This window comes from Macadamia integrifolia, chromosome 10 (assembly GCF_013358625.1).
Source record: "Macadamia integrifolia cultivar HAES 741 chromosome 10, SCU_Mint_v3, whole genome shotgun sequence".
Taxonomy (NCBI): Eukaryota; Viridiplantae; Streptophyta; class Magnoliopsida; order Proteales; family Proteaceae; genus Macadamia; species Macadamia integrifolia.
In genome coordinates, this window is record NC_056566.1 from 10750900 (window position 1) to 10812099 (window position 61200).

General features: G+C 38.6%; 4 protein-coding genes across 7 annotated transcripts in view; 3 read left to right on the forward strand and 1 right to left on the reverse strand.

Moving 5' to 3' along the window:
- Positions 1-15840, forward strand: part of LOC122091317 — a 79701-nt gene extending 63861 nt beyond the window's left edge. For 2 of the 3 annotated variants that reach the window (XM_042661185.1, XM_042661186.1), the window contains 3 exons: positions 385-465; positions 13512-13637; positions 15447-15840. In XM_042661185.1, the coding sequence (XP_042517119.1) occupies positions 385-465; positions 13512-13637; positions 15447-15524 (285 nt within the window). In that variant the 3' untranslated portion in view covers positions 15525-15840. The remainder of the gene's footprint in view (positions 1-384; positions 466-13511; positions 13638-15446) is intronic. The other variant, XM_042661187.1, reaches the window with a different exon arrangement.
- A 511-nt stretch (positions 15841-16351) lies between these two features.
- Positions 16352-19042, reverse strand: LOC122091318. The gene is made up of 2 exons (XM_042661188.1): positions 18296-19042; positions 16352-16764 (listed from the first exon to the last, which is right to left on the reverse strand). Exons 1-2 carry the CDS (start codon positions 18771-18773, stop codon positions 16520-16522), a joined length of 723 nt encoding a protein of 240 aa, XP_042517122.1. The 5' UTR covers positions 18774-19042; the 3' UTR covers positions 16352-16519.
- A 9514-nt stretch (positions 19043-28556) lies between these two features.
- On the forward strand, positions 28557-48097 carry LOC122090830 (ketohexokinase-like). 2 transcript variants are annotated; one of them, XM_042660548.1, is made up of 12 exons: positions 28557-28904; positions 29054-29143; positions 29365-29442; positions 29720-29794; positions 31409-31461; positions 32648-32798; positions 35889-35999; positions 36283-36409; positions 36571-36674; positions 47393-47531; positions 47711-47763; positions 47846-48097. In XM_042660548.1, exons 1-12 carry the CDS (start codon positions 28632-28634, stop codon positions 47927-47929), a joined length of 1338 nt encoding a protein of 445 aa, XP_042516482.1. In that variant the 5' UTR covers positions 28557-28631; the 3' UTR covers positions 47930-48097. The 2 variants fall into 2 exon arrangements, with proteins under 2 accessions (XP_042516482.1, XP_042516485.1); XM_042660551.1 differs by having other exon boundaries at positions 36574-36674.
- Positions 48098-54011: 5914 nt separating this feature from the next.
- Positions 54012-58814, forward strand: LOC122090545. The gene is made up of 2 exons (XM_042660183.1): positions 54012-58496; positions 58585-58814. Exons 1-2 carry the CDS (start codon positions 57599-57601, stop codon positions 58596-58598), a joined length of 912 nt encoding a protein of 303 aa, XP_042516117.1. The 5' UTR covers positions 54012-57598; the 3' UTR covers positions 58599-58814.
- Positions 58815-61200: the final 2386 nt, after the last annotated feature.

The following is a 61200-nucleotide window of genomic DNA, read 5'->3' on the forward strand; positions in this document are numbered from 1 at the left end:
CAACAACACAGAAATTGCCGCTTCCACTGCGTTCTCCTACTGCCCAAGCACTGGTTCCAACCTTGTATGGCAGTAATTTAGCCAAGAAAGCAAGAAAACTGTGTTTTCCAAGGGGCTGTGGCAAAACCAGGAGAATGCCATGAAATGAATTTCGAACCATTTCATCTGAAGTATGTTATTTAAAGTATGTGCCATGAACTGATTTGACCAAAATTTTAGCAAAACTGTTCAAAAGGCCGAAATTAAGGCCCACATATGTTTACTTGGAGACTCCGCTAGCAGGATTTCCCGATAAAGAATGTCTAGTAGGATTAACTATTTGCTACAGAGTTGAAATTTTAAAAGATAACTGCATCTACTTATAAGTTGAAACTGTTATCTCAGGAAAATATGGAGCTTATGGGAGATGGATACCAAGCTGACGTAATTGGGGAGTACACACCTGATGCTATTGTCAGTGAGTTTGTATGTTCTTTAACTTTAAAATCCTTATGTTTAATATCTGTAGCTTTTGACTACTTCTTGATACTTATTTAGTTGATTTTTTTACTTCACAAGCAAAGGACCGGAAATGAAACGTAATATGTTGAATACTTGTGATACTTCTCATGTAGGGTGCTGCAGTTGTACCTCTATGGATTTCTTCAATTTGTATGCCTTGATTAAATAAATAAATAAGTGTGTGTATATATATATATATATATTTTTTTTGTGGGGGGGGGGGGTGTGGTGGTGGGGTGGAATGTTTATCTGAATGGGAGTTTGCCTCACAAGCCTAAAATTGCAGAGCAGATTTGTTACTTTAACTGTCAAATGATAGATCAAAGATTACAACCCAAACAATCAGAGCGGAGGACAGATCCTCCTTCCCAATACTGAGAAAAATCCAGCAAGGAGAGAAAATACACAACTCGAAGAAATCCAACACAATGCACTCTTCAAGGTGTAACATTATCTCATACTAACACAAGGGGCCCAAAAAAATATATCTCACAACCCAAAGCAGCTGAAATCCATCACAGACAACATTTCAAGAGCAAAAAACAGAGGAAAAAAAAAAAAAGCTGGCGATACCTTGAAAATCAGGGGAAAATGGAGTTGTGGCTCGGCAGACCCTCTCTTCAAGAACCAAGGGCATGGGGGAATGGTAGGGAGGCCTAGGCGAGAGGGAGAGCCATTCCAAGAAATGGCTGGCAGTAAAGGGGGGAAAACTCCTCTTTGTTGATTTGAGAGCCATTCCAAGAAATGGCTGGCAGTAAAGGGGGGAAAACTCCTCTTTGTTGATTTGAGAGCCATTCCAAGAAATGGCTGGCATTAATGGGGGAAAAGCTCCTCTTTGTTGATTTGGACTTCAATCCTCTATTTCTTCACACGAGACCTCATTTTGATGTTTCAATGATCTTCATCCAAGCTCATCGCATGATTTATTCTGACTTTTCACGTAATAATCTCTTTCTTGGAACCCCTTTGTAACCGAAGGTGCCAAAGAGAGGAAATGGGAACGGAGAACTTGTAGCACGACTCTCAAACCAAAACTGTGGGCTCTGATGCCAAGTTCATATCTAAAGGTTGCAAGAGAACATGGAGCAAGGGAGAAGATGTGAGTAGAAGGTTGAAGAAGAAGAATCTTGCATCAGAGTATTGGACTTCTCTCATCTATATTGATTCACTTAGCCAATAATAAAAGGGAAATTTCATACCTACCCCTCCATGCTAATATAAGAAGCTAAGAGAGGTAGAAAGGTAAAAAAGCATAAAGACAATACAACATAATATACTCCAGTTCCTAAAGTTGTGTTATTACATGAAAACAAAAAAGTTTGGGTTGCCAGTGGCCCAGGGCAAATGCCCGGGTTAAAGTCTTGAGGGAGACCACTTTGTGCAAAAATGTCAGTGGTTAGAAGACTCCAAATTCACCCCTCCCAAGACCCCGCATAGGTAGGACCAGCACTAGATCCTTTTTTTTTTATCTAGGGTAGCTGCAGCATTGAATGACAAGTGAGGACAAGTTTACTGAGGTAGTCTAGTCGTGGTGAAAAAGATCGATGACTGCATGGAAGAGGAAAGATGTGTTGCTGATTAAAGGTTCTACAACGGCATAGTTTAGGTGGATGGCGAATCTAATGAATTATGATTAAGCAGAGGAATTTGCGTGTGTCAAGATCTTTGAAAAGATGGGACCATCATCGTCAAGGAGACTCAAGGCATTGGAGGGGTGTCAAGCAGCCCTAGGTGTGCAATATATGAATATGTAATATAGTAATCATAATTTTTATAATTATGCTTATATGCAACATAGATATCATATCATATTATGATTCTCATCCTTTAGAGACTACAAGTGTAATAGGAGCATCCGTCCACAAAAGGATCACCCTAAGAAGGGGCTTCCCAACCAAAAGCATTAGAGAGCTTCTTCTTTATCACATAAAGTCCTTCATGCACAATAGAGGGAGAGATTCCGTCCTAATGCAATATGATATAATTATGCTAGTAATGACCTAATTTGAAAATTCAACGTATAATAAACTAAGTATAGGATATAATATAAGCATATTCATCAGAAAAACATAGCAATAGACATAAATCATTGTAAACTTGTGAAGTCAACGAGGCGTGTTGTCACCTTGGACCCAAATAAGAGCTTGGATGCCTAGGCACCGCCTTGACAACTATGAATGGGACAAGTCCAAATTTGAGTTAACCATTGGATTAAGCACCAATGGATTCATTTGGCTGCTTTGAATTCATTTTTCTGGCTATGATGCATTTTACTACTCTCTTTTTTAGCTTAATTTAAATTTTTTACTAAGAGAAGGATGAGCAAAGGAGACCGAACTCCAAACTGAAAAGAGTGCCTTCCACCATAGAGAGGACCCCCCTTCCCCCGTTGCAAGAAAAAGAGCAATGGAAATGCAGACGCAAGTGTTCAATTGGTAATCGGATATGGGCCAATACTACACCACTCGCGCTCCATGAAAGTGGGATCAAGGTTACAAAGTCACGTTTTCCATCATTGATCATCATGAATATCTAATTGACCGAGACTGGAAATGACTCCTCAGTGGGGAGGATTCCCGGGTATTAGTGAGTGATGGGCCAAATCTTTCTGTTCAATGTTGGGGAAAAAGTATGCTAACTATTTTGAAGAATATTCGGGCAAAAAAGAGGTGTTACAATCCCAGCTTCTTGTAATCACAACCAGAAAAATTGAAGAGAGAAGAACAAGAAGAGAAGAAGAGAGAGAAGAGATCGATAGCAGTCCCAAAAAGAGAGAACAGCCTGCAATCAGTTCAGAATGGTTGATCGTAGGTCTCTTAGAGAGTATATTTTAAAACTATAGAGGAAGATTACAAATATAGCCTCCAAACATACAACCATAACCCTAAAGGAGCAAAGAATGTCCGATAGGACAAGTATGCCCCAATCGGACCTGTCCATATTCCTTATCAGGATTAGTGCTGTTGTGAAACAGCGATAACTTCAACACTCCCCCTCAAGTTGGAGCATACACATCACCCATGCTCAGCTTGGTACAACCACTGTGAAAACTTGGAGCAAACAAAGACTTAGTAAACATGTCAGCTAACTGATCCGTTGAAGGAACAAACGGAGTCTTAATCAGCTTCTTCAGAACATCACTAACAAAATGGCAGTCCACTTCCCTGTGTTTGGTCCTCTCATAGAAGACCAGATTACTAGCAATGTAAACTGCAGCTTGGTTGTCACAATACATCTTCATTGGCTTGGTCATTGGAAATCCCAACTTCAACAGTAACGACCGCAGCCACATCAACTCAGCAGTGGTATGAGCCATAGCTCTGTACTCTGCTTCTGCACTGGACCGGACAATAGTAGTCTACTTCTTACTACGCCACGTAATAAGATTCCCTCCAACAAAAGTGCAGTATCCAGTAGTAGATCTCCGATCACTAGCAGAGCCAGCCCAACCAGCATCAGAATACCCTACTAGTTCCATATGCCGATTAGGACGATATATCAAACCTTTTCCAGGGGCACCTTTTAGATAGCGAAGAACATGAATGGCAGCATCCCAATGTGCTTTCTGAGGAGACTGCATGAACTGACTAAGAACTCCAACAACATAGGAAATATTGAGACGAGTCAGTGAGGTAAATCAACTTACCAATCAAGCTCCTGTACTGATGCACATCTTGGAGGGGTCCACCATCATCCACACCAAACTTTTGGTGAGGGTCTATAGGAATATCAACGGGTCTGGATGCAAGCATCCTAATATCAGATAGAATATCCACCACATACGTCCTTCGAGATAGATTGATCCCTTTCTTGCAGCGGATTACCTCAATCCCAAGGAAATAATAAAGTTGGCCTAGCTACTTTGTCTGAAAATGGTGCTAGAGATGATCTTTCACTTCAGAAATTCTTGCCTCATCATTACCAGTCAAAATAATATCATCAACATACACTACCAAAACAACCAGCTTATTACCTCTGCGACGAACAAACACAGAATGATCAGAATAATACTAAGAAAAACCACAAGTAACTATGGTAGCACTGAACTTATCAAGCCATTTTCCAAGGAGATTGTTTAAGCCCATAGATAGCCTTGTGTAAGCAACACACACGACCTGTACTCTTCCCCTAAGCAACATACCCAGGAGGTTGCTCCATATATGCCTCTTCCTGTAGATCATCATACAAGAAGGCATTCTTGATGTCCAACTGAAATAAAAGGTCTATCAAAGTTGACAACAAGAGAAATAAGAAGACGAACAGAATTCAGTCTAGCAACCGGTGAGAAGGTCTCAAAGTAATCAACACCATATGTCTGAGTATATCCCTTAGCAACCAGACAGGCCTTCAACCGCTCAACAAAGCCATCAGAACGATACTTAACAATGTACACCCAGCGACACTTCACCAGATCCTTACCAGGAGGTAAATCTACCAGACTCCAGGTACCACGACTCAAGAGAGCATCCATTTCTACATTCATGGCAGCCTTCCATCCAGGGATATGTAGGGCCTCATTATGGGTACGTGGAATAGGGTTAGTAGAAAGAGATAGGGCAAGACCATGGATGGAGAGGGAAGATGAGATAAAGACACAAAGCTATCAATAGGGTACACAACCATAGATTTTTGAGTGCAAGAACGTATACCTTTCCTGTGCGCAATTGGCAAGTCATCAGACAGAGGAGGAAGAGGAGATTCACTAGAGGAAGGTAGCAGTGGAAGGAGTGAAGCATCTGGAGTAATTACCTCACCACGTGGCTATCCAATCTTTTTCCTACGTTGATAAACCTGTAGAGGAGGGGAGTCATTGGCACTAAGAGCATCAGGGAAGGGTATAAGGGAGGGTATGGGTGGAAGAGATGGAAAAGACCACTCTATACTAGACGAGAACACTGGAGGAGGGTAGAATGACGTACCTTCAAAGGTCACATCGGCACTGACAAAGTTCCTATGTGTGGTAGGGTCGTGACACTTATACCCTTTTTGAGTACGAGAATAACCCAAAAAAATACATTTAGTAGATCTAGGAGACAACTTATCAACTTGCATGTGCAAATTATGAACAAAACACACACACCCAAAAACTCGAGGAGGAACGGGAAAACTCGGTAAATTAGGAAACATAACAGAGAAGGGAGATTTGTCAGACAAAACAGTTGATGGCATGTGGTTAATCAAATGACATGCAGTTAAGACTCCATCACACAAAAAATGCTTAGGAACATGCATATGAACATCATGGCTCGGGCCACCTCAAGGAGGTTCCAATTCTTGCGCTCTGCGACTCCATTTTGCTGTGGAGTATAGGCACAACTAGTTTAGTGGATCATCCCATGAGTATCACAAAAATCAGAAATATCAGTTTGAGCATATTCTAAAGCATTATTAGAACGAAAGATTTTAAAGGAATGCCAAACTGAGTCTTTATTTCATTATAGAATTTTTTGAATACATGTAAAAATTCAGATTTGTCCTTTAACATATAAAGCCATGTAAGGCGAGAATGATCATCCAAAAATGTCATAAAATACCGAAACCCAAATCTATTACTGACTTTGCAAGGACCCACGGACTACGAGACAGAGCGAGATGGGAATGACACACGGTGATGTTTCCCCAACTCACAAGCCTCACACTCTAACCTAGGAGCAGATTTAAAGCTAGGAAATAAAAGTTGTAACCTAGAAAGCGACAAATGACCTAAACGATAATGCCATTGGAAGGGAGTAACGTCTCCAACAGCCGTAGCAGCAGCAGAAGAGGTAGGACAGCCGCTGTTGAGGTAATATAATCCATTCTTTTTACGCCTTCCACCAATCGTCTAAAGACAGTAAGAAGGAAAGAATATTACTGAGCAATTTAACGAACTAGTTAATTGACTCACAGAGATAAGACTTAATGGAAATTGAGGAACATGTAAGACAAAGGATAAGTTTATGGATGGGGTAGGTGAAATAGAACTATGACCTAGAACCGGTGTTGAAGCACCATTAGCAAGGATCACAGAATTAGAACTGGAACTAGTGGAAAAGTTCTGAAAAAGTGATGACTTACCGGTCATATGGGAAGAAGCACCTGAATCAATGATCCAGGGGGTAGATGTAGTAAAAATGTCTGAAGTACCTGTGTGGGATAGGGTAGCAGTGGATGTAGACGCACCATTGGATGTATAAAAGGATGCCTCAAGGGTGTGCAAGCGCCGGAGCAACTGATTGATGTCATCGCGTAGACTGGTAGAGGAATCTTCTGAAGGTGTAGGCTTAGTAGCAATTGAAGACACTGTGTCAGTACCATCATCCGACACTGCATGATTGGCCAACTAGGTTGCCCATTCTGGCTTGCCATGCTTTTCCCAGCAAGTCTCAACAGTATGGTTAGGCTTCCCACAGTATGTGCATTGCCGAGCAGCACGATCAGATGGCTATCCATTAGGACCTCGACCAGCAGAGCCACGTCCTCGACCACGGCCACGGTTAGCAACAAAAGTAGAGTTGTCTTTGGAAGACTGATCAGGTTTGGTTGAGGAGGTGATTCGCTGCAATCAGGAATAAGCATCATTCAGAGTAGGAACCTTGTCACCCGCAAGTAAGTGACCCTTCACTCCCTCCAGATCATTATTCAGACCAGCCAAAAACATAGAGACAAAAAATTCATTAAGCTGAGCCTTCAGCTTGTCAATATCAGTGGTCAAGGGTTGGAAAACATTGAGTTCTTCCACCATTCCCCTGAATGTACTGTAATACTCTGAAAGAGATTTGTCAGACTGGCAAAACTGAAGCAGTTTCTCATAAATATCATAAATTCGTGTCATGTTCTTTTCCTGAGAGTATGTCTCTTGCAAATCATCCCATACTCCCTTTGCAGTAGAATGGAACATGACATTAGCAGCCACATCAGATTCCATATTGTTCCATAACTAGATTAAAATAAGGGCATTCTCCTTCAGCAGTCATCATAACCAGTATCTAAAGATAAAGGTGGATCAGAAGTGGTATACTTGAGTTTTCCCTTAGCCATCAGGTACACCTTCACCGATTGAGCCCAAATTGGAGTTACACTTGAGCTTGACGGAAGTAATTTGGACATTAATGTTGTTTGAGGTAGAAGAGGCAGTAGTGGGGGTAATAATAGGGGTAGTTTCTTTGGTCTCAGCCATAAAGATCTTCAGATCTGAAAACCAGCAGCCAGCGCAGTACTCACACACCACAGAACCGAAAAAAAAAAAAAAATATATATATATATATATATAAGGAATGCTGTTTGGGGTCGATTCAGCATGAGAATGAGCACAATTCAACTTCAAAACACTAGCCGCATAGGGAGGCAAAACAGCGGACAGCAGAAACTTCAATATCAAAAGCAAATAAGCCCATAAACAGGGGCAGCAGCAATACACACTGCAGAAACAGGGGCAGCAACCATAAAAAACCAGAGGGAGAAGTCTCGACCTCAACCAGTACACATCCGAAGCAAGTAGTAATAGTGAAATGACCTAGTTGTATTTATATCATGATAACTAGGTCAGAACCAGGTATTAGATGCCGCAAAAAGGTGGCTGCACACCAGAGAAGAGTAGCGCAAGGTGAAACTCGCAGATGTTGATCAATAAAACCACTTGGTTTGATTACACGAGCTCTGATACCATGTTACAATCCCAGATTCTTGTAATCACAACTAGAAAAACTGAAAAGAGAAGAAGAAGGTGAAGAGAGAAGAGATCGATAGCAGTCCCAAAAAGAGAGAATTGCCTGTGATCAGTTCAGAATGGCTGATCGCAGGTCTCTTAGAGAGTATTTATTAAAACTATAGAGGAAGATTACAAATATAGCCCCCAAACATTCAACCATAACCCTAAAGGAGCAAAGAAGGTCCGATAGGACAAGTATGCCCTTATCGGACCTGTCCAAGATTATCGCTGTTGTGAAACAGCGATAACTTCAACAAGAGGTAGTGTTGCGTCACTAGAATAGTTTAAAATGACTCAGATCCTTACATCAAGTTTATATTTTACATATTGCATAATAAGGCGTTTTATGCTTCAAAACTATATTTTGCATGTATCTTTAGCATATTCATGCGTTTCTTGACCATTTCCATCTTTTTGATACAATACATCTCTTAAATTCTCCCTTCCTTTACGATACCCAATACTTTAAACCTTGTCCATACCTCGTGACTTGTCAATTATACTACAATGATTGGCATGGATCCCCCCTGGCCGTTTGCCTGCTCTGGACAGAAACTAGTCCAACAATTTGATTGAGCTCGTGTTTGGATCAGTAGGTGGCCAGCACTTCCAACTTTTCTTGGCCGTACCTTGGGTCTTATATGGGTCATGGTGTTTGTATAATTCAGGTTAGGTTTAATAGACTAATATATAAAATGGCTAAATTTAGGTCACAAGTAAAAGAAGGGTTTAGGGTTGTACAAAGGAGGAGCTGAAATTTTGTCACCGGGTTTTGAAAATAGGGTAGGTTATTAGAGATTAGAAGGGATGATAAGATTTTGAGGAATAATTTTCTTGGATTTCTCCAAACCTCGCGGGGATTCCTGGTATTTGCAATGAGTGGGGAGAGAATTTACTGGACAATGGGGTATAGGTGTTGGATGGAGCTAAGATTTTGGTCAAAGGTATGAGGAGATGTGGAGATTTAAAAAAAAATAAAATAAAATAAAAATATATACCTTTTTGGCCTAGGGTTCTACATGTGAAGCCTTGCTCCAGCTCAAAAGATTTCATTGATTCATTAATTTCCAATAAGATACTCTGCTCAAAGCAACCCTATCAGTGACCCAAAAAAATAAATAAATAAATACGACCCTATTTGTATACTTCTGGTCTATATAAATTTTATTGGAATTTAACTTATGATAATCCAGAATAAATTCTCAAAATGAAGACTTTATAAAACTATTTAATGACCAAAATTCTGAGCCAACAACAACAACAATCAACAAACTCAACCTTACCCCAACTAAATGGGGTCAACTACGTGAATCCAAGCAAAGACAAAATATTAAAAATAATAGTAAAAGGAAAATAACACCACAAAAACACAAACAACAATAACAAACTCAGCCTCATCATTGCTCTCTTATGTTGGATTTGGGGCTGCCTCTAATTCCTGCAAGGCTCACTGCTCATCATTGCTCTCCCATGTTGGATCTCATCAGAAAACGCCTCCAACTTTGGAAAGGCAAGCTCCTTTCCTTTGTTGGGCGCCTTGAGCTTATCAGATCTGTTCTCCAAGCCTCCTACATATACTGGTCCAGTATCTATAGGTTCCCCAAATCCACCTCTTCAAAAGTGGAATCCATCTTTGCTGCCTTCCTCTGGAAATGATGCGAATCCACTAGATTTCTCCGCCCTAGAAGTTGGACAGCAGTGTGTCTTCCCAAAAATGAAGGGGGATTAGGCTTGAGGCATATCAAGGATGTAAACTATGCGGGTATCCTCAAATTGATTTGGAAAGTGGCCTCCAAGAAGAGAAGTATCTGGTGGAGTAGATTTACTCTTAGCCTCTCAAGAATCATACCTTTTGGTCTGTTTGCCCTCCTTCAGATGCTTCATGGGTTTGGCGTAAAATGATCTCTCTTAGAGTCTTGGCCTCTAGAGTCATTTCTTTTTGGGTAGGTGATGGTTCCTCCACTTATCTTTGGCTCGATCCTTGGCACCCTATGGTAAGGGTGTTAATTGGTTCGGTTTTGGTTTTAAGGGTGCGGATCGGTTCGGTTCACATTTATTTGACTAAAATCATAACCGCACCATTTACTAAATGGTTCCACTTTCTAAAACCGTGACCGTTTAGTAAACGGTTTTGGTTTCCACGGTTTCTAAACGGTGTCGGTTTCACGGTTTTAAACGGTTTCAGTTTCGATTTCGGTTTATTCCATACGGTTTGTAAAACGGTTCACAATCGGTTTATTATAACTTGCAACCATTTCTAAACTAAAGATCATAAGCTCATCAAAAAATAATTGGCAACCACAAATAAGAGATTCTATATTAACGATGGTATGTCTTAATTTGATAATCTAGTGCTATTTCTTTGTATGGGAATTCTCAAACATTTAGAACTAATATCATACATCCAAATCCAGCCTTCTACAGCATAAAATATTAAAATGACAGGTGGTTCAGCCAAAACACCCTATCTATGATAACATAATAACATAGTAACATATATGGATTACAAGTTCATGATCTAAATCCTAAACTTGAACTGAATTGCAATAAATCATACCAAAGCAGGATGGGCACTTAATTTAATTGTTAATTGTTGTACGGATTACTGCCCCTTCTTTATTTAATTGTTATACGGATTAATTAGATCGGTTTAAATGGTTTCAATTCGGTTTGAAACCAAAGGGTTCCGCAGTTAAAATCGACCCGACCCGTTTAGCTAATCGGCCTGAAACTTGAAACCATAACCTCACCATTTATTAAACGGTCTTGCGGTTTCGGTGTAAACGGATCGGTTCGATTTCGGTAGACGGTTTCGGTTACAAATTCACATCCTTACCCTATGGGGTTCCTATCTCATGTTCTCAGTGCTCGAAGTATTTATAATGTTGGGCTTCCAAGGCTTGCTAAGGTTGTTGACATTATATCGTTTAGATCTTGGTCGCCCTCTTGGGGTAATCATAGACCCACTAGGATTGGGAACCCTAGCTAGCCAATTCTCTATAAATAAGAGTTTTGGCCACAAAGCCTATTAATCTCTTTCTCCCTATTCTCTTCTGTCTCTCCCAATTGAGAATGTGTCTCCAAGGATCTCCATTGCAATCCTTGGATTTGGAGGGTGGACTATTGCCTAGTGGGATCGTCGCAACCTTTCGTTCGTCACTATTCATATGGATCGATGCGTGGTGCAACTCGATCCATTCCGCTACGAGGAAAGCTATACTGAGGTAATCTCCGATACCCGTTTACTTTCCTTTTTAACAATTCTAAATTTCTCTTTGCAATGTCAAATCTAAAATTAAACCCATTGGGGGAGGCCTAATTATCGAGCATACTTGAGGGCCTAACAGAAGTGCACATCAAGGCCCATAAGTAGTCAACTAAAGTCTGGATTTTTTAATTTTTTTTGGTGAATAATAAATTCATTACAATGCAAAGAAAAGGGGGGAGGGAAATACAAAAGCCCCAAGGAGGGCAAAACAATACAAAGAAAAGAAAGCAGAATAAATCCTAGACTGAGGGGAGGCCCCAAGACACAACAATGAGCCTGTTCCTTGGGGAATCGTCAACCGGGCAATCACGAATCGAATGAGTGGCCAACTTAGAGCTAACATCAAAGAATATGGCATTCGAAATCAAATCAAAGGACTTGGAGTTGGAAGTCCATCTACGAAGATTGCTTTCGGTCCAAAAGTGGTTAATTGTGCGTCGTGATGCAGCTATGAGGTTATATGAAAGAAGGAGAAAGAAGGAAATCGGCCAGGGCAAGGGCAATTAAGGGCCAACTTAAGGGCCACGATTTTGATTGATGGGATATAGCTGCTATTTCAGTAGTTTCTATTTTCAATTAGCTTCTAAATTCTTAGTTTCTAATTTCACTTTTAGCAACTATTAGACTTTCTAGTTGTTAGTTTCTAATTCCAGTTTTAGTAACTAATAGAGTTTCTACTTTGTAATCTCTCCCATCAAAGTTTTATAAATAAAGCTAGGAGGGCTCCATAAGCCTCCCACAATTTTATGAACAAAACTATGCTGCTGCTGCTGCTTCTCTGTGAGAAACTGTTGTGTGTCTGATCACAGTGAAGGGTTGGTGTTTGATCCGACGACTCCTTGTGGTGGGAAGCCCAGGAGGATCTTCTTCTTCAAGGCTTATCAAATACTCGGTTGCTGATCTTCTAATCAGGTACTCAAATTCTGTCCAGAAAATTAGAAGGTTCTGTGAGAGTTTTCAGAATCCGCCCAGGCCAAACCAGCTGTCAGTTTGGGCTGAGTTTTGGATCAAAGGTAGGTCCTACCTAGAAGGAAACTCGACCCAAAGGGGAGCTTGTTCTGTCCAGGGATTTGAGAGATATCAGAAATCTCCCAGTTTCTGTTTTCTAGTGGTTTTCTCAGCTACTACCTGAAATCGATAGAACTGTTTTGGTCTATTCTGATTTCTATGATTACCATGGTTTTGTTCATGTTGAGTGGACTGTTTGAGACTTGTGTCAACACCTGTTAGGCCTTACTCATCAGACTACTGATCTGATCTGAGAATACCTAACCGCTGACATCGATTCATGCTGGTTTATCCAATCTGGTCCTTCTTCTATTCTGATCTGTTGTGCTGTTGTTGGGCTATTCTTGGTTGTTCTTCTGATTAAAAATCCTGCAGTTGAATGCTTGGTAGTTTATCTATCCTAGTCTACATTAAGCCGAAGGCAAGCTTCCCAGCAGTATCACAAATAGAGTTTCTAGTAAAATTCATATCAAACCAAATCCATTCTCTGAAAAGAGGGAGAGGTCTTCTTCTAGCAGGGCAGCAAGAAGAGAGAACTCTTTTCTAGATTGAGGAGGAGAAAGGCAATCGAAGAAGAGATGGTTAAAGTCTTCGATGCCAGTCTAGATTGTTGATTTGACACTTCTTGGCTTCGTCATTGTTTTTACTTTCAGCACAAAACCCCATCATGTTGCATTATCCTTTTCCTTCTTATTTAAAGAGAAGGATTGCTCCTTTATCTGGCACTTGCGCAGTCATGCCCTTTTATGCCATTGAATAAAGGGTTATGATTCATAGAAAAGAAGACAATGTACTGTAGAGCCCTTCCGCTGTACCATGTAGGTTTCAACTTGGAAAAGGCATCCCTGTGCAAGGTTCTTTTGTTGCTTATCACCATGGAAAAGCACATCCCTGGTCCATTGAAGCACTACATTTTGTTGATTTTCTTTACTTTCCTGAATCAGTATGTTGTGGAAGTAATTTGACCAATACTAGGTTGTTTGTGATCATCTGTTTTTATTTCTGATCTTGTTTCTCTTTTCCCCCCATAATATTTCTGTACAGATGAAGGGAGAGATGGAACTTATTGAAAAAATATTAAATACCGAAATTAATATTTTCCGCTCAATTAGAGATGGTAGTGCACTTATGCAGCATATGGAAGATTTCTACTACATCTCATTGTTGGAGGTACAAACCTCTTTCATTTTGTTCATGCCATTTCATTGGGTTTCTTTGATTTTTTTTTTCAATTGCCTAATGATCATTCTTATCATTGTATTGAGAATGATACATTGCACAGTGAGCCCAGGCAGTTCATTATGTAATTAGTGACTCATAAGAGTCATTGTTGATACTTAAACAAAGAAAACACCCCCATGGTGACTACTTAGTTTAACAACTTAAAGAACATCACCATGAATAGTTTAACTGTCATGGCGCAGTTACCAAACAGCACCATCACTAAAACTTAAACAATACTATGTTCTCCCAATTGGCAGTCCTCTCCATCTTCTCATTGCCCATTGTCTTCTTATTCTCTTCTTCCTTTCCTTCTTGACAGTTTATTATTACTGCTTTGTTTTTGTTACATGATATCAGAGCCTTAAAAGATTAGTCACTACTATCCTTATTCTTGTTTTCAGAGTCCCATTAGGGTTTTCTCTCTTGTGGTGTACAACCACGTATGATGTTTTTGTTCTCTCTAAAACCCTAGTTGGTGAAATATGAAAAAGGGAGAGGGTTCCCTAGAAGGCAGCATGGCCCCTACACCTGTGCATGGGCCAATGGGAGCATTAGTAGAAGCATCAACACCGGTGGGATTTCCGCCTTTCATGAGGGGTGGGGTGGTCATTTCACCCTCCAACCACCACATTGTGTCTAGGTGTTGGGGCCCCGCTGCCTTTTTTACTTCTTTTTCCCTATGAAAAATTACAGTTTTTCATGGAGCATATTGGTACTATCCTGCGCATGAAGATATATTGTATACACTGCTGAACCAGATTTCTCTCAAGTTTGATTTCAATAATATATTTTACCCTGCAGACAGAAATTATCTAAGACTAAAATACCCCTGTGGAGTCTGGATACCACCTAATGCTTAATTCCTTAACAGACCCCTCCACAAACACCCCCCCCCCAAAAAAAAAAAGGGAAATCACACACTGGATATTAATTTTTTTGCATGCTGCAAATGTTTTGATAAATTTAAGCTTTCTTGGTAACATGCAACTGAAAATAATAGTGCCCAAGAAGGAAATGAGTAAAAAGAGAGAAAAATATTAATAGAAGAGAATGTGAGAACTGCTTTCGTTAGCAATAAATTTGTGGTTTTCCACTGATTCATCATCGATATTTCTGACTTTTTTTTTTTTTTGGGGGGGGGGGGGTTTGTTGAAATAATACAATGCTATATTACTGCACCTGTAATTGGCTGCAAGATGTTCCATTTCATTTTCTTTTGTGAAGCATGATATTCATCAAACCATGAGTTTTACTGAGGCTTCTGCCAAGAACGTATGTAAGCTCTGTTTGCTGCAGGACAGAAGAACCAAAGTAATCTGAAATTTTTTTTGCTAATAAGAAAAATGGAGTTACGTTCAGGAAACTTTATGTTCATATTTCTTTATCTGTGAATGGTTACTTCAGTGTGAACATAACATTGACAAAAAGGGTGTACCCAGTACAAAAGGCTCCCACCACTTCTAGTCTGGGAGGGTCATAATGTACCCAGCCTTTCCCCTGCTTCACAGAGAGGCTGTTTCCTGATTCAAATCCGCACAATCTTACAGTTGCGCCGAGGTCCGCCCTCTTGAGAACATAACAGTAACATATACTATAAATTGAAATTGCTCTACTTGGAGCTGTTTGATTGATATTTGCAAAATATATTATTACTCCACAGAAACATTATTTTGTGGAAAGTTTGTGCATCCGTTTCCTTTTCTTCTTATTGCTTTGTTACCAAAATTGTGTGACATTTGTAAGTTTTTTCCTCAGCACGTGAGATCAAATTACAAGACTGTTGAGCTCTCAAATTCCACCAGTTCCACCAGCGAAAACTTATCAGTTACTTGAGCAGGTTATGTTGTCACATGATTAGATCTTGATCTTGCGGCATGAATTTTCACAATATTCTCAGCTGATTGAGTTAGTATTTCCAAGAATTTCATCAACAGCATGCAAGACTGTCATACTTGTACAGGAACATCCATTCATTCATAAGAAAATGTATTATTGTGACCCTAGTGTAACTAAACAATGTACAGGTAATGGTGATTAAATTTTTTGTGGAGCTTCCTGCTGCTCTTTTTTACTTTTAATGCAGATGCATATCTGTGAGTATTTAAGAAGGTCCTGATAATAATATATACAGGAGCTTTCGGAACCAAAATAATTTTTTTTTTTTTTTTTTCATGGAAAGAAACAGAATATTTTTCTCCTTGATACCATACATGCCAGTAATTGGAAACAAAAATATTGGCTTGCAATTAAGTGTGGGGAAACATCATGCATACACTTGAAGATCTTCCAAAGCTTCTCTCCCTAAATTTTGCACTCCCAGTTTATGGTAATATGACAAAACAACTATAGAAGAAAGCAAAATGCTTTCAACTGTCTTAAAGGCGAGATATGAAATTTCAAACAATGCTTGTAAGTCAATCTATCTTTTGTAACAATCAACAGTCCTCTAGGCCATGTTTATTTGATGGATATTTTGAAGGTTTTTCTTAAAAATCCAAAAATCAAAGTTGTTTATTAAGATGAGGTGGTAAAGTTAGCATTAAATATTTTGTCTGTTAATGTGGAGCCCACGATATTTTCTTTCCCACCCATTTTTTCCTGCCAAACAGATGGGGCCTAGAACACGGGCTTTTCGAGCAGGCATGCATTGAAAGGTATCATCCTTTAACTTAGAAGAGATTCATTTACTAGAGTTCATCTTTTACATCAGTCTTCTACTTATTCTTGATTTCATGTATCTTTGTGTTTGATCAAATTCTCCATGGCCATTCTCACTGTAATATCCTGAAACTAGAAACAATTATGCACCAGGCTACCAGCTGTGGCCATCACCAATCTAATTTTACATGTGCAAGCTTCTGAGTGAGGCCCTTAGTAGAATTATTCACCCTTTTCTTGCTGCTCATGATTCGTAGGCTCTGCCTCAGGATGTCTACTTCCCTTTCCTTTTTGACTCCTTCCTTCTCCATTGTAGTTACTTTGGCTTTCAAGTCTTGGACTGTTTCTTCCTTACCTTTCAATTCCCTCTTCAATGCTTCTATGGTGTTCTCCTCTCCCCAGTACAGTCTCTCTCCTGCAATGTTAATGGCTGACACTATTAACTCCCCAATTGTAAGCTGAATCGGATCAAATTCATTTTATCATGGTAGTTACACATGTACCAAATGAGTGACATTTCCGAAAATCACAAGACAAATATAACATCAATTATACAGTTCTTCTTTTAATCTAAACCATCTTAGATTTGGGAGAGTGCATAGCAATTTCTAAAGTACTGGTACACATGCATGAACACACATGAGATGCATGGTAACGTCTAGGGTGTTGGGGTATACATTATGCATGTCACATGCCATTATAAAAATGGGTATTTGATTGAAGTAGACTTTAAAATTTGACATGTGGGTAATTTAGATTATATCCTTTTTATCCAACCATTGGAATGGACACATCATTTGTCCACATGGAAAAAAAAATAACTTATGACTTTGAGACAATAATAATTCGCTTTTTACAAAAAAATCATCAAACAGGGTATCATGGTAACTTCAAGAAGTCTAATCAATACCAGCTACATTATTCGGATGAAAATCCTCTGTTTTTCTTATCCCTGTTTTTCCTTGTTTTGCTACCTGTAGAACACGACACGTGGACAACTTTAAGACCAACGGTCAAGATTGGCTGAGGATTATTACATCCGGTGCGTTGGTCTTAAAGTTGTCCACGTGTCGTGTTTTGTAGGTAGCAAAACAAGGAAAAACAGGGATGAGAAAAACAGAGGATTTTTTTCCACATTATTCCAGATACAATGTTTCCTCTGACAGCGGAATATGTCGCAACTCTCCAGTAAGGTCACCCCCTGCAGTGGCATGCTAGGTCTTCTCAAAAGAATAGAAAAATTGAAGAATAAATTGAGAAGACAAAAAGCTAGAAGAAAATTAAGAAAGGAAAAGGGTTCTCTGAGCATGCAACATAGGGAGCGCACCAATAAGGGAGGATGAAAATGGTTGTGTCATGCGGACCTTGTCTCTTATGATATTCTATGAGAAAGAAATCCTCATTAAAACCCGATATGATTTCTAATAAAAACAAGGGTTAGCATGTGGCCTTGTACGAGACCTTCATTCTATGGGTTGTTTTGCTTGCAAAACCAAATCTCACATAAAGCAGCAGTGTGTATCAGGTTCTCGTATGATCTGATCCACACACATGGAATTCATCATTTAATTTTTCCTTGTATGGATTTCATGTGTGTGGATCAGTCTTGCATTAAAACCATACACTCTCGTAGATGTGGCGCAAGCTCCTATTATCTGGGTGCACAGGAGGAATCTAACGGCCTCCTCTGAGCTCCCACATATGGGAGGTCACATCATATATGCCTATTTTATAGTACATTCCTTGGCTGCGATAAGGGATTTCCTGTGATTCTACAGAACCCACTCATGGTCTTATTGCAGAGGCCATCTATGTCAAAATTCCTCCTAACTGGATTTGCATATGCATCCTGTCCATGGCACCATCTTAGAATATTGAAAACCCATATATATATATATATATATATAGAGAGAGAGAGAGAGAAGGGGGGGGGGGGGTTGGGTCACCTTGATGAGCTCTCTGAATGAGAGTGTCAAGCTCGGTCTTGATAGCAATATAGAGCTTCTTCCATTTCTCCACAGCCTCATCCCGAAGGGCTTGTTCCTCCCTCATCTGCTCAACCAAGAAGTTACTTTCCAGCAGTTTCCATTGCCATTCTTTATCACTTTTCCCTGTCACTACACCATCCTCCATCCCCTGAATTATAACATCTTTGGCAGTCAATTCCTTTCTTAGCCTCCTCACTTCCTCTCTCAACTTCTTCCTCTCACCCTTCCACTCTGCTTCCTTCCACGCACTGATCCTCACATGTCGCTGATGGGTTTGATATTCCATCTCTCTCAAATGCCTTATATCATGAATCTCATCCTTCAAAAGCTTTATCTTCTCCCTAAGGCCCATGTGCTCAAGCTCCTTACATGGGCTACTCTCCTTCTTGCTTACAATGCTACCCATAGCACAGCTCTTCTTGTTTCCTTTGCTCATTTATTAATTGATTGAAGTCAAGAAGGTAATGGAATGGATTGAAAGAGCAAAAGAAGAGAATAGTAATTCACTTCTTTTAGATTAGAATTCTAGAGGACAGGAGGGTAGTGAAGGACCATAAATCCTTTGCAGAAGGCAGATGATCCTTCCATGTATGAGCCATTCCCTGCATATATATCATTTAAGTTTTTCCACTGAGGGCAGCTCTCAATCAGTAACTCAAATCATTAATTGAATTGTCAACCAGAGCCCGTGAAGGATAAAGGTGAGTGGCCTGTAGATTTGATACATTGGACATATATTGGTGTGTATATCCAATCACGGGTATCATACGATGGAATTTTCATGGTTGGCTTGGGCCTTGGCTCCACACCTATATGACCCATGTGTTTGATAAAATTACTCACTTGAAATGCAAAGTCTCGTGGGGTGGCATGTGTTTGTCTGTGCATATGGGGAAGACTATGTAACAGTTAAAAAAGCAAGAGAGAAATTGTCAATAACTGGTTAATGGTATATGATTATGGTAAGCGTAGGGGTAGGTATTGGTTGGTATGGTAGAAAATGGTGTCAGGTAGGGTATATAATTTGATGCCAACCTAAGTGCTACTAAATAGGAATTTTTTTTTATTATTAGAATTCTTTCGATTTTATGGTTTAATGGATTACAGAGTAAGAGTTTTCCTGGGTGGCTCACACACCATGCAATCTATGGACAAGAACATTTAATTCTTGCACATGGAAAAACAATGTGTGGCAATTGTAACTATTGTTCCTACCCCTCTCTCCTTGCCCCTCCTTCACTCTACCTCTTTTAATATAATAGTAGTAGTTTGGTTGTTAATAATAAGTGTTGTCCAATGACCCCTTGTGGGTCATGTTTTGGCCTTTGTGGGGGTCCCTATCTGCCTCAGCATGGGTCTTGCATGAAAAAAAAAAGATACAATTGGATATCAAGGGAATGATTAAAATCATGCAAATTTTTTACTTAAATTTGATTATATACCCACCTTGTCCGTGGCCCTAACATTGGTTTGCACTCTCTTGGAAGTCTTGCGTACATTTATAATGATTTGTTTTGTCATCTAAGATTAAGATTCAACAATGAGACAGGGAGCATGGAGTTTAGACATCTATGAAATTTCAGTCCCGTCCAAATTCTCAATCAGTTTTTTTTTTTTTTGATAAAAATACATTTTTTACCAAGTTTTTCTTCACCCAAAGTGAAGAGAGAAACTCTTAACCACATGATCTAATCCTCTGATTGAATTATGGAAAAGTACAATCTTCCTTAATAGAGACCGTTATTAATAATGAGACTCACTGTTTCAGGAGGCCAATCATAACACCAAATTACCATGGAAAACTTTCTTCTAAACTTTTCTTAGTTTTCAAAGCTTAATAGCATATTCTCTTTTTATGTGAGTCTATATATTCACTGTGTGTGAAAGAGAGAGTCTCATAGTAAGCCTTAACCCTAGTCTCATAGGAAGCCTTAACCCTAATAACATGCCATGTTTACATGAATAAGTCTCACCTTGAAGATTTTACACAAAAATGAAGATAATATGTTTCTCTGTTTATTTTCATTCAATAAGTGAAGTTATATATGTACAAGAATGTATATTGGCAATTCTTTGATTGAAGGAAAGCCTTGAGGAGATTGGGAAGATATTGACATAAATATACAAGAGTTGACATAAATATGTACAAAAGATGACCGTTGTAGTCTTGTAGAGTTGGCAATCTGGCATGAGAAGGCCCAGTTGGGTAATATCATGTAATACCATATATAGTTCATGATTGAAGAAGCCAATCCAAAATGTACCGTTGCATATATTACAATAAGATCCATACTAACAGCTTGAGAACCAGTAACACAGTCCCCAAAGGGGAGGAGGTTAATGGGTATGGGGTTAGGTATAATATATTTTTCCTGTTAAAGAAAACAAAAAAGTTTTGAAGCATTAGCCAAAGATGAGTATGAGAATGTTCTTATCCCAGTCACTCAATTGGGTATATGGGTTATTTCACTAATGCAGCTATGACTAAATTGGGTAAAATATTTATTACACATTAATAATTTTACCTCCAATTCTCATTTCAAGTTCTTTGAAGTACCACCTCATGGATCATATTGGAGAGAGAGAGAGAGAGAGAGAGAGAGAGAGAGAGAGAGAGAGAGAGAGTGTTCGTGAGTGATTACATTGGATTCTTGACAAGGACAATGACATGAAGTAATTGTTCTTAGAATCTAACACTGAAGAGGTGATCAGAAGGTCTACCAAGAAAAACCGTGTAGGACCCATGTATATATAGTCTCATAAGGAGCAGTTCAATCTCTTATTTGTACTCTATGATCTTCTCTCTCAATCAGCACTGAGATTTGTTAACAGAGGCTGAGAGTGCAGAAATATTCCATAGGGCCTACTATATTTCTAAGAGCCTTCTAAACCCTATTCTAAATTCTAGTGAGAGACTGACTTGCCGTGCCTGACTTTTCATCATCCCTTTCTAATATATTAGAATAAAATCATTTGGCAATTTCAATTTCCTTTTATGTTTAATCTCTCAATTGAGAAACAAAAAACTAAAAAAGCACACCAGGGCCTTGCCCTGGCAGTTTGGAATGCATGACCAACTCTTCTCAAGTGAATCGGTGTTTGATTTGTACCATTTTTCTTGCTTGTCAAGAAATGTGGCTTGGGACCCCTATTGACTCTTCAGAGGGTCTATACTTAGCCCCTATAGGGGTATGCTATGAATTGGTCAAGGCCCTTAAACTTGAACAAAAATTAAATAAAATTTTATTTCTTTTGATTTTTAATATTTAATCAATTGGTCTAAATATCTAAGTTTGTCAACATCCCCTAAATATTTTTTTTTTTCCTGTGACTAATCAAATAGAGCCTAAATTTTATGAATCGATAGCCTCCAAAATCCCTATCTATATGTTAAATTTCAGCAACAAATTAAGCTCACCAAGTGACAAAGGTGAAGCTTTGAAAATACAAGAGACTATAAGATTCCCATAAAGGATAGGCTAAGAAAAATACAAGAATGCTTTGACTTAATGGATTGATATTTAATTGATTTACAATCTGATATTTAACACATGGTTAATTTATAAAATATACAATTTACCAAGGATAATTTCTACTTTTCTCTCCAAGAAAAAATAAAATTCCAAAGGATAATTGGCTCTTTCCATATGACTAAAAATGATGAACTGTTAGAATATGATTATCAAGACTTTGTCATAATTTTTTAAGTAAAACAATTATAACTACCATCTTTATATCAAGATAAGTTTGTCACTACATGCTGTACAATTGTTGCCATTCTTCTCACCATAATAAAATTTTTTTCTATATGGTATACTTTCTCTTTGTGCGGTATTCTGTCTCTTGCTTGTTTTTTATCCAAATAAAAAATTATTTATGACAAATACTACATCTTTGATAGTTTGATGCCTTACATCATTTAACATTATATGTAACCTCCGCCCTTTTACTGATTTGTTAGAGGTAAATTGGAGATGAATGATTTAATATGATCAAAAGAAAAAATATGTAGAGTACTTTTATATAAATATAAATATATATATATATATATATATATATAAGAAACCCCTTGAATCTGCCAGATTTTATGGTTCAAGGTTAAAAGAAAATTTTAGTTGCATGCAATCACCCCTAATCCTTGGGGGAGACTCAAGTTAGAGACATCGATTAAAATACAAAGCCTTTGAACCAACGGAGTTACACCCAAATGTAGATCACATGATTTCTTGGGATCCACCTAATTAATATTTGGCATTAAAAGGGAACGAAATATAAATGAGAGATCCCACAATGGAACCCATAAAGAATTTGGCAGATGGAAGGTTGACACAATTTTGTGCCTCCATAACATGCACAACCAGATCTATTGGTCATTCTTTATTAAGAAAAAAAACCTATCACTAGCATCAATAGCTTATAAAAGTAAAATAATAAATTTATAATCTATATAAAGAGGGGGAAAAAAAGGTACGGACATGACAATAATATTTCATGGGTAAGAATGTACATAGGGATAATAAAAGGGTATTATGATCATAATCATAGGCTAGTGAGAGAAATAAAATTTCTTACCTTTCAAATTTTCATTTTTAACACAAGATTTAATTAGAACTGAGCCAATAAGAGAAAATAGGCCTAGTGTAATAAATTACATATTTTTTTATTAATAAAAAAGTAAAAAAAAAAAATCTTCTCTAATGATTTGTTTTCTTCAAGTGGTTTAGGTCTTAGTAATAAATAATAATAAAAAAAATTATTGACAAAGGTTTTGTGTACAACCATGCACACAAACATTGGATGGGGAATGTTGTACCTATTTTGTACCAAGCTCTTTGAGGGTCTTTCTTTATCCAAAAAACTCTAAAATGTAATTAGTGGAGATAGGCACAAAGCGACCTTTAACTGCAAAAAAAGTCTACCGTGCACTCTTCACTTCTATCCACAACTATGTACATGGTCATGTATCATGCACGATAATGCATAAAAAATTTTCCTTATTTTATTTTAACAAAAAAAAAAATCATATATTTTATTACAAAATTGTTTGATTATTAAAATTTTAAGGCAAAAACTTAACAACGCGTCCACCCACCCAAAATTTAAATAAAAATTTCAAGATAATCTTTTTTCCCAAGATAAAATGATAAATTTATCCTTATAGTCTAGTCAAAAGCATTCTCCTTCTAATAAAAAAACCAAACATGATTCATGTATGAATGAGGTTTCCTAGAAAGGAAAAAAAATTACAATTGCGATGTCTCCTTCACACAAATGTCATCATCATTTTTTTTTTTCCTTTTTTGTCAAAAAACGTCATCATCATATTAAAAGGAAATTCCAGAGTGATTCTTTTATCATAAAAGAAAAAACTGTTAGTCATTGTCATTTATTAAATAGAGATGACATTGAGGATCAAAGTCGGGGAACATATGGACCTTTTAGCTTCTCAAATCCAACTAAACCGATATAGCGGAGACAAAAGGGTTTCAGACAAATAGTATAGAAATAAATGGGTGAGCCCAACTAGTACCTAACTCCTCACTGCTTTATAAATTTGTACCAGTTCAGCTATAAGCTGCAATGTTGAATTGTTCATAAGTATATAGAAAAAGTTTTCCTACACTGTGGTGAAGTGAAAGCATATACATCGAGGTTATAAATGTTTTGTTCCTTATTATACGAAGTCAATACTGTCTTTCATTGTTCCTAATACCCTTTATATATCATCGGAATCCCTCAGTCAAGGAATTTTTCCTTTACCATGGGCGATGGAGATCTGCCTCTAAAATATTAAGCAGGAAATTTGATGCTCTGTATTGTTTTCTAATTGCCACCCAAGTAGGTAGCTAAAGCATATTAAACTCAAGGGAGAGGGTGTGGGAATTAACAATGTAGCAGAACATTGATTTAAAAAATAAAAAAAAATAAAATAAAAAGGAAAGAAAAGATCACACATAGAACATAGATTAAGCGATGAACAAATCTTCAACTTTTTTATTAAGAATTACAAAAACCTAACCCAATCATCTCCTTATGAGATCAACTCATCAACCCTATCTGTAGGGTTTTGATCATGTTAAGAAAAATAAGAATGTGCAAAGTATAAAACTTATATGAAATATGATGTAGCAACATATCACAAGATGTGTTCGTACTGGGTGACTTCCAAATTCACATCACTATAGTAATTCATCATTTTCTTGAATCAGGAATATGCAGAATTTGAGTAAAGTCGTATCAGAATGAAATTATCTTTAAGGTTTTCTAAATATCCCTAATTGTGCATCCGGCTTGACCAATGTGTTTATATTTTTAAGATAAAACTATTTCAAATCACATAAGGTGCACTCCAATATGTCATTACATAGAGAAGGCCGAAGGCTATACTCATTATTAGACATATATGTATATTGGATACACAAAGAGACTTAGAAGAACATAACACAAAGTTGGGAAGAACAAAATAATATGTTAAAACCCTTCTAAATCTTCAAACTATCTATAGAACATATGGATAACGTACCCTTGCACATATAAGTGTATCTTTACATAAACAGATGTGTTCGTAAGTGTACAAACGTGCTTGTACACGGGCCTATATGTGTACAAGTATTCATGTACGTATATAAATATGCTTGTATACTAGTATATAGGTGCAAACTCACACCCACACCAGTCATCATCATGATAAATATTTAGAAACTTTACTATTAGACAAAAATAAATCCAACAGACCTTTTTTAGTTAATTTGTGTATAATATGGCCGCCCTCATACTATATTATATTATATGTGTACGTCCGAATTGCTCCCAACATGACAAGAAAAAATGGGATTGGCTAGAAAGAAGCTCTAAACGTGTATAATATGTGTATCCATTTTTAATAAGGGAGATGGATAGGTATGCCGCCGGTATTCGGTAAGCTAGCAGGCAACACCAATGGGGGCATATGATGGGATATTATACAAGAAGGATATGGTGGTCATTTCAAAAAGGGGAAGAGAGAGATAGACACACTCTTATGGTACACCAATTAAAAAAAAAAAGTTAGGTATAGCATGATTAATAGTAACAAAAAAAAAAAAAAATGTAGAGATATCAAGAAAAATAAAGTAAAATTGAAAAAAAATTGAGAATGAAAATACCTTTTTTTCTCTATCTAAAATGCAAATATTATAAAAATAAAACCTAAAAATATTCTTTGAAGACAACAGGTCTCACTCTTCTATAAAGTGAAGCATAGCGCATGGTGATGCCCAAAAATATAGAAAACATAAGGAAAGAAGAATCCATGTTTGAAGACAACCAATCCAATTGCAATATAATATGTGAATAATCATGGGATTTTGCATTCGACATTGTGATTAAAACTCCTAGAAATGCATCGAGACCATCCATGAGGCTGTGTTTGGTAGCTAAGAGAAGAAAAGAAAAGAAAAGAAAAGAAAAGAAAAGAAAAGAAATTTGTACTTTTTCTTGTTTTGGGAAGTTCACTTTGTGCTTGGTATATCTTAAACCAAGTGAAAATTCAGTTTTTGAATTTCAAATTTTACACTGGGGATTGTGAAGTTTTCTTTTGTTCAAAAAAAAAAAAAAAAATCTTTCCAAAAGCACAAGAAAACATGAGAAAAAAAAAAAAAAATCTTTTTTTTTTCTTTACTTCCCTTCTAATGATAACCAAACATACATTTTTTTTTTCTTACCATTTCATTTCTTTTCTTCTCTTTTCTTTTCTTTTCTTTTCTTCTCTTGGCTACCAAACATAGCCTGAGTGATTCAGCGCTTATTCAAACGATACATAGGCTGTGGAAACCTCATTTCTGCGAATTCCCTGAATTCAATATCAAATGGTTCCTGCGCAAGGGCTACACTATCATGTAGGGAACCTTGTCCCATATATTAATAACTTTCAATCCACAATTCCAAATTCAATAATTTAAAACGTTTTTGGAAGATCATTCCAAATACTTTTCTATGCTATGAAGTTCAGTGACCATTTTGATCAATAAACATTATTTCTTGAAGTGCGTTGTACATAATCAAATCTAATTCTTGTTTCGAATTGGTGTTCAAATAAACTTATTTTCAGATATTTTTGAGATTTTAAGGTTTTTATTTATTTTCAAACTCATCTATAGGTAATGCCCTAAGGAGAGTCGAACTAATGACTTCTTAAGTTCATTGCTTCATTTAATTATATTTTAACCTAAGTCAATCTTAAGGGGTATTAAGATCATTTTCGTTAGAATTAGACATTCCCCCATTATTCTTAAGCACTTGTTTATCATTGTACAAACTTTCGAGGTGATAAAATGAGGTCTATTAATTACAATGATCATCTAAAAAAAAAAACTTTTAGCTTAATTGATTTTTTTTTTTTTCCTCTTCCCGCTTAGAGCTTAGAGCTTAGAGCCACCCACACAAATCCATTTGTAATCACACTAACCTTCAAATTTTTTGGTTGGTCTAAGTGGAGTGGGTTTTACATTGGCCCAGGTCCACCCAAAGAGTGTGTCAATGGTTCCTTAAAAAAAAGAAAAGGGTAAAAAAGTACTCCTTAGTCCCATGCTATTGTAAAGGCCGCCCAACTGCCCAACTAGAGAGAGTTCTTTTTCTGGGATAGGAAAATAAATTTGTCAACTGTACCACATATAACCAAAGAAAAATTGAGACATAACTGTTAATGAGTAGCATTGTAGCAATTAAGGGTATGAGTTCCAGGCCCAATCAAGCATGACCATTTGAAGCCCGAATTAGTCCAATCTGATTAATAAACATGTTGGATTCAAGCCCAGCCCATTTATGAATGATTGTTCTTTGTGCAAGAATGCAATCCAAGATGCGCCTGACTGGAAACGACCGACTACTAGCCTGACATTAAAGCTCATTTACTCAGCTTGACACGTCAAAGCTTGATTAGAGATAAATAACTAATTAGCACGTTTAACCCGATTTTTAGAAGCCTGATTAAGGATTGGTGCCCAAACATAGTTTATAAATAGAAGGATTTTGGAAGCCTGATTAAGAACTCGTGCACAACCACCATCTATAAATAGGATCATGTGTAGCATATGAACCATGATTACTTAGATGGTTGATCACATTGTGAGATCCTAAAGTAGGGGTGTCAATGGGTCACGTTGGGCTGGGTTTTTTTAAAACCCAAGCCCAACCCTAAGGTCTCTTAACTCAAGTCAAGCCGAGCCCAGCCCTAGGTCTGGTTTGGATATCTCAGCCAAGCCCAAATCTGTCGGGCTTAGCCCAGCCCAGCCCAGTACAATTGGTTACTTGGTTGCTTGATCTTGATACATTGCATAGCCCAAAGATTAAGGCTTCGTTTGGTTGCAATGAGAATTTAAAGGGAAATGAAGGGAAATTTTCATACTTCAAAAAGAAATGTTTATAATCATTACCCGATATGATGGTATAAACTACTTAATTTTTTTAATCATATTTAGTAATGATATATTTTACATGTAATTTTTATTTTACATATTATAGCAAAGGGTTTTGGATGCAAAGTAAAGTGAAATTTTATAACCAAATATGGAATGATTTGAAGTTAATGTTAAAGTCATATGGGTAGTGATTATATATATTTCTTTTTTTAGTATGAAAATTTCACTTCCCTTCCCTTTAATTCCTCTTACAACCAAACATATCCTAAAGTTTTCTTATATATGTAGATTGCAGAGGCTAAAAACTAAGGTTTTCTTACATACTTAGATTCTGAAAAACGAAAGACGTTTTACATACATTTTTCTATTAAGTATCTATTTTTAATAATTAATATATTTATATTATTATGTACTTAATAAACAAAGTTGGTTTGGGTTGGATTAGACTGATTGGGTTGAGACCTTAACTTAGGCCCGGCCCAGCCCAACCTAGCCTCGGGGATGAATGTCTTGACCCTAGTCCACCCTATGGGTAGAAGTCTCAGCGGTTTGGGCTTAGGGTTGGCTAGCCCAGGTTTGGGCTGATCGGGGTTTTTCGACACCCCTATCCTACCTAAAGTGTACAGGCCCGATTAGCATGCGGCTTGTGCCTTCTCGCGCTTCTCTAACCACCACGCACCACCTCACCACATCACGTGTGCTCCAAATTCTCTCTCCCTCTCCATTCTGCACAGGCTGAGGAATATGTGGAACAAGTGGGCTTGATCGGGTTTGACTTGTCTGCAGTGGGCTCATAGGCCTCCACAAGGCCACACTCCACCCCACACATTCCCAATGTCCAAATCAACAAGTTCCTGATAGCTTGAAACGTGCGAGAAAATTTGCAGTGGAAAACTATGGTGACGATGATGATGTTGTCATTGCCCTCCACATTCCCCAACACCACGCATACAACATCTCCCATTCCCTTCCTCCATCTGTCTTCTTCCTCTTCTTCCTGTGCTGCTTCACTCTGCAGTTTCTCCCACTCTTTTATCCATCGTTCAATAGTCGATTGTAGGAGGAGGAAGAGCAAGTGCTGGAACATGTCTTCGTTGCCCCCATCGTTCCGGGCATCAGCTGAAGCTGCTTCATCTTCGGTTCCTCCATTCCCTGAGAAACATATCGTTGTATGTTCCCTTCCTTATTCCCTCCCTTTGCTATAAGCTTCTTCTCTGTTAAAAACACCGCCCCTTTTGCATTCTTTGCATCTTTGAGCTATTTTATCATAAAATCCACTCATTTCATCTGTGGGTTCCCCGCCCCCTTTGGTTGGCAGGTTGGTTGTGGCTGTATTACAGTGGATTTCTTGGCAGCCGTTTCTGCTTATCCTAAACCCGATGACAAAATCCGTAGCACGAGCTTGAAGGTACCACATATGCATCCCAGATGTTCTGATTTACGACTTTGACAAATTTAATTAGTACTTTTTTCGTGACCAGGGACTCAAAATTGCAAATGGGTTCAGAAGTTTTGGTATCTATTTGGAGAAAGTATAAGGTTTCTGATCATAAGTCCTGTGGCTCCTGCACTCGATGATGTTTTCGGTTTGCAGTTAAATAATCTAAAATTGTTTTGTTGCTTTTGCAGGTTCAAGGAGGTGGGAATGCTGGGAATGCTTTGACTTGTGCTGCTCGTTTGGGTCTCAATTCAAGGCTGATTTCTAAGGTCTTACATTTAATCTTTTCTCTTTCAACATACTTATTTTAATTTAGGCAAGTCATGTATTTTTACTATGTTGGAGTACCTTCTTCTGGTTATTTTTGGGTATGTATCATGGGATTGCAACCAAACTATTGTTTTTGGATTTCTATTGAGGGTTGGTTTAATGAGTTATAAACTAGAACTAACATACAATTTAGAGGGCGTGGTACTAGTTTATAATTGACTCAAGCGCCCCAGTCTTTTGAATGATGTCCTTGATGTGTCTGTTTCTCGTGACCAGGTTGCTGATGATTCTCAAGGGAGAGCTATACTGGAGGAACTAGAAGCTGATGGTGTAGATACTTCTTATTTTGTGGTGAGCTTGATGTGCTTACTTCATGTAGTGTGTATATTTTGTGTCAAATTCACATCAATGTCACTGTATCACTTTCTCATTCAATTTAAGGCAACAATCGCTCAACTTCTAATCCTTTCTATGTTTCAAAAACTTCAATATACGATTTGTCTGCTACTGCTGTTATTGCAACAGACCTTTAGAACTAGAATCTCATGGTAATTCTGGAGTTTATGGACTCTAAGGCTGTGTTTTCTATGCATTCTTGGATGCATTGTAGACCTAGAATCTATTCCGAGAAAGCATAATAAACAGCCAAAGTGTCAGTTTGGATCACAAGAGTTGCAATTCCCAGGTTTTAGGATGTATGGTTAATCGACGAGGTTCAAGAATTCTAACCGACCCCATTAAGTTGGCTATCAAGAATTCGTTATCTCATTCCTCCTTTCATGAAAGTAGGTTGGGTGAAGGATTATCTTGGTGGTAGACATTATGCATGTAGGACGATTTGGTTTGACTGATCTATGTGGTACGTCAAGTGGACAGCCGGTATTTTATTATAGTCTGTCATTATAAGCTTGTGGCTGATTTGTACTAGTGCGTCAAGTTGATAGCCAGCACTTATTATAATTAGCCATAAACCGTCAATCTTTTTGCATGGATCCTTGCACTCGTCCTTTTAGGAAGCTTCCTTTTTTGGTTAGCTTTCCTTTTCAGATTATGATTGTAATTCCGTTTTATATATAAAAAAGACTTTCCAACTAATGAGCTCTATCGTTGGCTTAGTTCTCTCCTCCTTTCTTCCTTATCTCTGTGGTTTTACTTTCTTCTGCTTCTGGTTATTGGATTTGATTCTCTCAAGTTACATATTTGTTTGTCTTTGTTATGCAATCTTATTAGACTTCTACTACTGCAAGGACTGAAGGGTATCCTAGTCCTTGTGGTATTGTACTTGGTTAATCTGATATAACATGTTGAGGGAGACTGCTGTAGGTATTGACTACTCTTCTAACTTGCGGCAGTCTTCTTCTTCTTCTTCTTCTACTTGTTATTTCTGGTTTCCTGTTTCTGGTATTATTTCAACCTGGAAGCCTATGGGGGAGTGCATGTTCATTTTGGCTCACCTTTCCAGGATCTAATTCGTCAGTAATAAGATCGAGGCATTGAAGTTTCAAACTTTGTAATTGGAATGCTTTATTTTCTATGGTTCTTTCTGCATGCCTAGTCGCTTTTGAAATAGAATACTTTTAACTGGTGCGAATGTGTTGGCTAGAATAAACATGAGAATTCACAACCTCATTCTTTTATGCTTCAACTGTCACATAAATGTACTCATTCCTTCAAGAAATTTGAAGTAATCCTAAATTCATTGTTATTATTGGATCTTTGGGACCTTGGCATGGAATAGAACAGATTATGACTGGGAAATTCACATATTTCATTTACTGCTGACCTAATATCTGTTTTCTAAACAAGTTTTATCTGCCCTTGATGTGCATTGTGTTTTTCATTGCTGTCATTCTGTCAAGAGTTTTATCTGTATGATGTATGCATCTAGTGCAATGAAACCCCCATTTGATCTTTAATAATCTTCTGGATCATTCTTTTGTTGACAACTTCTGTCTCTTATTCCAGGTTTCGAAGGAGGGAAACTCGCCATTTACCTATGTCATTGTTGACAGCCAAAGGTGAGATATTTTTTTGTGTATGGTCAAATATTTTTATTTTAAATGGCAAAAGAAATTTGGAAGTACCAAATATGATGATGCGGATGTGACCCTTATTTGTTCTAAAATCTGTTTGCTTTTGGTTTATATGTTGTTTTGAATTCCTTGCAGAATTTGATCTTAAATACTCTACCTTTATAGGATAATATCTTCTATGCAAATTTTTTGTATGGTATTAATATGCATGTGTTGGCAGTTGAGGTTTAGGATAGTTAGTTTTCTTATAATGTGAATTTAAAATGTCCTAGAGAGTTTCAGTTCTGTGACTTCTGTCATAACCATGGTTTAAAGTATCTCTGATACGATATGATATCCCTCCGATACGTATCTTAAATTTAGCCAACTGATACAATGACCAATACCGATACTTTAATTCTTGGTTTTCAGCATATCTTAGCATATCTCCGATACGATATGATACCCTCCGATACGTATCTTATATCGATATGGCAACCAATATCGATACTTTAATCCTTGGTCATGACCATTAAATACAATATTCAAGCTGCCAAGTAACTCGATGAATAATACTTTGCTAAAATATTTAAACAAAGTACTTTCTAGTACATATCAGGAGCCACTTAATGTACACACCTTGATTCATAAGCAGGGAAATTTTGATTTTGTACTGTCATAGTTTGATCTGTAATGTAGGATTTTAGGTCACCTTCTCACAGCTTTGACTTTGTCATGTACGGTAACATCTGTAGGAAATATAATTATCATCGTGGTCATTAAAACACTTCCTTTTTATTTTATTTTTTTAATTTCAACTTGCTTATTATAACATGTAAAGGACAAAACAAGGGGGAAATTTTGAGCCCAATATAACCCTGGAGCAGGTTTTAATTAAGACTTATATTGGACCAACTGACCAACCGGTCAGATATTGTGACTTGAAACCTGCAAATTGATGGATCAAAATGCCAACTATGTAGAAATATTCAAAATCTTGATGGAACTTGGTAGACCAATCCAATTGGGGAAGTAAGTGGGTCAGTATGAGTATTGACTCAAAAATGAGAGAAACCCAAGATGTCACATGACTCACATGAGTGCATCATTGGCAAACACTTGTCTATAGTACATTTGCTTAAGATACCTACAAGTGCATCCTCAGTATATTAATTTTGACTGCTATTTTCAGGAAGACTCGCACTTGTATTCACTCTCCAGGAAACCCTCCCATGGTGCCAGGTGATCTTTCCCAGGCAATCTTATCATCTGCTCTTGATGGAGCAAGACTAGCATACTTTGATGGAAGATTGCACGAGACTGCTTTAATTGTGGCACAAGAGGTAATTGCAAAAAAGTATGCCATTCTACACTGATTCTGGGAACACTAAACCTCTTATTCATTGGATATGGACACATGAAAATGTACTTTCTTAAGAGCTCTTGAATCTGTATTTATACTGGTTCAACTGATTCTCATATACGTATCGTTCCTTCTTTCTGTCATGCTTTATATTATAAAAAAGGGGAAAAGTCTGAGTCCGCTGCCGGGGTTCCCAGCCTGTCACTCTCTCTCCCTCTCCTTTGGAAATAACCCCAATGCCCCTCCTATCCTAGCCCCTGATTGGTTGATCCGCTAGCTCCAGGAAAACTAGTAGTGTGCCCAAACCTTTCCCAGAAGAAAATTAAGGCTGAGTAAGAATTAGTAACTGAAACTTAATATGAACTCCCTTGAGCCAGGCTGATTTGAAAGAGAGTATCAGATTCTCTTTTCCATGTGAGAAAGTAAAATGGGATTGAGCAGAAAGGATGCTGGGTTTTCCCATTACTTTCCCATATCACACAATTGGTGGGTCCATGTTATAACTATCCCCACTGATGGGTTTCTAGAAGCCTAGAGGTATAGGATCAGAAACACAATAGTAAACCAATATTCAAACACAGGAGTACATTAATATTTGAAGGAGAAGCTATCAATGGGAATAGTTTCAATTTAGTGGGACTCTAGTCTGACTTCAGATTCAAAATTTGATCCTGTAGGGTGAATTAGACTAACATGCAGTTGATGGATCTGAGGTCAGAATTGAAATCTCAGTTGTACTCAAGAACCGTAGAGTTTCATGATTTTGGGAGACTCTACTGACTTGAGGATTAATGGAGAATTAAGAATGAAGAAGTAGAAGACATGAACCCAGCTTCCCACTGGGAAGTTGCTGGAATCCCACCAACTAGACCTTAGGGCCCGTTTGGTAACGTTTCTTCCGTTTTTGTTTCAAGAAACGGCAGAAACATAAATTTCCGTTTCTAGAAACAGAAACGAAATTGAAGGTGTTTGATAAGTCATGTTTCTGGAAGTCGATAGTAACCAGCGAAAGAATGGCCACGAGTCGTTTTTCCTGGGTCGTTTCTCGAACCATAAATAGGTAGAAATTTCAATTTCTATTTCTGAAAACAAGTGAAACAAAATAGTTTTATCAAACGTTTTTTGTTCCATTTCTGCCGTTTCATAGTATCGGCAGAAACGCGTTTCTTGAAACGTTATCAAACGGGCCCTTAGTATTCGACTAAGGGTTGCTGCTGAATCTCACTGTCGCATGCTTGAATCTCACAAACAGAACAGCAAAAGCCATCTTAATTAAAGCATATAATAGATGGTGCTCTAAGAGCCTTACATGTTTAAATAGAAAACCAACAACTTGATTCATAATAGCCATAGGATAATCAGCATCCAATAGGAAACTAGTCTATCTATAAAAGGAGTTTAAAATAAATCAAAACAACTTAAAAACCACGCTAGACTGTAGGAGTTGTCCTAAACTCCTAATGCAACTAAGATACCTAATAAATAGATATAAAACTGGGTTGGAATTTATAGAGAGTATCCAGCCTTACGAGGAACTATTAGAAAAAAAAAAAAAAAGACCCTAGGTTGTTGTGGTGAACCAGAGCACCCTTATATGTGAGTCAAGTCACAGAGTTTCTGGCTCAGTTTCCAAATCTTTGAGCTGTTGAATCAGTGGGTTGAGTTTTCCTTCTCTTCTGTTGGTACCCTTTAAAGTACCTATCTTGCTGATCTGCATCACCCACCCATCTCAATGACCATCTTTTGACTTGAAGAGCGTGCCATACAGGTTAAGATTTAAGAACGTCCAAATTTGTTCAAAATTAGAAGAATGCCACAACCTCCACCATTACATATTTAGAGGTTGTTTCGTAATTCTGCCTAGCTTTGAGCTGTGTTTTTGGCCCATAAGACTTAATCATATTGGGCTCAAACTTGACCAATGCGATGGCCAGATGGGTGTGTAATCCTTATCACATGGGCCTACTCATATCTACCATAGGCTATGACGGATTCGGTTCCTCTCCAACTAATTGGGCACCCAATTAATTGGAGAGAATCTTTTTCCGGCTATGACACGCAAGCTCCTGAGCCTTCAAGTTTAATAACCTTCATGAATGTCATAAATACCCAAATGCAGCCCAATGCACAAGGTTCTCGCAACTGCAGGGTCTGGGCGGGGCATATGTATGCAGCCGCCTTACCCCTTGCTTTGCAAGAGAGGCTGTTTCCAAGTTTCAAACATCTGACCAACATGTTGCAATAGTGCAACTTAATTGTTGCACCACAGGCTCACCCTTAATACCCAAAAATATATGAACAAATAATTGTAATTACTTATTCCTTAGTCTACTTTTATCTCTCTTTCATTGTCAAAATGCATGTGTTTTTTTGAGCTTTGATTAATTCACTCCATGTGAAAAAAAGGAACTTAATAAATTGTTTTCACTGAGTTATTAGTTAATAGATGTGTTGATCTGTTGATTCTTGAACTTAAATCAACTTTGGATCCAGGAACTATTCAGCCAACGCATTGTTGTTCCTGATATGTGTCTAGTTGGTTGATGACATATATTTCACAAAAGTTCATCGGGATGGGCTGTCCACTTCGGATAGATAGGTCTAGGATTGAATTAGCCACATGTTAAATTCCAGGACCTAATTCAATCAAATACCCTCCTGTGTATTGGGATGTATTCTTGTATTTTTTAGCCATCCGTGTATGCCCATGGACTTTCTTGTGGTCCCTATATTTTCAAAGCTTTATTTTCCCCTTGGAAAACTTTCTTTGGGCTTAAACTCAACAAATAAGCTAGGGACCTTGAGATCTACCTGTCCACAAAATTTGGTCCCCATCCGGTTTGCCACGTGGCAGAAACTGGGCCTTTCTGGTTAAACAAGTATTCTTTATGTATCTGTATAAATTACACGTTTCTTCGTAGAACTTATATGCACATATAATATTTCTAGCATATCCATGAGTTTTTGTATGGCCATCTAATACTTCTCTTAATTTACTTGTTGCCACTGATACCAATATTTTAGTCATTGGATGGAAGTTACCACCATCTCTTGAATTATTCCAGTGCAGGCAAATTGCAGGAAAATACCTATTTTAATTGACGCTGAGAGACCAAGGGAAGGGTTGGATAGTCTTTTGAATGTAGCAGATTATATTGTATGCTCAGAGAAATTTCCTCAGGCAAGTTAATGATATTATTTGGTGAACTATGATAATGGATATGCTTTTGTTGTCAAGAAATGTTGACATTGATGAGAAACTGGATCCTGGCTGTGTGTTACCACTTGAAAATTGTTGTATTTAATTTGTCTTGAGAAGGCTTTCAATATCTTATGGTTAGCACCGACTGATCGTCATCAGATTCACTTTGGTTTCAAGAGAATAGATTTGGAGAACTTCTATTGTATGCAGTCTGGAAGCGTGAGGAACTTTTTAGCTAACAGTCAGTTCTGTTTTATGGCAGGCATGGACAGAGGCCCCGTCAATTCCTAGTGCGCTTGTATCCATGCTTGTGAGATTGCCAAAGATCAAATTTGTAATTGTGACCCTTGGAGAAGATGGCTGCATAATGCTTGATAGACATGTAGAAGGTGAGTGTACCTGTGACTGGTCTTTGACCATCGAAGATGAGGTTATCCCCAGATATTAGGTTGGGAGATTGTGTATAGGAAGTTGATGATTTTGCTATTAAAGTTTGATTTGCGTTAGCATTTTACATTTCTAATTACTGAGTGATCATCATAACCTTCAGCAGAAATTCCTGAGCTGGAAGAAATGGATGTAGACAGTGCAGTAGGATTATTAAGGCAGAAGATTGATGGTGATAATGCTATACCAACATGTATTCCATCCAAGGTCTGAAAATGTTTGATGAAATTTAATTCATTTCTTTGTCTCTTTTTTCTCATTTAGGGTAATTGAGATTCAATATATTCTTGAGGAGATAATTAAAAAAAATAAAAATAAATAAAAAATAAATAAAAAAAGGTATTGTGCTTTTAAATTGTGCATAAGAATGATCAACAGTTGCAAATAATCTTTCTTTTGGAAAAATAAAAAGAGGTTGAAACCTTCCACATTTTTTGGAAACCAAATTGTTTATTGTTTAAATATTCAAGATAGGCTGTTTCCCGGGTTCAAGTTTGGAAACAGCCTCTCCGCGAAGCAGGGGTAAGGCTGTGTACATTATGACCCTCTCCAGACCTTGCAGTTGTGGGAGCCTCATGCACTGGGTACACTTTTTTGTCAGAGAAACTTAACATAGAATGAAGTTATGAGTTTGATTAACTTAAAGGACAGAGGGAGTACCAACTTGTTCTAGGTTGACGAGGAACCCTGTTTAATAAATGTTAAAAAGGTGGAACTAGTTATTTGTTTTATAATTTGGTGTGATTGAGGATTCTACTTGCAGAAAATCCAAGGGCTTTTAGGGATAATGAACCAGAGTGAGACCAAAGATCCAAGGTAGGAGAAAATCCCTGGCTGTTTTGTTTTTGTGGGTGTTACAATTCCAAAATCCTGCAATCAAACCAAAGAAGGAAAAGAGAAGAAGAAGAGAAAAAGACAGAAGAGAGGAGAGAGGAGAGAGGAGAGAGATGCGAGCACAAATCAGTCTCAAATAGGGGAACTAACATGCAGCTCTGACCAGAATAGTTTGCCGCAGGTCATTCCCTTGATATATATAAGTTCCAACATTAGCGCAGGGACAGGAATACCCCTGTACACTGCGCTGATCAAACCCTAATACATAATATAACCTGATAGGACTAAAATGCCGTTACTCCTAAAACTTAACACTCCCCCTTAAGATGGAGCATATACATCACCCATGCTCAGCTTGGTACAACCACTACGAAAACTAGGAGCAAATAGAGACTTAGTAAACCTGTCTGCCAACTGTTTTGAGGAAGGAACAAAAGGAGTCTCGACTAACTTCTTCAGAATAGCATCACGAACAAAGTGGCAATCCACTTCAAGGTTACTAGCAATATACACAGCTGCTTGGTTGTCATAGTACATCTTTATAGGTTTATATACAGGAAAACCCATCTCCAAAAGTAACGACCGTAACCACATCAACTTTGCGGCGGTGCTAGCTATAGCTCTGTATTCTGCTTCAGCACTAGACCGGGCAATGGTAGTCTGCTTTTACTTCGTCATGTAACCAGATTACCTCCAACAAAGGTATAATAACCTGTAGTGGACCTACGATCACTAGCAGAGCTAGCCCAATTAGCATCGGAGTAGCCAACCAGATCTATATGCCGATTGGGACGATAGATCAGCCCTTTACCAGGACCACCCTTTGAATGCCGAAGAACACAAATAGTGCATCCTAATATGCTTTCCGAGGAGACTGCATGAACTGACTAAGGACTCCAACAACATAAGAATTGTCAAGTCTTGTGACCGTGAGATATATCAACTTCCCAAGTAAACTCCTGTACTGATGCACATCCTGGAGAAGTTCACCATTACTAACACCAAACTTCTGGTGAGGATCCATAGGGATATCCATAGGTCTGGATGCAAGCATACCAATATCAGATTAAAGATCCAACATCTACTTCCTTTGAGATAAACAGATCCTCTTCTTGCATCTAACCACTTTAATCCCGAGAAAATAGTGAAGCTGACCTAAGTCTTTGGTCTGAAAGTGTTGTAAGAAGTTCTGAACTTCAAAAATTCCTACCTCATCATTACCAGTGAGGATAATATCATCCATATAAACCACTAAGACAACCAATTTATTACCTTTGCGACGAACAAAGATAGAGTGATCAGAATAACATTGGGAAAACCCACAAGTTACCACAGTAGTACTAAATTTGTTAAACCATGCCCGAGGGGACTGTTTAAGTCCATAGATAGCCTTGTGTAAATAACACACTTGACTTCTATTCTCCCCCTGAGCAACATACCGAGGAGGTTACTCCATATACACTTCTTCCTACAAGTCACCATATAAAAATGCATTCTTGATGTCCAACTGAAACAATGGCCAATCATAGTTAACAACAAAAGAAATAAGGAGGCGAATAGAGTTTAGCCGAGCAACAGGAGAGAATGTCTCAAAATAATCAACCTCATCTATCTGAGTATATCCCTTGGTAACCGATGGGCTTTCAACAGCATAAGAGAGCCATCAGAAGGATACTTAATAGTGTAAACCCAACGACACTTCACCAAGTCCTTACCAAGAGGTAAATCTACCAGGCTCCAGGTGGCACGGTTTAAGGGCGCATCTATTTCTACATCCATGGTAGTTTTCCATCCAGGGATACTTAAGGCGTCAACATGAGATTTGGGAATGGTATGAGTAGAAAGAGACAATGCAAGACCATGGACAGTTGATGGAAGATGAGACACGGAAACAAATTTATCAATGGGATACACAACCATAGATTTTTTAGTGTAAGTGCATGTACCTTTACAATGAGCAATTGGTAAGTTATTAGGAACAGGAGGGATGGGAGCTTCACCAGAGGAAGGTAGCAGTGGAGGGAGTGACTCAGCTGGAGTAACGGTATCGACATTGGGTTGTCCATGTAGAAACGCAACCCTAAAACGATGTAGAAGATAATGGAAAAACAAAACAAACAATGCACACGGATTTTACGAGGTTCGGCAAGGTTACCTATGTCCCTGGTGAGATGAGATCCTGCTTCACTATCAATGGAGAATAGGGTTACAACGCTTGTCCTCACACCTCTTAGTATTGTTTGCATTACAGAGAAAGAAACCCTTGCTACAAATATATATAGCAAAAAAACCCTAATCCAGAAAGTACACAATTGCCCCCAAATAAAAAATTCGAACGGGGGGCTGCACCCCCTACACCCCCTACCCCCTTGCAAACCCCATGGCCCGTTAATCGGTTAGCGGGACCGTCGTCCTGCCTGTCTAGGTGCTACACCAATACTCCCTGGATTAAACTGCGACGGAATACAAGACATCGTACACCAACAATCTCCACCTTGGCTTGAATTCTGTCAAGCCTCCTGTAAAGATAACCTATAGACGTCTTCATCCTTGTACCTCATTAGAGGTACAAACCCGCACCTGTTTGGTGTGTTCCTCATCTTCAATAATGAGTAATATTAATCAAGTCCAAACAGGACTCGAACTTCTCTGTAGTAACTGGCTTCGTAAACATATCTGCAGGATTGAGATCTGTATGAATTTTTCTCAAGTGAATACTGCCTTCTGACACAAGCTCCCTGATCTTGTGAAATCTCACATCAATATGCTTTGTCCTTGCATGAAACACCTGGTTCTTTGCAAGATGTATGGCACTCTGACTGTCACAATGTAACACTGTACCTCCTTGCTCCAACCCCAACTCACGAACCAGTCCAGCCAACCAGACTCCTTCCTTGGCAGAGTCAACTGCCGCCATGTACTCTGCCTCTGTAGTGGACAATGCAATTGTAGACTGAAGCATCGCCCTCCATGATATAGGTCCACCAGCCAATGTAAACACATACCCTGTAGTAGACGTCCTCTTGTCTAAATCACCAACATAGTCGGAATCAACATAACTTGCTAATTCTGTAGAACTTCCCTTGCCACTAAACATAACACCTACATCTTTAGTCTTGCTCAAATATCTGAAGATCCACTTAATTGCATTCCAATACTCCTTCCCTGGATTACTCATGTATCTACTAACAACACTAACTGCATGAGACAAATCCGGCCTGCTACAAACCATAGCATACATGAGACTCCCAACTGCTCTAGCATAAGGGACTTGAGACATCTGCTCCACCTCCTCATGTGTTGTAGGGCATTCCCTTTCAGATAACTTGAAGTGGCCAGCTAACAGAGTGCTAACCGGCTTAGCCTTTTCCATATTGAAACGCTCTAGCACCTTTTCAATATACCTCTTCTAAGTTACCCAAAGTTTACCTGCATTTCTATCTCTAAGGATTTCCATGCCAAGGATCTTCTTAACAGCACCAAGATCCTTCATCTCAAATTCAGCACTCAACAAAGACTTCAAAGAGACTATATCATGTTTGTTCTTTGCAACAATGAGCATGTCATCAACAAAATAATAGAATTATCACTTGACACTTTATAATAAACACAACTATCATACTCACTTCTTGTGTAGCCAATCTTCATCATGTGGGAATCAAAGCGCTTGTACCACTGCCTAGGAGATTGCTTAAGGCCATAAAGTGACCTCTTAAGCAGACAAACATGATCTTTCTTTCCTTGCATCTTGAAACCTTCAGGCTGCTCCATGTAAATCTGTTCCTCCAAGTCAGCATGAAGAAATGCAGTTTTCACATCAAGTTGTTCAAGCTCTAAATCATACATGGCCACCAAAGCAAGTAGTACCCTGATCGAAGTCTGTTTCACCACTAGAGAATTTCATTGTAGTCTATCCCCTTCTTCTGTGCATAGCCCTTGGCTACAAGTCTGGCCTTATACCTTTCATGCTCCTTCTCAGATGCTGCCTCTTTCTTACGAAAGACCCATTTACACCCAATAATTTTTTTTCCATTGGGTTTTTCCACAATATCCCAAGTCTTATTCTTCTGTAGAGACTCCATTTCCTCCATCATAGCTGCCATCCATTTATCATGCTGTGCATCACTCAAAGCATCATGGTAGGAAGATGGATCACCTGTACTACAGTGAGGGCATTGGCAACAATGTCCTTAAACCCGTATCGTGCTTTGTGAGTACGCTTCCCTTTACCCTTTGCCACAGTATAGGGAACTTCTACTGCTTCCTGTTGTCCTTGTAAGTCACTTGATGACTCATTCTCTCTTGTTATTTCTGACTCACCTTACTTCACCTGCACAGTAGAACCTTCTTTATTTTCATCAACTTCTTGTGAATTGTAATTTGACTTCACTATATGAGACTCATCAAACACGTCCCTGCTAACCACAACTTTCTGTGAACTTGGATCCCACAACTTGAATCTCTTTACGCCTTTCTTAAAACCAAGAAAGATACACTGCTTAGACATTGAGTCTAACTTGGAACGCTGCTCACTCTCAACATGCGCATAGGCTGGACAACCAAATATTTTTAGAATAGAATAATCTACTGGTTTTCTTGTCCATACCTCTTCAGGAATTTTACAATCAATTGCTTTTGATGGAGACCTATTGATGAGGAAACATGCCATATTCACTGCTTCTGCCCAAAATCTCTTGCTTAACCCTGCATTCAGCCTTATACTCCGAGCTCTTTCTAGAAGTGTTCTGTTCATCCTTTTAGCTACACCTTTTTGCTGTGGTGTCTTTGGAACCGTGAAGTGACATGTAATCCCCTCAGCTTTGCACAATTCTAGAAACGGCTTGTATGTGTACTCTCCTCCATTATTTGTTCTCAAGTATTTAATTTTCTTTCCTGTCTTCTTTTCTACCTCAGCCTTTCCATTCCTTAAATTTAGTGAACACCTCACTTTTATGCTTCATGAAGTAGATCCAGACTTTCCTTGAGTAATCATCAACAATGGTCACGAAGTATTCTGCCCCACCTTTAGATTTTGTTGTTGAAGGACCCCATACATCGCTGTGTACATAATCAAGTACCCCTTTACTCTTATGTTTTGCAGTTTTGAAACTAACCTTGCACTATTTCCCGAACACACAATACTTGCAGAAGTTCAGTTTACAAGTTTTCACTCCCTTCAACATTTTCCTTTTATAAAGCTCCATCAATCCTCTTTCTCCCATATGCCCTAACCGCATATGCCACAGATAGGTATCATCTGTATCAAATACTGCATCTGTAGTTACAGATGCTCCACCTGTAACTGTGTTTCCTATAAGTCTGTATAGGTTTCCTGTTAGTTGTCCCTTAATAACAACCATAACACCCTTAATAACTTTGAGAACTCCACCTTCTGCTATGTACTTGCAGTCATTTGAGTCAAGTGTCCCCAAAGATATTAAGTTTTTCCTTAATTCTGGTACATGTCTCACATCTGCTAAGGTTCTTATTATCTCATCAAACATTTTGATTTTGATAGTGTCTATCCCAATAGTCTTGCATACAGCATCATTCCCCATTAGGACAGACCCACCATTATATGGTTGGTATATATCAAACCAACCCTTATGTGGACACATATGATATGAACATCCAGAATCTAAAATCCAAGAATTAGAAGGTCGATTCTTACTTGATGATATAGAGAGTACATCTCTATCATCTCCATCTGAACTGTCAGCCACGCTAGCTTCCTCAGATGCCTTATCTACACCTTTCTTCTTTAAGTCTGCCTTCCTCTTCAAGCACTCTCTCTTTAGATGACCTTCCTTCTTGCAATAGTAATAAGAGACCTTTGTCTTTGCCCCTTTTGATTTCGATCGACTCTTCCCAGATCCCTTTTGATGTGATCTCCCTCTTTCCTGCTCCTTATCACCTCCGAAAAGACCTTTTCCTTGAGATTTCGTACTACTAGCCTTCTTCCTTGTATCATTGGACATGAGGGTAGCTGCGACTTCATCCATCTCAAGGGTCTCCTTCCCGTACAAGAGAGTCGTTACTAGGTGATCATATGATTCTGGGAGCGACAACAGCAACAGTAACGCCTTGTCTTCATCCTTGATCTTAACTTCCAGGTTTGCAAGTTTACTTACGATCTGATTGAACATGTTAAAATGCTCTAATAGATCCGTATCTTCCTCCATCTGTAGAGAATACAATTTTTTTTTCACGAACAACTTGTTCGTTAAGGACTTCGTCATGTAGATGCTTTCAAGTTTCCCCCATAATTGTGGTGCAAATTCGATACCCACAACATATTGTAGGGCATCATCAGAAAGATTTAATCGAATAGCACTTACCGCCTTTTCCTCCATCTCTTCTCAATCTTCATCAGTAATTTTTGTAGGTTTCCTCGACTTCCCCAACAACGTTTTCGCTAAACCATGTTGTATCAGAAGATCTTTCATCCTTTGACACCAGAGGGTGAAATTGTTCTTCCCATTAAACCTCTCGATACCATACTTGACATTCGATCCCTTCTCGGCTATCGTGATAGTAAACCCTAGAAAACGGAAACCTAGAGCTTTGATACCAATTTGTAGAAACGTAACCCTAAAACGATGCAGAAGATAATGGAAAAACAAAACAAACAATGCACACGGATTTTACAAGGTTCGGCAAGGTTGCCTACGTCCTCGGTGATATGAGATCCTGCTTCACTATCAATGGAGAATAGGGTTACAACGCTCGTCCTCACACCTCTCAGTATTGCTTGTATTACAGAGAAAGAAACCCTCGCTACAAATATATACAGCGAAAAAACCCTAATCCGGAAAGTACAAAATTGCCCTCAAATAAAAAATTCGAGCGGGGGGTTGCGCCTCCTACACCCCCTACCCCCTTGCAACCCCCACGGCCCGTTAACCGGCTAGCGGGACTGCCGTCCTGCCTGTCTAGGTGCTGCATCAGTACTCCCTGGATTAAACTGTGATGGAATACAAGACATCGTACACCAATAGTTTGAGTTTCTTCCTGCCCTGATAAACCTGAAGGGAGGTGTGACCTGGTACTAAGGACATCAAGAAATGGAATGAGAGTAGGGATAGGAGGTGGACCTGGAGAAGTCCACTCAATCCCGAATTGGGATGCCTGGGAAGAAAAAAATGGTATGCTTTAAAAAAAGGACACATCAGCACTAACAAAATTTCGGTAAGTGATTGGGTCATAGCACTTGTACCCTTTCTGAGTACTGGAATAACCCAAAAAGATGCATTTAGTAGACCTAACTTATCAGACGGAGCATGCAAGTTGTGAACAAAATTGACACAGCCAAAATCACAAGGAATTGAAAAACTTGGCAAGTTAGGAAAAACAATAGAAAATGGAGATCGGAAAGAACCGAAGGTGGCATACGATTAATTAAATGACAGGCAGTTAAAACCCCATCACACCAAATTTTTTTCGGAACATATGAAACATAATTGCCTGTGCTACCTCAAGGAGACGTCGATTTTTGCACTCAGCCACCCGTTTTGTTGAGGGGTATAAGAGTAGCTAGTTTGGTGTATCATCCCACGGGCAGCACAAAAAGCAAAAATATCATTTTGGACATACTCTAAAGCATTGTCAGAACGAAAAACCTTAATTAAAATAAAGTGCGCATTATAGAAAGTCTGAAACACATAAAAATTCGACGATATCAGGTATATATAAGTGTCTCCACAACTCTAATATGAAATACAAATATACGATACATGAACTAATGAAAAATGAATTAAACAGGGATGACTTACCAGTCATATGAGTAGGGGCCCCAGAATCAATAATCCAGGGGGTAGAAGTAGTGGTAAGAAGAGTTGATATACCTGCTTGAGCCAAGGTAACAGCGGATGTAGATGCACCATTGGATGTATTAGAGGATGCCTCAAGAGTCTGTAAACGCCTTAGTAATTGATTGATATCATCACGTAGACTGGTAGAGGAATCTCTTGAAGAAGTCCCTGGTTTAGTATCATTGGGAGACACCAAGTCAGTATCATCATCTGACACTGCATGATTGGCTAATTGAGTTGTCCACTCTGGCTTGCCATGCTTTGCCTAGCAAGTCTTTACAGTATGGTTGGACTTCTCACAGTAAGAGCACTAGCGAGAAGAACGATCAGATTGTTGTCCACTAGAACCCCGCCCAGCAAACAAACGGCCTCCCCCACGACCTCGACCACGTCCACGTCCATGTCCACGTCCACGTCCACGTCCAAGATAGCAAGAAAGGTTGAATTGTCTTTGGTGGACTGATCAGGTTTTGTAGAAGATGTGATATGTTGAAGTCTTGAATAGGTATCATTCAGTGTAAGGATAGTGTCGCCAGCAAGTAAGTGATCCTTCACTGCCTTCAATTCATTATTCAAGCTAGCCAAGAATTTGGAAACAAAGAATTCATTGTGCTGAGCTTTTAGCTTATCAATATCTGTGGTCAAGGGTTGGAAGACATTAAGTTCTTCAACCATTCCCCTGGAAGCACTGTAATATTCTAGTAGGGACTTGTCAGATTGGCGAAATTGGAACAGCTTCTCATAGATATCATAGATACGAGTAATATTCATCTCCTGAGAGTATGTTTCCTTCAGATCATCCCATACCCCTTTTGCAGTAGTGTGGAACATGACATTAGTGGTGACATCTAGTTCTATACTATTCCACAACTAGATCAAAATTAATGTATTTTCTTTCCCTTATCAAATGATGGAGGAGGATCAGAGGTAGTATATTAAAGTTTATCTTGGCTATAAGATAAACCTTCACAGATTGAGCCCAAAGTAGGTAGTTCGAATTTCCTTTAAGCTTGATGGAGGTAATCTGGACATTATCACATTGTCCAAGCGAGACGTAGTAGTAGCAGGGGTAGTTTTGGCCTCAGCCATGAGGAACCAAAAAGGTAGAAAAGATAGGGTTGCAGATGTAGAGGCAAATAGTAAATCATCTGTTTGCAGATCTTTGTAGTACCATAGAATGGATGATTCTAGTATAGAGCCATAATATCAAGACCTGATCCCACCATAGTCATCACCAAAAATAGTTACCAGAGCCACGAGGATAAAAAAACAATGAGTATAAACAGTTCAGTAACATCATATCACGATCTAAAAACAATCACTCCATGTGATTTAATCCATAGTAAATGCAGCAAAGAGGAATGTATGAACTCTAGATTTGATCACAATGGGTCTGATACCATGTAACAATTCCAGAATCCTGCAATCAAACCAATGAACGAAAAGAGAAGAAGAAGAGAAGAAGACAGAAGAGAGAAGAGAGGCGAGATCACGAATCAGTCCCAAATAGGGGAACTAACCTGCGGCTTTGACCAGCATAATCTGCCGCAGGTAGCCTTGATATATATAAGTTCCAACATTAGCGCAGGGACAGGAATACCCCTGTGCCTTGCGCTGATCAAACCCTAATACATAAATTGAACTCGATAGGGGAATGGGGTAGGGTTGGAGTGGGTTGATTATTGGATAGTTGGGTGCAAGGTTCTAAAACTTGGGATTGGTCTCGGGATTGATCAAGGCGGATACCAATCCGATTATGATCCGGATCAACTTGGATTGGGCTGTATCAGACAGATTTACCCCTGCTTTTTAATAAAAATATCAGTTTTATTATATTTTTACCCTTAGGCCTTACTGTGTATCGGGATTGGATAGGTCAGGATCGGGGATCGGTCAAGGCTGATACTGATCCAATACGAGTTTTGGAATCATGGTTGCCTGTTGGAATGGTGGCTCCCCCGATGTTGTTTTCCTTTATTTTTTTTTTAAATTCAATCATCAACACTTTTTTTGGTGTCCTGCCAGAGGGGGGGGGTTTAAAATTCTAAATTAATTTGCTTTCACTATGAACTCAAACTGCAGAATGACAGTTAATTTTGTGACTTATATGGATGATCCATGTTCTTGGGTTGGGTCCTGGGCTATGCTTAATTTCATTTGAACACGTTGATAATTTTTGTAGTCTTGGAATAGCATTCAATATGTTGGATATTTATTTTAATTTTATAAATATACTAAAAATTTTTTTATAGGTTTTATTTTTTTCTTTGAATTCTGCAGTCAGTAATGAGGTTGAAAGCGGATGGGATAGGGGTGGTGAATGGGAAGTTGTTCATGGGAACAGCTGAGAAGATACCAGCTTCTGAGCTTGTTGACACTACTGGTGCTGGAGATGCATTTATTGGAGCAACTCTTTACGGTATGTGAAACAACATCTTTTATTTATTTTCTTTGCCTTTGTGTGAGTGTTAGTGCGCGTTCTTGTCACAGTGCTGTTCTGGCTTTCCATGGTTAAGCTTGATCATTTTGTTTTAGTAATTTGGTAGATGAGGATGCTGAATATGAGTTAGCTTATTCCAGTTCTCTGTTATTTGCTAGCTATTTGTGCAGATATGCCTCTAGAGAAAATGTTGCCTTTCGCTGCTCAAGTGGTAAGCAAGCACCTCTCATCTTGTGCAACTTTTCTGTGCAAAAATATATTTATCTGATCTGTGCTGGCGGCATTATCTGCAGGCAGCAGCTGGATGTAGAGCCTTAGGAGCTCGAAGTGGTCTTCCATGGCACACAGATCCACGTCTGGCTCCATTTTTATCTTAAGAGCACCAAATAACGACTGTTCATATTGGAAATGTAACCATTGGACTGCTCTCTTTTCCTTTTCAATGATGTTCAAGGTCAGCTTACCCTGTGCTGGAATTGTTTTCTGCGTTTGGTGGAACTGTATGTAATAAGATAAAGCAATGTATATTTGCCTTGTACCTGACATTTAGGACCTTGGTGGAACTACTTTCACAGGGGTGTCAATTGGGATGGTTCCGGGTAATCTTGTTGGGTCCAAATCAGTTCTAGAACCTACTTTTTGGGTCAACACCAGAACTACAGTTGCGGTTTTTAATGGATGGTTCCGGTCCCAGATTGACACCCCTAGGTTCACCCTATCTGTTGAAGCTGTTTTCTTATCAATCAATTATTATTAGTATTCTTTGTAGTTAGTCCTCCTATAAACAGATTAGTCAGGTTCAAACTCAACTTGTGCATAAGATGCAATACTGTGACCCACATCCACTTGGCTTGGTGAGTAGGAATAAAATAACAAAATCTTGATTGATAACCACTCCATTTCTTCAACAGGTCCAAGTCTTAACCATTAGTACTTGTTGAGTGGTTGTCACTAGTGAGGACTCAGGAATTGGGTTCTATCCTGTGATAAAGGGCAGGCATGTGAATGTTCATGTTCATGAACTGAAAACGCCACAAAGGATAACCTAAAGTTAGCTTCAAAGTTTGTTAATCCTTGTTTTAGTATGTCCTGCTTCAAAGTTAGTTATTCCTTCTTCTTCTTCTTCTTCTTGTTTAGGGTCTTTGTTTCTAGGCAAAAGCCATGTAAAATCTCACTTTTTGCCTTGACAAGGGATGTTCATCTCACGAAGCATGTGGTTATGAATTGGACTTCACTTACCTCTTTGGGGTCACTCACACGGTGTTTAGTGCTCTTTATTACTTTCAGTGAAAGTTGAATGGTTCTCATTCAACCCCGGTATATTCTGATCCATGTGGTTGTGGGGTTAATATGAGTCCGTAGGACTAATCAGGTCGAAGGCTGAATACTCGTCACATAAAAAAATAATAATTAAAATGACTGTTAATAGGTAAAAGTATGTTGGCTAGTTGTTCTGAACATAGCATGTTTTGTTCTCCCACGAAGAATCTGTATCTTCCAAATTTGGTAAATCTTCAGAAGACCCATATATCACAGGTCATCAATCACTTTAAAATCACTGGCTCTAACTTCAAGTTATGGAACTCCTACTAATCAAGGTCAACTCCTGTGAGGTTTATAATAGTAAGGAGGTGCTGTCTTAGATCACTACCACCTATGTTCAATGCTCAGGCGGTACAACTCTTGACAAGCTTTAAGAAGGTTGCCATGTACTCTTTATGTATGGATGGTTGGTCAATGTGTCTAAGAATAAACCAGCCTTTGGATTGTTCTGGCCATGTTGGTGGTCCAACCTAATCTAGCTGGACTAATAGGTACAAAAACTATCGTTCAGTTTGGTGACACAAGAATAGTCTCCACCATGGATTTATTAACCAGATTATCGAATTGGTTAAGAATGCACTTATATCTTTATTTTTTATAATTGTTTCATATATTTTAATTTATAAAATAACAGAAAAATTAATTAAACTTATCTCTTATAATTAGGGCAATCGCATTCCATGAATAGATGAAAAACATATTGCTCTGCCTGCAAACATAACTCACATCTAGAAGGGATAGACACCCCTTTAGTTGAGGTCTACCATTCGTGATGGCGGGTGAGAGAGAGGAGCAAGGGGGTAGAGAGGCTGTGAATGAGGGCGGAGCAAGTGAAGATCCTGATCGAGGACCTAAAAGCATAGTTCCTAATGCTAGGGAAGAGGGAGATCCTATTCCTAAGAGATCATATGCGAAGGCTATAGGGAATGCCTCATGGCCAGTGATTGACTCTCTCCCAGAGCCAATCCAAGCTGGTAATATCCAAAGAATCATGATCCCTCAGGGCGATTATGAGTCTAAGAGGCAGATTTTCAGATTTGCTCTCATCGGCAGGGTCAATTTTAGGTTGATCTCCATAGATGCTCTGCGACAAGAGGTTGCTGAAAAGTGGAATCTGAGTCGGGGAGTGGTGATGCATCCTCTGAGAAAAGCATATGTTTTTTTCCAGTTCAGTTGTGAAGGGGATAAGGCTGCTGTTTGGAAGAGAAGTCCTTTGAAGATAGGTGGTCAGTTAATCCGATTCCAACACTGCAAGCCAGGTTTTAACATTCATGAGAAACAGGTCTGGACTAAACTGGTTTGGATTTGTTTTCCAGACCTTCCTCTAGAATATTGGTATGAAAATGTCCTCCTCTCAATAGCAAAAGCTGTAGGGCGTCCCGTCGCTCTGGACCGTCACACTAAGCAAGGGCCGATGGGTTACTTTGCGAGAGTTCTGGTAGAAGTGGACGCTTCTGAAACTGCATCTCGTATTGAAGAGGTTCAGGTCGAAAGAATGGAACCAGGAACAACCAAAATTTTTGGTTTTAGATAGAAGGTGTTGTATGAGGATGGAATCACTCGATGTGGGTATTGTAAAAGGCTGGGGCATAGCATCAGCGACGGCCAATCAAAGAAGCAAGACGATGAGAAATAGGCAGCCAAAGATAATTCAGGAACTCCAGGAGCAGTCTATGTTGAAGATGGAGTTGACCCAGTACGAGTCAGCTCACCAAAGGAGCAAGTTGATGTGGGAGTTTCAAACGTAGCAGCAGCAGATTTTGATCCACCTTCCTTAAGCGTTCCTTTGTCTCCCAATCAAAAGAGTCCTGATTTGGATGGTAACATCCATATCGTTCTGGACTCTTTAAATTCAAATTTAGATTCCAGGCTCTCTCTAATGGAATATTCCAACGCTGATAAGGAGATATCCCCAAATCACGACTTACCTATTTTAGAGGAAGGTGAGGTAGTCGGATCAGATAGCAGATCTGAATCAAGGTCGGGTTCTGACCCAGCCTCTTTTGACTCTGCTGAGTCCGATGAGGACGATCAGGAGGAAGCCCCTCACGCCTTTGCCACGATCCCTCCTCCCATGAACACAGTGAGCGCCACAAGGCCTGACCGCCCAAGAAGGAATGTTGTTTCCAGGGGAAGAGGAGGTGGCGCTGCCCAGGCATCAAGAAGTGGCCAGATTGCAAGAAATATAAATAGAGAAGCGAACTCTTAGATTTCTTGCTTCCTTGAGATGGAAATTATGAACGGTCGAGTGGCATTAAAAATTGGAAAAATTATATAATTACTCACTTTTGGGTTTCTCTTTACAAAATTACCCACAAAAAGTTTTGGTTAAAAAAAATACCCAAAATTGGGTTTGGGTTTACAAAACTACCCACCCAAAGTTTCAGTTAACAAAAATGCCCAAAATCAGATTTGGGTTTACAAAACTACCTAAAATAGTGAGTTTTCATCTTCCACATATAATCATGTATTTTTTTATTACTGAAACTTTGTGTGGATAATTTTGTAAACCCAAACTCAAATTTGGATATTTTTGTTGACTTAAACTTTAATTGGGTAATTTTGTAGAGAAAAACCTAATTTTGGGTATTTTTGTTAACTGAAACTTTTGGTGGATAATTTTGTAAAGGGAAACCCATAAGTGGGTAATCAAGTAATTTTCCCTTAAAATTTCAGGAGGTAGGGGTGATTGATAATGAAGGAAAAAAGTGTTGCTGTTATCCCTAAAGTAGGGAAGAAAAACACGAAAAGTCTGGTCAGGCCAATAAGTCTGACAAAGCTCAGAATTAAATTCTTCGTCAATGAAGGTCTTATTCTGGAATATAGGAGGCGTGCAAAAGGCTGCTGGTATTAGGACCTTGAAGACTATTCTGAAGGACCACTCTCCTAATCTTGTATGTGTAGCTGAACCGATGGTGAATCCTAATAAATTTTCTCTTCTTTCAATTAACAAATTGGGCTATTTCCCTGACTTCATTCATAACCAGTGGCTGGACAAGGTTCCTAACCTATGGATTTTTTGGAAACAAGGAATAAATAAACCTTCTGTCCTCTCAATTTCTGACCAGCAGCTCTCAGTAATTGTTGATTGGGAAGGCATGAAAGTGGGATTCTCCTTTGTTCATGCTAGTAGCTTTAAAGCTCAGAGAAGAGAATTATGGATGGATTTGGGTCTAGTGGGTCTGGCTTCAATTCCATGGTCTTTGATAGGGGATTTTAACGCCACCTTATTCTCTCATGAGAAAAGAGGTCCAGGCAAGTTCAACCATGCTTCAACAGCTGATTTTCAAGCTATGGTAGACTCAAGTTCACTTATTTCTGTTCCCTCTCAGGGAAAGAAGTACACCTGGACTAATAACCAAAGTAGAGGACATGTGGCGGCTGTGCTTGATCGTAGCTTCTGCAATAGGAAGTGGGTAGACTTTTTTAAGAGCATCGCTCAAAGGATTCTCCAAAGTACAATGTCGGATCATGCCCCCCTTCTGGTGATCTCAGACGCTGTCCCTAAGCCATCAAATATTCATTTTAAATTCCATAGCTTCTGGATGGAAGACGATAGTTTTATCAATGTGGTCAAGGAGGCATGGGGTTTGAAGGTATATGGCAATCCAATTGTTACTCTTTGTCAGAAATTGAGACAGGTAAAGTTCTTATTGAAGCCATGGGCGAAGAAGACCTTTCCTAATCTTGATCTTGAGGTGGAGAAAACCTCAAACGACCTGAAAGTCATTCAGGATGAAATTGAATCAGTTGGCATGTCTGATGATTTATTCGCTAAAGAGGTTGATGCCCAAATAACCTTTAAGGCTACTCAAATGCATGCTCATCTCTAGTCTGAAAAAGCAAAGCAGAAATGGATGAAGGAAGGAGATCATAACTCTAAATCTTTTCACCTCTCTGTGAAGATGAGACGGTCTCGAAATCATATTCGATCGCTCAGGAAAGAAGATTGTTCATGGGTTTCTGATCAGCAGGAGTTGGCTTCCTATATTTCTGATTATTATGAATCATTTCACGAGGCTGCTCAAATTTCCCCTCACTGGGATCTACTTGAAAGCATTCCGCACGAGTTAGGGGATAACAATAATGCTATCCTCGAAGCTATTCCATCAAAGGAGGAGATAAAAACCTTTGTTTGGGACCTTGATCCAGGTAGTTCCCCTGGTCCGGATGGTTTCTCAGGTAACTTTTTTAGAAGGGTTTGGGATGTTGTTGAATCTGATTTTTGTAGAGCAATTAATCATTTTTTTCGGGTGGAAAAATTTCCTTTGGGGGTTAATAATTGCTTCGTCACCCTGATCCCAAAAGTCTTGGGAGCCTCTTCTCTTAAAAAATTTTGGCCAATTTGCATGGGAAATTTCTTTTCAAAAGTCATCACAAAAATTCTAGCTTCCAGGCTTTCCTCCTTCCTCCCCCGTTTGATCTCTGAGGAGCAGGGGGCTTTTCAGAGGGGTAAAATTATTTCTTCCAATATCAGTCTCGCCTTTGAACTTGCTAATTTAATGCAATCCTCTGTGCGGGGTGGTGGTATGGGAATTAAATTAGATGTTTAGAAGGCCTTTGATACCCTATCTTGAGACTTCCTATTTGCTAACCTGAAGAAGGCTTTTATCACAAATGGGTTTCTTGGATTCATGAAATCCTCTCTACTTCTAGAATTTCTATTATGTTAAATGGTGGTTCAGTGGGGTATTTTGGGGCTGCTCGTGGTCTTCCCCAAGGAGACCCAATTTCTCCCATTCTTTTCATTCTGGCTGAGGAGGTTTTGTGTAGAGGTTTGAATTCTCTTTCAAAAATGGGAAAGCTGAAGCAGCTCCCCGTTCCAAGAGGCACAGACATTTCCACTCATTTATTATTTGCTGATGATATTTTTGTGTTCATGAATGCCTCAACTTCCTATATTAGGACTCTTCAAAATTTCCTCCTCAAGTATCAAGAGTTCTCTGGGCAGCATATTAATCTTGAGAATAGAAAGATTTTCTTCGGAAAGGTTGCTCCTCACATGAAACATTTTATCTCTAAGACTTTGGGCATCCCTATCTCAAGGCTTCCAACCAAATATTTGGGAGTTGAAATTTTCAAAGGAAGAGTCTCCAATAAGCATCTGCTACCAATAATGGATAAAATCAAATTAAAGCTTGCTGGGTGGAAGGGAAAGCTTCTATCCTTGGCGGGTAGGGTGGAACTGGTCAGATCAGTGATCTCAGGTATTCCCATCCACAACTTTGCTGTTTACTGGTGGCCTCAATCAACCATTAAAACAGTTGAGAGGTGGATGCAGAATTTTATCTGGTCTGGTGATGTGGAAAAGCAGAAGAAGGTTGTTGTAAAATGGAAAAATGCATGCAAACCGAACCAAGAAGGAGGCCTTGGTATAAGGAAACTGCATGATGTTAATTCTGCTTGCTTGTGCAAGCTAACATGGCAAATCAAGCATGATGAGTCTATTGTGAGCTCTTTTTTTAGAGCAAGATTTGTGAATGTAGATGGTTCTCTCAAGACCAGTTATAAAGCTTCCTCAATTTTCCCTGGATTGAAGAAGCTTTGGAATATTATTTCAGGACTTGAAAGATGGACTGTTGGAAATGGAAGCAAAATAAACTTTTGGCTTGATAGATGGTTAGGCGAGACTTCTATTGCTGAAGGTTCAGGGATAGACTTATCTGACTTTGAAGGTTTTGATACAAAAGTTGCTGATTTCGTTGTGGAAGAAAGATGGGCTCTCCCCTTAGCTAATTCATCTTTTTTAAAAGCGGCTTTTACAAAGGAAAGATAGATTTTGGTCTTTGATCTTGAAGATATTTGCCACTGGTCTCTTAATCCTTCAGGTGCCTTCTCTATTCGGTCAGCTTGGGATTCGATAAGGATGAAAAACCCAAAAGTTCCATGGTATTCTATCTTATGAAAATCTCCTATTCAACCTCAGCAGGCTACTTTTGGATGGAGGTTACATCATAAAAGCCTCCTAATAGATGATATAGTGAGAAAACGTGGAATTCAGATGCCTTCAAGATGTAAGCTTTGTGGTAAGGCTGAGGAATCAATTGCCCACTTATTTTTATCCTATTTACATTCATCTCGGATATGGAGTCTCTTTTGCTCTCTTTTCAATCTTTCTTGGCCCCCTATCATAAATATGGAAGACATGTTGAAGTGGTGGAAAGAGAAAGCTCGCTCCATCTCCTTCAAAAAATTGTGGAACAGTGGTGCTACCCTTGTCCCATATATTTTTATGGATGGAGAGGAATTCTAGGCGTCATGATGGCATTCCCAAACCTTATAAGCACTACTTTGAAATGATAAAAGGAGACCTCAGAGCTATTTCTTTGATGCACACAGGTAATACTTCTTCCATGGATGATTTGTTGTGTGCCAGGAATATTGGGTTTCACAACTCTCAGGGAAGGAAAAGAGACCCACTGGAATTATTCTGGTGCACTGGTAGTTAAAACGCATTTTAAACGCGTTTAAAACGCGGTTGTGTTTTTTTGCCTTTTAAAATGCGTTTTGCCGTATGCCTCTGTACAATGCGGAAAAAACCGAGAACGGCAGAATAAAATGTTTTAAACGCGTTTTAAACGCACGTTTAAAACGCGTATGCATTTTTTAAGGGAAAAATAGGAATTTTGTCATACTATTTAAAAAAAAAAAAACCCAAAACTAAAGAAAACGTCAAAACCATTCAATTGGTTTTTTTCCCCAAATCCCTAATTCTCAAATTCACATCTCTGTGTCTGTGTTGCTCTCACGGACGGTCTCACGGCTCACAATCTCACGGTGAGACTCTCACCCAGTTACCCGGAATCTCGGATTCCAGTTTTTCTCTGAACCCTTCTTCTCCGTTGGTCAATCGAAGAAAACTCTGAGAAAAGAAGAAGAGCAGGTCGTCGGAAGTCGGGCATCGACAGTAGCAATAGTAGGTCGTAGTAGCATCTCTTTTATATCTTTTCCAGTTCTTCCTTTTTTGGATATTGGTTTGATCGATCTTACATTAGTGGAGTTCATCCCCTTTCTGTTTTAAATGCCAAAGCTCTGCCTCCCATGTTTCGTTTTACTGTTCTTGTTCATCCCCATTTGTAACCCCCATCAATACCTTCCATTATGAGAGATAACCCAAGCCAAATCATAACAGAAGGGAAAAGCACGGTAACCTTCATAAAAGTCGTTCTTGAAATTAATAGATTATTACTTCTGCATCTAATGCCACAGACTGAAATAGTAGGAGATGAAACCATAGATTTAGGGCACAGTATTGGTAGATGTTGATATTGAATCGGTGGATCGGTGAGTATTTGATCGATTTTATTCTTTTTTTCTTAAAAATTATTAATTTTTTACTATTTTACCCTTGAAATGATACAGATAATCAATCCAAATCGATCAAGAATTAGGAATTAGTCTCTATTGATATCGATCCAATACAACCAATATGAAACCAATACTTCAAACCATAGATGAAACCGATGAATTGTCACCAAAGAGCAAGACCAGATCCAAATCTCCAAATTCTCCCACTTTACCCACTAACCCATTTATTCGAGCCATTCCACTTCATTAGAAGATTCCAAGCAACCCTCAACCAGTGATTTAAAAATTACCCTTTGTTTCCAGGTTCTTAAACCCTGCCATCAATTGGTCTCCACGTGACTTAACCAAAATACTTCCTACAAGTAACCTTGACTCCTAGAGGCAAAGCATCCCTTGATCACCTTGAATCATTTGTAATACTTAATTATAAAAATTCCACTTAAATGGGATAGATGACATGAATTCTTGTCATTTAATTTTTTTCATTCCAAGTTAAATGGGATAGATGACCTAATGAGAATACTTTTATTGAAATGTTGGCATTTTACATCTCTTTTTCTTTTCATTTACTAATCTATGATTTAATTTTTCCGAAAGGAATTTACTCATCGTTCATTCGTAATACATTAATTATTCTATTTGTTGAGATTGGAAATGATGTTTTATTATATTATGTAGGTATTTCAAAGTTGAGCTACCTGAGCTTAAGCAAAATGGTGAGACCTAAGGATAAATTTTGGGAACATGTAGAGCAACGTGGTTTGAGCCGTTTCACATGTAACTATTGTGGACTTAATTATTCTGGGAGTGTTTCACGAGTGAATGCTCATTTAGCTTGTCAATCTGGACATGATGTTCAAATTTGCACCCAAGTTCCTGAGCACATTCAAACTGATGCCCTGGCAGAATTTAATTTGAGTAGATCTGCTAAGAAAAGAAAGAGTGATTCTCTTGAAAGTGGAATGGGTTCTACAAGTAGCACACCTTCTATGCCTCAGGTTAGGGGTACACATCAACCCACAATGGTAGAGATGGCTGCTAAGCAGGACAAAAAATCATTGGACATGTTGGTAACTGATTTTATTGTCAATAATAACATTTCCTTCAATGTTATTCAGACAAATTCTTTTATTGAGATGCTAAGGGTGCATGTGCATATGGTACAAGTTATGTTGTACCTAGTTATAGCAATCTTCGGACCAGTTTGATTCCTGGAAAAAAAGCAGAAATCATGCCATATGTTAGCAATATAAAGGCGACATGGGGTATCACAGGTTGCACAATTATGTCTGATTCTTGGACTGACATAAAGAAGAGGTCGTGGGTTAATGTGATTGCTTACTCTCCTGGGGGTGCTGTGTTTTTGAAATGTATTGAGTGCGGTATAAATAGATTAACTTCAACATTTATTTTCAATGAAATTTTTGATGTCATTGAAAAAGTTGGACCAAATAATGTTGTGCAATTTATTTCAGATAATGGTTCTAACTTTTGTTCTTGTGGTGATATGTTGGCTGGAAAATGACGTCATATATATATATATAACAAATTTTCCTGCTCATGGGATTAATCTACTTTTGAAAGATATTCACAAAAAAATTAAATGGGTGAGGGAAGTTATAGAAGATGGAAAACTTGTAGTGGATTATATTCACAGGCACACATGTATTGTAGCATTGATGAAAAAATTCACCAACAATAGAGATATCAAGCAGCCTTGCAAGACAAGGTTTGGTATTTATTTTTTTATGCTACAGTTTCTTATTGTTGTTGAGAATGAGTTGAGGCTTTTTGTTGTATCATCTGAGTGGAGAGCCTTTAAATTCAATAGAGCTGAAATGGCAGTGAGAATTGTTGGAATAATTCAATCAGATACATTTTGGGAGGGGGCAAAGGAAGTTATTGCTTTCATGAAGCCACTTATTCGTATTCTTCGCCTTGTTGATTCAGATGGTTCTACTGCAGGTTACTTATATGAAGCAACAGAAAGGGCAAAAGAAACATTGAGGAAATTTGTGGAGAAGGATGGAGGGACGTATTTAGGCATAATGGATTTGTTTCAATTTAGGTTAGAGAAGAACATTATTCATCATGTTCATCTCTTTGGTGCACTTTTGAATCCTTCTATTATGTTTGGTGGTCGACTTAATATTGATGGAATTAAATTTATGAATGCACAAGAATTTATAATGGACATCATGGTTCTTTTAGAAGATCGTGAGCAATTCATGCAAGTAGTCATTGATTATTGCATGAAAAGTCTATTGTTGTTCAATATGACAGGGCAAACAATGATGAAAACTAACCATCCAAGTAAGTGACTTAGTTAATTAGTTTATTATTGTATTTTTTGTTATTAAATATAGCATTCTTATATTTGTTTACATATGTTGATTTGTAGGGATTTGGTGGTAATTTGTTGGTAGTGCATTTCCTGTGCTTCAAAATATTGCTTGTAGAATCTTGAGTCAGCCTTGTAGTTCCTCTCCTTATGAGCGTAATTGGAGTGTTTGGGATGCAACACAAACAAAGAAAAGAAATAGATTAGCCCCAGAGATGCTAGAGGAATTGGTGTACATCAGGATGAACTCTATGATGAGGGAGAATTATGAAAACCAACTACATAAAGATTCAAGGCCTATTGATTTAGATAATCTNTTGTGAGCATAATTGGAGTGCTTGGGATGCAGCACAAACAAAGAAAAGAAATAGATTAGCCCCAGAGATGCTAGAGGATTTGGTGTGCATCAGGATGAACTCTATGATGAGGGAGAACTATGAAAGCCAACTACATAAAGATTCAAGGCCTATTGATTTAGACAATCTTGGTGACTTACCTATAGTAGACTTTGAGCTTGAAATGGAAAGGCTTGAACAGACGTACAAGAAACCTGAACCATCTAACACTGGAGCTGAGGGAGGATCTACTTTATATAGTTTAATGTATTTTCATTGATTTTTTTTTTTAATATATTTTGGACATGTCTTTTTTAATATGGTGTATTAAGTTTTAATTTGGAATTTACATTGGATGCTATATTTTGGATGATATATGCATGAATGTTTGATGTTGATGTAGTTTAGAACATTAGATGCAGGTATACAGGCAATAATCTCTCAAATTACATGATATATTGCCATTTTTTTGGTTTCGTTTTTTTGAATACTACACGTTTAATACTCGTACCGTTCGTTTCCGTCCGTTTGACGTTTCCTATTTTTTTGGCCTTTTTTTTACCGTACCGTTCATCGTTTTTATCTGTTTAAAGCACGTACCGTACATCTTTGTTTTTTTTCCGTTCCCGTTTTAACTAACAGTGGTCTGATCTGCAAGGTTCGAGGTGGAGAAATTTGACTAGTGCAATGTGAGGTCAATACTACGACAATGAGCATCGGTCATTTGAAAGACTGACACTGACGATGTGCATGGTCAAAATTGGGATCAAAATGGTGTGAAAGCCTCAATATGTTCATTTCTTACATGGCGAAAAGTAGTAGGTTGGACATGAAAGACAATTTTGTCGCATGTTGTCACGGGACTGGTGTAAATAATTGGCATTTCAAACATTATTCGATCCCCATTTCAACGAACTAACATTGAGGGTGTGACCTATCGGTTACCAAAAAAAAAAGGTGTGACTTATCTAAAAAAATAAATAAATAAATAAAGGGTGTGTAGGGTGAAGAATGGAGCCGATTGGTAATGTGCGTGGAAATTTCGAAAAAAGAAAGGGCAGTCGATGGCATCTCCATCATTTATTGGATGTAATTGTTCTCTTTTCCATTTTTTGGTTCCCCACCCCCACCCCTATTCTCTTGATTCCCCCTCCATCTTGGTTTGCTTTTTTCGTAGGAGCTCTCCCCTTTGCTTGCATTTGATTGCTCTGAAGAGAGATTTGTATGATGACCAAGGGTGATTGTACATTTGAGAGACACTCAGAGGTGTAGGGTGAACATGGAATTCAAGCCAGGTGTAATTGTTCATTCAAGGGACTAGTGGTGTAAGGTTCAAGCCATGACTAGGGATAGTGTACCATTCAAGGGACTAGCGGCATGACGTCCAAACCTCGACTAGGGATAGTTGTTCATTCAAGGACTAGCACGACCTCCCCTAAAATTTGGGTCCCTACCACGACCACCTCGACTATCACCTCTCCCACACATAGAAATGATCCTTCCTTGAAAAGCAATTGTCGCCTTCACAAGTCTAAGTTGATTTTCCCCTCTAGATGGACATAAATTTCTGCAACGGTTTCTTGCCTTTCGGACTAGTAGAGAGAGATCTATCTTCCCCCACGCCATCATTTGTTCCCAAATCCTCCTCGTCCATCATTGTTTCATAACTAGAGTCTGATGTAGAGTCCCCCGATCCATTACGGTTAGATTGGCTGTCATGACTGCTCCATTCTCGATGAGGAGGTACTTGATAGAGGAGAAAATGTTTGAGGAGGGTGCGAATGGGGCATTGAGTGACGACCTTGCACTAGGTGGTAAGCCTCCTGACCATGGGAAGCAGAAACTGATCACAGATTTCTGGTCTTCTCTAGCTAGGGCGGTGGATGTTGGAGAGCCCTCTCGGACAAGACCCGCTGAAGGTGAGGCTACATTTTCTTTGGACAGCCTTCCGAAGAAGTCATATGCAAAGGTTGTAAGGCCCGTTAATTGCCCCTTTAGGTTCCATAAGTTCTGGATGGAACATGGAGATTTTGAGCAGGTAGTTGCCACATCATGGGAAGAGTGGGTCTCAGGGAATCCGATATTTGTTCTCATGCTGAAACTCAAAAGGCTGAAGGGTGTGCTCCGTAATTGGGGGAGAGAGGCTTTCCCGAATTTCAATAAAGCCCTTGAGGAAGCCAAGGATAAGCTAGCGCAGGTGCAACAGACTATTGAAATAAATGGCATGGATGATCATTTGTTTGGGTTAGAAGCGGATGCGAAGACCTCTCTAATAAAAGCAATGGAAAACCATGAAAAACTTTGGGCCGAAAAAGCCAAAGTTAGATGGATGAAGCAAGGG

Excerpts from the sequence above, each read along its gene's own strand:
- LOC122091318 (XM_042661188.1), bottom strand. The coding sequence starts at position 18,773 with ATGAGCAAAGGAAACAAGAAGAGCTGTGCTATGGGTAGCATTGTAAGC. Across the intron at positions 16,765-18,295 it reads CATTCAGAGAGCTCATCAAG|GAGAGAGACTGTACTGGGGA; the intron begins GTGACCCAACCC and ends TTAACATTGCAG.
- LOC122090830 (XM_042660548.1), top strand. The coding sequence starts at position 28,632 with ATGGTGACGATGATGATGTTGTCATTGCCCTCCACATTCCCCAACACC. Across the intron at positions 36,000-36,282 it reads GCTCAGAGAAATTTCCTCAG|GCATGGACAGAGGCCCCGTC; the intron begins GCAAGTTAATGA and ends GTTTTATGGCAG. Across the intron at positions 36,675-47,392 it reads CAACATGTATTCCATCCAAG|TCAGTAATGAGGTTGAAAGC; the intron begins GTCTGAAAATGT and ends TGAATTCTGCAG.
- LOC122090545 (XM_042660183.1), top strand. The coding sequence starts at position 57,599 with ATGAAATTTTTGATGTCATTGAAAAAGTTGGACCAAATAATGTTGTGC.